This window comes from Musca domestica, unplaced genomic scaffold (assembly GCF_030504385.1).
Source record: "Musca domestica strain aabys unplaced genomic scaffold, Musca_domestica.polishedcontigs.V.1.1 92, whole genome shotgun sequence".
In the NCBI taxonomy this organism is placed as follows: Eukaryota; Metazoa; Arthropoda; class Insecta; order Diptera; family Muscidae; genus Musca; species Musca domestica.
Window position 1 is genome coordinate 1494011 of NW_026712441.1, and position 72089 is coordinate 1566099.

General features: G+C 34.6%; 1 protein-coding gene across 3 annotated transcripts; it reads left to right on the forward strand.

Moving 5' to 3' along the window:
* The first annotated feature begins 12479 nt into the window (after positions 1-12479).
* Positions 12480-54740, forward strand: LOC101889867 (glutamate receptor ionotropic, kainate 2). Of its 3 annotated transcripts, none has more exons than XM_059132011.1 (15): positions 12481-12813; positions 15141-15304; positions 15473-15695; positions 15774-15964; positions 16077-16269; positions 21125-21282; positions 21372-21593; positions 21666-21872; positions 32649-32733; positions 36514-36790; positions 40421-40622; positions 40723-40945; positions 46239-46354; positions 46570-46719; positions 54484-54740. In XM_059132011.1, the coding sequence occupies exons 1-15, from the start codon at positions 12708-12710 to the stop codon at positions 54676-54678; spliced, it is 2712 nt and encodes a 903-aa protein (XP_058987994.1). In that variant the 5' UTR covers positions 12481-12707; the 3' UTR covers positions 54679-54740. The 3 variants fall into 3 exon arrangements, with proteins under 3 accessions (XP_058987996.1, XP_058987994.1, XP_058987995.1); XM_059132012.1 differs by lacking the exon at positions 46570-46719 and adding an exon at positions 51801-51947 and having other exon boundaries at positions 12489-12813; XM_059132013.1 differs by lacking the exon at positions 46570-46719 and having other exon boundaries at positions 12480-12813.
* The last annotated feature ends 17349 nt before the right edge of the window (positions 54741-72089 follow it).

The window sequence follows — 72089 nt, forward strand, 5'->3', positions numbered from 1 at the left end:
TATAAAAAGCTGTCGGACGAGTGACTTAGAAATGACAGCAGTCTGAAGTTGGTTGCAATTTTTTAGCTCACCCTGTAATTATAAAATATCTTATTTTAAACAGACTGCGTATGTTTATGCGTATATCTCAACAAAATCAAAAAGAACAGCCATCAAACCTTAGCAGCCACCTATATATCTCCAAAAAGTTTAATGTGCGTATGGAACACTTTAGCACAACAACGACAGTATTTTATCCATAAAATTTGCCATAACAAAGTAATTCAATTTTTAAAATTGCAAAATCATTTTCGAATTTTCATACTTTGTATGAAAATGCGTTATTAAATCTAATTCGAGAAACATCCATTGAATATGTTGAGTGACCACTACAGTCTCGCACTAAAAACAGAACTGTGATTTACGAGAGATAAGATAAAGATAAACATCCTTTCTTTTGCTAAAATCATGACAAACTCTATTAAAGTTTAATGGAAAAGTCAACTGCTTTAACAACTGCAAGGGCAACAGACATTCGTTCTCCTCAATGCCATCGCTCAGCTAGCTATGTTTTAGGGAAGTAATGGCAATCAACTATCGTAAAACAAACATGAGAATAAAATAAGTGCAGCATCAGCAACAATTTGCTAGCGCACACACATACTCTCTCACACATACGCTTCCTTTATATTTTAATCCTCGCACATATACATTGACAACTATGCTTACGATATCATTTTGCTACACAAAAGGGAAATGCTGATTAGCAGATTAGATTTTGTGTGGCCACAAAATACCTTTTATTGTGTCTCTGTGTGCACTTGGTGTGAGTGTGTTGAGTTCTACTGCCTTTGTTGTTCTACTAAAACTGAAATTGTGTCCAATATTATTTTAACTATTGCAAAAAAAATCCGAATGTCGATAAGTACTGTTTAGCTTGTTAAAAAAGTATGGGCTTAAATTAAGAGAGATTTAAAAGTAGAATACTTTATGTTAAAATCTAAAATATTTAGAAATTCATATCAATAAGTGGACAATGAACAAAAAAATCGAGATAGAGTTGTGAAACTTGGTACACATTGCCATTTGATATCAAAACAGGTATACCAAGGCTATAATCGGGCGGGGCCGACCATTTAATACCCTACAGCACTACAATTGTCTTAAAGCTTCTACAGATTTGAAACCCCCATATCTACTATATAATGTTGAACCTAGTTGTTCCCCTTTTTGAATAATCAATATAGATCAGGAACCAATATTTTTCAAAAACAAACGATTTATTAAAATTCATCGGTAATTTACGAAGCAGATGTTACTACTACATATATCAAATACCTAATTCGCTACTTCACAAGGAAAATCTAAACAATATTAGGTTTTTAATTCCATTTTAAACACTAAACCTGCAAATAACTCCCAAAACAATATGCTTCTATTTTGTCCTACCCCATGCAAATATTGCTAAGGATCGGACGATAATTGTGACCTGAATTTAATTTAATTTAATTAGTTTAATTGATTATTTTGACTTTTGAGCATACTATATTTTAGTTTGTTTGTATGGATCCTAATAAATAGAATCTAGTTCATAGATCTGTACAACACTTCCTAAACGTATGAATAATTTCATATATCATACGCAGAGGTTTCATACAAACGGCTGGAGTCCAAAGAACTACATAAAGAATTATTTCATTCGACCGAACTAGATTGGCGTAACTCTGATCCCGATATCTTCACTAAAACAATTATAATGGAACCGATCGATTCTTTGTATTTTTATACCCTACAACACTATGTGTTGGGGGTATTACAAGTCAAACTTGTAAAAAAAAAAAAACTTATGTAACACCACGAAATATTGGTTTCCCACATAGGAAAGTATATATGGATCTTCCTATCTCGCCGAGCTGAGTCGATCTAGCTATGTTTGCCCCTTCGACCGTCTGTCCATGTTAATTTGTAATCACTCTACAGGTCGCAATTATGGCCGATCTACACTAAATTTAGAATGGAGGTGGGGCTAGGGTCAGAATAGAACCCTATTTCTTTTGGAGATGATCGCATAAAATGGACCACAACAACTGAAAAAATTAATGATTTTGCAGTTGCTCTACAGGTCGCAATTATAGACCAATCGACGCGGAAGTTAGCATGGGGCTTCGGGCTGGACAGAAGCCTTCCAAATTTGTTGGTCATCGGGTAATATTTAGTGGGTGAAATAGACCACAACATTTGTGTTAAATAAAAGTCAAATTTTCCATTAAACCGCGAATATTTTTAATCCGGGCGAAATCACAAATAGACCAACTGGTCAATTCTGACCGTTACGTAGATGCCAATAGTAAATATATCGGTTATATATAGCGAAATATATACAATGTATATATACAAAGAAAGGGGATGTTAGCTAGAATGCTTATATTTCAAGAATGGCTAGACCGATTTTGACAAATTTTGTCAATTCAGAATGCCCCCTTGGCATAACAGTATAAAATCTAAAAAAATCGCAGAAAGATATGCCAATAAAGATGTTAATATAGATTTTGTAGTATTTTGTAACATTTTTTTTATTTTTTCATATTTTTTATCGCTTGCGATTTCAATTTTATTTATAACATTTTGTAATATTTTTTCACCTTACAACACAGGTTGGGGATATTATATAAGGATTGCAAATATCGTCCGATCCTCATGAAAATTTTCACAAGGGTAGAGCTTGGCTCAGAAGGCTAGGCCTAATGTTTTCAAAGATGTCCGCAATATATTAGGGGTTGAAATGGACCAACAACTAAAAATTTTTCTGATTTTGCAGCCGTTAAAAAGGTTACAAATAAAATCCAGAGTTTAGGGCAGCGAGTAGAATGGACCACTAATTTTGTGTGAAAAAATAACAGCAATACTTACAGGCGATATCCGAAAAACACAAAAGGCGAAATTCTGGCTTTTTATGCTGATTTCGTTGAGGAATATAGCCAAATATCGTGACAAGAAAATCATATAGATGAGTCTAAATTTGGAGATACAGAGAGGCTTTTTGCTTTTGGAGATGATTTCAAAATATTTAGGGGTTCAAATTAACCAAAAGCAGAAATGTTTTTCCGATCACACAATTGAAGCCAATCGACACGCCTTAGAAGAGAGTTAAGGACAGGGAAGAATTCTAGCATTTTGAATGACCATTGGATTATATTTCGCTGTAAAATGGACCACAACAACTAAAAGCCCACAGGATTGCATAAATATTGGGCGAATGTCCCTAGTCAAAATCCTTATTTCAAAAGCGAAGTCTTCCAATATGGGTTTGGACATAAGGGGCTTCTAACATATTGTAGTGTTGTAGGGTATAACATAGTCGGCCCCGCACGACTATAGCCTTTGCTTACTTGTTTTTATCGAAATTTGCTATTTTGAGACATCAATGGGAATGTGCTATACCTTCGATATAATACTAGTTAAAAATCTTACGTTTAATGGAAGTATGGAGTCACATAGCACTAATTTAAAATTTATAATTTTAATGGATAAAGCACTCCAATCAAAGTAATATATTCACAATTGTTTATGTAACTAAATAATTTAATTGTTAGAACGGCAAGGTTAAATTGTTTCGAATTACATATGAAAAGGTGTAGAAAGTTCTACTATCGAATCGTACCGAAAGGTACCAGGTATATAAAAAGAGATCGTTATGCCAAATTTTAGATTTACATCTACATATCTTTCCCAAAAATTTAGTACCGTAGATTTTTGATACGAATTTCCAATACCGCCCCTAATTTTTAAAATTTCACACTAACATATCCATCATCAGTGATCCCAATGCCAGGATTTCAAATTTCCAGGCCCATCCATTCACCCACAACCAAATTTTTACACTAAGAGCACATTTCCGAAATGACCTCCTTATATAGACTCTACTTCTTAAACCTATTCTATACCAAATATCAAGTTTTTAGCTCAAGCCGTTCACCTTTGTGTACTTTTAATATACTTAAAATATGAATTTCCCAAAAATTGTGTACATCTATCAGCGACTTGCATTCCAATTCTTTTTTTTTTTCATTTTTATACCCTACAACACCATGTGTTGGGGGTATTATAAGTTTGATTGGGCCAAAAATTATGTAACACCTCGAAATATTGATTTCTCACATAGGAAAGTATATATGGATCTTCCTATCTCGCCGAGTTGAGTCGATCTAGCTATGCATGTCCGTCCGTCCGTCTGTCCATGTTAATTTGTAATCACGCTACAGGTCGCAATTATGGCCCGATCTTTAGAAATTTAGAATGGAGGTGGGACTAGGGTCAGAATAGAAGCATATTTCTTTTGGAGATGATCGCATAATATTTTGGGGTCGAAATGGACAAAAACTGAAAAAATTTCGTATTTTGCAGTAGCTATACAGGTCACAATTATAGACCAATCGACGCGGAACTTCGCAAGTAGCTAGAGTTTAGGGCGGGGAAGAAGCCTACCAATTTGGGTGGTCATCGGATAATATTTAGCGGGTAAAATAGACCATATATTTTGTGTTGAAAAAATTCAAAATTTTTCAGTAAACCGCGAATATTTTAAATCCCGGCGAAATCACAAAGCCATGACAAGGTTACTCCTGATCTTTACATTGATGTTAACATCCAACAAATCGGATATATAGCAAAATGTGTGCGATATATATGTCTATCAAAGAAGATATGCTTGAAAGATCTCTTATATATCGAGAACGGCTGAACTGATTTCGACAGTTCTCATTAATTCAGAATGGCCTCTTGACAGGAAAGAAACAACGTCTAAAAAATCGCATAAAAATATCTCTCTAAAGATAAAAATATTGATTTTGTAACATTTTCTCATATTTTTTCAATTTTGTCATATTTTTGGCATATTTTCATTTTGAATTAAACATTTGGTAATATTTCTACAGCTAACAAAACTAAGTAGTGAGGATATCAGGATATCATATACAGATCGCATTTATGGCCCGATTCTTACGAAATTTTGCATGGGAATAAGATAAGGGGCAGAATAGAAGCCTACTCTTTTTGGAGATGATCGCCATATATTTAGGGGTTGAAATGGACCAAAAAAACAGCAAAATTGTCAGCAGGTCGTAATTATTGTCCGATCCTCACGCACATTTGAATGGGGGTTACGGGCATTGCTAAAAGCCATGCAGTTTTGGATGGCCATCCATAAATATTCAATGTGTTAAATATTTTGCCAACTTTTGTAGACTAAATACGAAAATGTCCATTCCAGTGACTTTTTGGAGAATTCACAAATACAGGAAAGTCGCACTTCTGACTATTTCGTTAACGTTGATTTACTTGAAGAATATAGTCAAATGTCTGTATCTCATATAAATGTGTTTCAGTCAAAAACCAATAATAAATGTTAATCTTTTGCCACTTCGGAGGGATTATAGGTCTTTGGGAAATATTGGTAAGATCTTGGAAGACCAGTTACGCGCAACATCTTCCAATAAAAACTGGAAATGAGCAAATTAGTTAAAGTTGCTATTATTCGAAAATTAGAGAACGGAACCTGATGGTTTTCTTTTATTATTTGTCACAATATCTTGTGGAATTCTTTCGAGTATCTCGCCTATATAAACTGTATCGTTTATTATAGTGTTGTAGGGTATTCAACGGTCGGCCCCACTCGACTGTAGCCTTTGCTTACTTGTTTTTTTTTTACTTTTATTCAATGAGAGTTAGCAATACCAAATCAAAAGTAATTTTGAATTCGTAACTTTTAGCAGACCATGTTGTAAGGTAGTAAGGTTTTACCAGTGTAAAATCCTATGTCAATTATGTTATGTTGTAAATGCCATATATTTGGGAAAATCTTTGAACTTTTATACAATATTCCCAGAAAGTTTGAAAATATTCGTTTGGTTTAGATATAATAATACCACAAAACATTCGTTCTTTTGCATGTTTTTGTTACAATTTCTACCGATTTAACTGACATTAAAAGTTTTCAGTATTTTAAAATCAATATCGGCAACAACTGTTTACTATTGATTTCCCATTAGGCCTAGCCCCAATTTAAATGTTTATACATGGATATTAAAGAGTGGGCGTGGTAAGTTCCTCAGCCTCAAATAAATCCTTAGGGTTGGAGGGAAAGTCAACAGTATCTCGTGTAACAATTTTCAAACCGATATCTTGATTATTTTGGCAAATATAAGGATTTTAGATAATCTAAAATGTGATCGTGAAATTAGACGTGGTCAATCATTTTTTCTTAAAAAACCACACTCGGGGTATGACGAACGTTTGTACAAAAAATTATGCAAATCAGTCCAACCGTTCTCAACTGATTCCATTACCAACGAACAACAACTGATTTTTAAATATATAGATTTAGGGTTTCGAAGTTACCGATTTTTGTCGGTAAAATTTTTGTCATAAAAACACAAGCTGAACTTTCGAAAAGATTTTCCGAATTGGAAAAAATTTATCTCTACGGGACAGTAGTCATATTATCACTTTTCAAATTTCGAAATGGAAATATTGAATTTTTGTTCCTAGACTCCTTCGCTCCTTACTAATTTCGATGTACATTTCTGACCATGTCGGCGATGTGTTTGACAAGCTGTCTCTTATATTTATTTGTGATATTTTATTAGACATCGTTGAATCGTCCTTAATTTCCAAACATTGATTTTCAGCTACAAATAACCCACAATTAAGTAAGAATGCCTCTCTATCTCTGCATAGTAATATCATGGTGGACATGTAAAGGTTTGTGTGTTCTGTTGTTTTATTTGTACAATAGTCATGGCAAATATCATCGTATTTGGCAAAAGGTCCTTTATTCTGTCAACAGAGATGATACTGCGCTGACATTGTGGTCCTGCAAACCAAACAATCAATATTGTTTACACGTCAATTCAATCACTTTACCCTCAACTAGCATTGATTTATGCTTGTCTTGGCAGCTGTAACCGCACCAACATTGGCGATTTAGTGGTCATAATTCATGAAACCGTTTGTGAGACTCGAAACACATTTTCCGTGATTTTAGTCTCGTCACAATGAAGGTATCAGTAAATTAGGAAAAATTAGTAAAGAAAACTACGGAAAATAGCAGGTAAAATTGCATTCTATGATTTTTTCGATTGACCTCATAGAATTCCTTTACAACATATTGTATAAATAAACATGTAAAAAAGCTGTAAATTCGGCCGAGCCGAACTTTGAATACCCTCCACCATTTGGTACAAATTTGGCAATTTTCAAAAAAATAAAATTCGTTAAAAATTCTGTTAAAATCTAAAAAATATCGAATGTAGCCGTATATTACAGTCTATACGCCTACGTGGACCTGCATAGTCACAAGCAATTACAATATTCAAATGCGAAATTTGAAAAAAAATCTGTTTATAATGTAGCTAAAATCATCAAAATACCGAATATAGGGAGGTGCCATGGGGGTTATAAAACGTGGACCTGAATATCGGGGGTTCCGTTACATGGGGGCTATACAAAGACGTGGACCCGCTCAGACAATTTTCTGTCATAGGCTGTAGTATTCATTACGAAATTTAAATACCAAATTTGAAATAGTTCCGGTAAATAATGTCGCTAAAATCATCAAAATACCGAATATGGGGTGTACCGTCATATGGGGCAAAACAAAGACGAGGAACTGCATAGACAAATTTCTGTCATAGGCTGTAGTATCCATTACGAACTTCACATACAAAATTTGAAATAATTCCGGTAAATAATGTCGCTTGAATCATCAAAATACCGAATATCGGGCGTTCCGTTATATGGGGGCTATACGAAGACGTGGACCTACACAGAAAATTTTCTGTCATAGGTTGTAGTATTCATTACGAAATTCGAATACCAAATTTGAAATAGTTCCGGTAAAAAATGTCGCTAAAATCATCAAAATACCGAATATCGGGGGGTACCGTTATATGGGGGCTATACGAAGACGTGGACCTACATGGCCCATTTTCAATACCAAAAGTCCTGCAGACATAATACACATTTGAGTAAAATTTTATCAACCTTCTTCATTTCATTTGGAAGTTAGAGTGATTTCCACAGACGGACGGACATCGCTAAATCGACGTTGGATTTTATGCTGATCAAGAATTCATATTCTTTGTGGGGTCTAAAATGTATATTTCGAGGTGTTACAAACGGAATGACAAACTTAATATACCCTCCATACTATGGTGGAGGGTATAAAAAGTTTCATCTGCATAAGGATTCTTGAAGATGAGTTGAATGTTTGAAACTTGTGTTTTGGTTATTGAATCAGAAGATTAAAAGTACTATTTGTTCGGGCCCTTCAAAGCGGTTTCTTAACTCTTCGAGTGTTTCACTAGTTTTCGTTTAAATACCCAAGATTTAAATGTGTCAGTATGGTAGTATCTCTAAACTGAAACTCGCCGCCACTCATATGGAAAAGTATAAAATAATCTTTTTTTTATTTCCCCATGGCCTTTATATTCACGCTAAATTGAAACATTTGTAATTTAATTCCCATTAAAAAAATCACTTCCTTTATCTTTATTGCGCTGCTACTAATCGATCCATCAAATATTTTTGTTTTCGTAATTTATCAACAACCATAATTATCTCGACACAAATCAAATTACCCAAGTGTCAGCAGCAATAACAACAAACCAAAATTACAAATCGGAATGTTCGTTGAGGTCCCCATGGCAAACTTTGAATTTGATGCCATCGAAATTGGCCAATATTATATTTCGTCGAAATTGAAAGAGTGGGCGGGAAAAAACAAACACCCTTGGAGACTTGTAATTAAACATTATGGGAATATTATCATGTTAGTGTTTTTTTTTTCTATTACATTCCTGAATAAAACGTAATTTATGACAAAAAAAAGCAAAAAAAAAGCAAATAAATGTTAATAGCAATTAACTAAAATTTCTGTAACATTTTGTAATTGTACTGCTTATCTAATCAAATTGTTGTGTAATGTGAGGACGCAATTAAAACACCAGTTTCCAACAAGCAGAAGGGAATTTGTCAGACTACATTAATCGTAGTCTTCTGATATATGAGGTATCAGATAGAAAGGATATAATATAGTTAATTACCACCCATATTTGGTATTTTGTTAATCGATTTGGTGTCTAAATTTCATGCTGGACCCCAAATCCGTTCTGACCGGAAATTGTCAACATAGTTTTTGGATTTATATAGCCCTTATATATATTTCGGTGTTTAAAGAGGGTTTCGCTGTTCATCTGAATTGTTTAAAATTGGTGTTGGAAGTTTTTTGGAGGACATAAACCTCGAAATATTTTGATGGTTTTGAATATATATATTTTCATACAAATCGTCTGAAATTTTATATTTCAGGTTTTTAGATAGAATCAAACAGTTATATTCATTATTTTGACAATATGTTTGTCTAGATTATTTATGTCTATTTAGTTCTAATCAAGTTCTTCAGTTTCGCACCACCTATTAAAGAGATGATTCAACAGTAGAAAACTACGGAATATGTAATAAAAAAGTAAAAATAAGCAAAGGTTATAGTCGTGCGGGGACGACAACACTACAGTATGTTAGAAGCCCCTTTATGTCCAAATCCATTTGAAATCAGGGAGCACTGCCCAGCATTTTGAACAGGGACATTTGCCCAATATTTACGCACTCCGTCATGTTGTTAGTTGTTGTGGTCGATATTACAGCTATATAATATAATAATATAATATAATCCAATGGTCAACCAAAATGCTAGAACTCTTTCCTGGCCTTAACTCTCTTCTCAGGCGCGTCGATTGGCTTCAATTGGGTGATCAAGAATTCTTTTCTGTTTTTGGTCCATTTCAACCCCTAAATATATTGCTGACATCTTTGAAAACAATAGGCCTAGCCCTTCTGAGCCTAAACCTACCCTTGTGAAAATTTTCATGAGATTCGACAATAATTGCAATCTGTATATAATAACCCCAACCTTTTTTTTATGGTGAAAAAGTATACACTTCAATGTTGTAAAAATGGAAAAAATCTCATGCGATAAAAAATATGAAAAAAAAAAAAAAATGTCCCAAAATACTACAAAATCTATATTAACATCATTATTGGCATCTTCTTTGCAATTTTTGTAGATTTTATACTTTTATGCCAAGAGGGCATTCTGAATTGACAAAATTTGTCAAAATCGGCCCAGCCATTCTTGGGATATAAGCATTCTAGCTAACATCCCCTTCCTTTGTATATACACATTGAAGTATATATTTCGCTACATATATCCGATATATTTACTCTCGCCATCTACGACGTAACGGTCAGAATTGATCTGTTCGTCTATTTGCGATTTCGTCGGGATTAAAAAAGTGCCAGAACTTACACCGCAACAGAAAGAAAATATATTCAGAAGAGCTATAGAGTTTCTTCGCTTGGCCGAAAGTGGTGAACTGCCGAATTTAGATTTCTCCGATGAGAAAACATTCGTTGTCCAGCAGTTTGTAAACCAACAAAATGATCGTTTTTACTTGCCGAAAATGTGCACCTTCGAATGGCCACCGGAACTCCAGCGCCGGACATGGTTATGGTGTGGGCCGCCATAACAGCCGATGGTCGCTCTCAGCTCGTATTAATCGACCGTGGCATCGGAATAAATTCCGATTATTATTGCGAAAATATTCTGGAGGGTGTATTAAAGCCTTGGACACACAAAAATTTGGCCGCAGACCTTGGACATTCCAACAGGACTCAACACGGGCCACCCAAAAATGGTTACAAAAATTAGGTTCCTCGCTTCATTTCCAGCGCACAATGGCAACCAAAATCTCCAATCCGTTGGACTATTGTGTCTGGAGTATTTTGAGCGCTTCGCCGGGAATTGGCCAAAATACCGCAGAGCAACATTCGTGCAGCGTGTGACGGTTTCATTGGCCGTTTGAAGGCCATAATTCGTGCCAAAGGTGACCAATTCGAAGAAATCTAAAATTATTCTAAAATTTGATGCTATTTCCGACATTTTTTGCGTTTTGACTGTGTTTTTAATTTTTTCCGCCAAATTTTCGCATTTTCAGTTTAAATATCCATCAGAGGTGGTTATCTGTTTATTCCGGCTTCGTAGGTGGTCATCCTTTTTCGTCGTCATTGCGCCGACGAACAGTACATTCTTGACTTCTTTCGTGATCCGTTTCCAAGTTGCTAGGATATCTTGCTTTCTTTTCCTTGAGAACTGTCTTTTCATGTCTTCGGGACTTGATTTTCTTTTCGTCCTCAAGTACTTGAACTTTAGTAATGGGGTCTTCTATGCAAATTCTATCGTATTTGCTTGGATTTGTGACTTTTTTCATAGCCAACATATAGCGTTTACTCTCACTTGCTAAACAGCCAACAGATCTGATAGCAGATTTACTTTCTATTCCAAAGACTTTACCTTAAGATTTGGTTGAATTCTTACTACATATGCTCTCTTCTCATGAGCCAACAATTCGGACTTGAGTTCCTTAAATGTCAAGTCTCGTTGAACCCTGACGTTCGGTAACATCAACATTTCTTTAAGCTATCATTGACATCCACAGCAACCTTCAGCCTACGTTCAAGCTTTATGTTCGTTGTTTTAGACCCGCCATTTCCCTCTGTGCTTCCTCCAATAATAACTGGACACAGCTATGTCTTAACCTAAATTCACGTTTAAACTTTAAATATTCCTATTTCCATCTTCAACTATTATCCGTTCCATAATCCGAAATTATCAAAATGCAGGTCATTTAAGCTGATATTGGTCATTTGGTGCACAGTAAATTAAAATCGGATAAAGGTACTTATGAGAGCGATATCTTCATCTGATCCGATCTCGATAAAATTTGACAAAGGTATTTTTGAGTTATGTGAGGGACGTAAAACCCCAAATCAGATAAAAAATATATATCGGAGCTATAGCTATGCCTGAACCAATTTTCTCCAAATTTGATGTAGACTGAATTCGGTCGAATGTGCCAAAATGCAGGTCATTTGGACTGATATTGGCCATGTGATGTATATATGGGAGCTATATCTAACTTTGAACAAATTCTCACCAATTTCAATGGGGTTCGTCCTTAGACCAAAAACATATTGTTCAAAAAATGTTATATCAATTGGATAAAAAATACGACCTGCATTTCGTTCACAAAAATACATGGACAGACAGACGGACGGACTGATATGCATAAGTCGAAAATTGAAACATAATAATATACATATACTGAACTTTTTCACTAAGACCCACATTTGATTCTGATGGTAATACCATCTAGTCTTAATATATGATCTTTGATCACATTTCCACTTCTAATGCAACTGTGTCAATAAATCTAAATATTGTTGCCAACATAAATGATAATTTGCAGTGCACATGGCGTACTAAACATGCCTTCCCAGTGACAGCCATAAAATTCGCATTTCAGTGAATTTTTAGCAACCATTCGAAAAGGTGGAAACGAGTATACATTTAGCCCATGCTAGCCAACGTGAAATAGAAAGTGCATAAACAACAACCACAAAAAAAAAACACACACACACACATTTTACCCAAAATAAATTGCCATCTCATATTGTGATCTGGTAGTAGTGATGTTTGCATTAAAAATTCGCATTTCAACTAAAATATGTGGAAAAAATAAATAATTCATGGTGAAATTGATGTAAAAATTTCAAATTAAAAAAAAAAAAACAAGAGGAAAATATATTCCAAATGCAATTTGATTCAATCGAAAATGAAATTGAAAATTTATCATCTATCCAGCATTAGTTTGCTGTCGTTGTTATTGTTATTGTTGGCAAACGGATTTCAGCACATTTCTGCTCAACGTACAAATATTGGTAGGTTCCCCATGATGCCGTTTTTTTTGCTGTTTCCTATTTGTAATATTGGAAACGAAACAGATTTACAGATGTTCATGCAACTGTAACAAGAAAACATAAATCTATTCCAACATGGATATACACACATATTTCACTTCCAAATCATTTGTTACGTAAAAATCGGAATGGGTGAAGAGATGTTTCTATCGAATATATTTTGTGTGTGTTCTTTAGTTTGTTTTGATTTTTTTTGTGCCCCACTAGCATCCTAACATTGGCCGCTGAGAAGCACATTTGCGACCTAGATTTTCTTGTTTACATCCCAATGTGCATTAAACATTTGTTTGATTTTATATGTATGAATGAATATATATTAATGAAGGAAATTGTATTTCGAGCAGATGGAATTGTATCAAATATAATTTTTATATCGCATATGGCATTGTATCAAGTCTAAGATTAAGCATATATATGCGAGCTATAGCTATATCAAAACCGATTTCTACCTTTTTTAAGGTTAATGCGTCATCGACCTATTGATACAGGGTGAATTACCCCTTGACATGGGGTTAATGACTTTTTGACATGAGGTCAATGAACATTTGACATGGGGTCAATAACCTTTTCTCTGCCTCTCCTCCACCCCCTTTCTGTTTTTCTCTTTTTTTATTGGTATAGCCCCCATATAATGGTATTTTGGTGATTTAAGCGACATTATTCACAGGAAATGTTTCAAATTTCGTATTTGAAGTACGTAACGGACACTAAGACAGAAAATTGTCTGTGCAGGTGCACGACTTCCTATAGCCCCCATTTTCAAGGTTCGCATTTGAATATTGTAATGGCTTGAGACAAAAGTTGCCCATGCAGGTCAATGTCGTTGTATACAAGGTGGGATAAAAAACTGCAACAAAGTCAAAACCATAATTTTTACATTTTTTTTAAATTTTATTGTATGAAAGCAAAAAATGTCGGAAATAGCAACAAATTTTAGAATAAGTTTAGATTTGTTCGAATTGGTCATCTTTGGCACGAATTATGGCCAATGAAACTTTCACACGCTGCCCGAATGTTGCTCTGCGGTATTCTGGCCCATTCCCGGCGAAGCGCTTGCTTGAGGTAATCGGCACTTTGGTATTTTTTAGTGCCAACCTTGCTTTTCAAAATACTCCAGACACAATAGTCCAACGGATTGATATTCGGAGATTTTGGTGGCCATTGTGCATTGGAAATGAAGCGGGGAACCTCATTTTGTAACCATTCTTGGGTGGCTCGATTTGCCAAATTCATTCCAAATGGTGGTTAAAATTTAGTTTGACATCAAATATGTTTTTCTTTTTGGACAAATAATCTTAAAAAATATGATATAATAAATGAAAAAATTGTATTAACCCTCGAGGATGTACACTGACAAGTAACCCAAATATTGACATCGAAATTAGTAAAATGTTCATTAATTTTAACTATTCCGCTTGTAAATATTTCACGAAAACAATAGTAACAAGTTAAAAAGCAGTAAGTTCGGCCGGGCCAAACTTTGAATACCGGGCCGAACTTTGAATACCCTCCACCATTTGGAACGAATTTGGACATTTTCTAAAAATAAAATCCTTAAAAAATTCTGTTAAAATTTTAAAATTACCGAATATAGCCGTTATATTGAAACAATTTGGTGAATAATGTCGCTAAAATCATTAAAATACCGAATATCGGGAGGTACCTTTAAATAGGGGCTATACGAAGACGTGGACCTGCACCGACAATTTTCTGTCTTAGCCTGTAGTATCCATTTCGAACTTCAAATACCAAATTTGAAACAATTCCGCTGAATAATGTCGCTAAAATCATCAAAGCAACGAATATCGGGAGATACCGTTATATGGGGGCTATATGAAAACGTGGACCTACATGGTCCATTTACGAACTTAACCTGCCTAATGGAAAAATAAACACGTGTGCAAAATTGTAGCCCTCTATCTCAATTCGTTCGAAAGATAGCGTGATTACAACAGACAGACAGACGGACATGGCTAAATCGACTTAGAATTTTACGCTGATCAAGAATATATATACTTTGTTGGGTCTGACATGAGTATTTCGAGGAGTTACAAACGGAATGATAAAGTTAATATACCCTCCATAGTATGGTGGAGGGTATAAAAACATAAGGATTCATGAACCCAATTCATTCACATCCCGTTCAATAAATCTTTTTTCGAATTTATTGTTAATTTTCATTTTTGGTTCTTTAATTTACTACTGCAGATCTCTTCCTTCCTCAAATAGTTACATATTTCTTTGCTCCCCAATTAAATAATAAACTCTGCATTCTCTTGCCATTTTAGGTCTCATACATGAAGCCGATAATCCCGATATGGCAAAGATCTTTCAATTGGCCATTAGCAAAGCCAATGAGGAAAACGAAGATATCCGCCTGCATGCCGTGACCATTGAAATAGATGCGGGCGATGCTTTTGGTACATCCAAAAAACTTTGCAAAATCTTACGGGTGAGTAAACATTTTAAAGTTCACAACACGACAAGCATTTCCGTGCATTCACGGCCATGGAAATACTACTTTTAGAATGAAGAAGCCATGCTGGCCAAAAAATGGCAAAAGTTTTTTTTTTTTTTTTTTTTGTACAAAATTTGTGTGTTTAATTTATGTTTACTTTAGCAAAATCTCGTTGCGGTTTTCGGTCCAACGACGGACATGGCTGCCAAACATGCCATGAGTATTTGTGATGCCAAAGAGTTGCCATTTGTGGATACACGTTGGGATTTTGGTGCTCAATTGTCTACGATTAATTTGCATCCGCACCCCTCACAACTGGCCATGGCCATTAAAGATGTGGTTACAACATTTGGATGGGAAACCTTTACCATTATCTATGAATCAGGTTAGGAGCCAAGCAAATGAAGGTCAATACTTTTGAGAGTTCAGTCAATACTTTTTTTGTTTCTCCTTTATTTATTAGGAAAGTATCTAATGTTTGTAAAAGAGCTACTCGAATTATATGGCACCAGTGGTCCCACCATCGTTGTACGCCGCTATGAACTTGACCTCAATGGTAATTATCGTAATGTTTTGCGGCGCATTAAAAACTCTGGTGAAAGTTCATTTGTGGTTGTGGGCTCTTTGAATACATTACCTGAATTATTAAAACAGGTGAATGGAAAAAGTTTTGAACATTTTTTTTGCATTTCAATGGAGTGATGTTTTATAATTTATTTCAATTTTCGCTTTTGATGTGGCCTGCTGCCGTTTTAATTACCATCAGGCCCAACAAGTTGGCATAATGACTGGAGCGTACCGTTATATTATTGGCAATTTGGATTTTCAAACTATCGATTTGGAACCATATCAGCATGGTGACACAAATATAACAGCATTCCGTGTGGTGTCACCCGAATCGGACAATGTTGCCGAGGTGGCAAAAATGTTGTATGAATCCGAGGAACCTTTTCAAAATGGTATGTAAAATTATAAACAATACAAATTATATTTATACAATTCATTGACGTATATTAAGGGCATAAAATTCTAAAAATTGAAACAATGCATTGTGAAAACAAATTGAGGTGTTAACCATGGCAAATAATTTTCCAAAAACCTTAGTCATTTGGTTATGTGGAAAATTACTATTTGTTATGGCCAAAGCCTCAATTTATTCCATGATGCCTTGTCTTTAATTAAATTGCTAGATTCGCATATGAGATGCGTTCGATAACTCAATAGCACTGTACAACACAGAAAATAATTACGGAAAAAGTCCCATGGATTATTAAAGTTTACATCGAATAGTAGTCAAAATAGAGGGGAAAGTTTCCAACTCTTCAAAACTTTTGGACATTTTCAGATTAAGATTCCTCGGAATGCGTGCATTTTAGGTATATAGCGTCTTCGAAAATATTGTTGATAAAAATACTAGGAAAATGTAGGTGGAATATTTTAACTCTCAAGAGGGTCAAATAGTCCTTTTTATTGTCCTCTATAATATGTTTAAAAACTCCCTCTAAATAGTTTGTAACAAGTTAAAATATTCCACCAAATTTTTTCTCATAAAATTGAAATAACGACCCTAGCAAATGTCAAGTGTATAAATCTTGCCTAAACGCCAGAAACTCATATACAGGGTGAGATGCAAAAACGGCAACCAACTGTCATTTCTAAGCCTCTCGTACGAATTTTCCAGAAAAAAAGTTATTCGAGATGGAATTCAAGCGTGATAGTGTGATTTCTTCAAATTTTGACCGGAAAACAACAAATGGCTATCGTTAGAGCACTCCAGCGTTTAAATGCGAATAAATCTTTTGTGTCTCGTACCATCGATCGTTACCATGATACTGCTAGCGTAGCCCCACGTCAAGGAAGTGGACGGAAGAAAACAGCAACATCAGCAGAAATGGTTTGAAAAGTAAAGAAGCGACTTGATCGCAACCCGCGTTTCGTGAGTTAAACATTTCGCAATATTCCATTCGGCAAATATTGAAAAATGAGCTTAGGTTGAAGCCATTGAAATTCCAAAAAGTGCAAGAACTTACACAGCAACAGAAAGGAAATAGACTCAAAAGAGCTAAAGAGTGGCTTTGCTTGGCCGAAAGTGGTGAACTGTCGAATTTGCCTTCCTCCGATGTGAAAACATTCGTTGTACAACAGTTTGTAAACAAACAAAATGATCAGGTTTACTTGCCAAAGAGGTCAGCTGAAAATGTGCACCTTCGGTTGGCCACAAGAACTCAAGCGCCGGCCATGGTGATGGTGTGGGCCGCCATAACAGCCGATGGTGGCACTGCGCTCGTAATAATCGCCCGTGGCATCAGAATAAATAACAAATACTATGTCGAAAATATTCTGGAGGGTGTATTAAAGCCTTTTGTACCCAAACATTTTTGACCTTAGACATTTCAACAGGACTCAGCACCATCGCACTCAGCACGTGCCACCCAAGAATGGTTACAAAATGAGGTTCCTCACCAAAATCTCCGGATACCAATCCGTTGGACTATTGTGTCTGGAGTATTTTGGAAAGCAAGGAAGGCACTAAAAAAAATACCAAAATGTCGATCACCTCAAGCAAGCGCGTTGCCGGGAATGGGCCAAAATACCGCAGAGCAACATTCGGGCAGGGTATGACGGTTTCATTGGCCGTTTGAAGGCCATAATTCGTGCCAAAGGTGACCAATTCGAACATATCTAAACTTGTTCTAAAATTTGATGCTATTTTCGATATTTTTGGCTTTCATTCAATAAAGTTAAAAAAAAACAAGTATGCAAGGGCTACAGTCGAGCGGGGCCGACCGTTGAATACCCTACAACACTATAATAAACAATACTGTTTATATAGGCGAAATACTCGAAAGAATTCCACAAGATATTGTGACAAATTATAAAAGAAAACCATCAGGTTTCGTTCTCTAATTTTCGAATAATAGCAACTTAAACTAATTTGCTCATTTCCAATTTATTGGTAGATGTTGCACGTAAATGGTCTTCCTAGATCTGGAACCAATATTTCCCAAAGACCTATAATCTCTCAGAAGTGGTTTTTGACTGAAACGCATCTATATGAGATACAGACATTTGACATTTGATCAGCGTTAACGAAATAGTCAGAAGTGCGTCTTTCCTGTATTTGAGAATTCTCCAAAGAGTCACTGGAATGGACATTTTCGTATTTTGTCTACAAAAGTTGACAAATTCCTTCACACATTGAATATTTTTGGATGGCCATCCAAAACTGCTTGGCTTTTGCAATGTCCGGTAACCCCCATTCAAATGTGCGTGACGATCGTGCGATAATTACGACCTGCTGACAATTATGCAGTTTTTTGGTCCATTTCAACCCCTAAATATATTACGATCACCTCCAAAAAGAGTAGGCTTCTATTCTGACCCTCATCTTATCTCCATGCAAAATTTCGTAAGGATCGGGCCATAAATGCGATCTGTATATGATATCCTGATATCCTAACTACTTAGTTTTGTTAGCTGTAGAAATATTACCAAATGTTTAATTCAAAATGAAAATATGCCAAAAATATGACAAAATTGAAAAAAATATGCATGCAAAAAATATCCATGCAAAATTTCGTAAGGATCGGACCATAAATGCGATCTGTATATGATATCCTGATATCCTAACTACTTAGTTTTGTTAGCTGTAGAAATATTACCAAATGTTTAATTCAAAATGAAAATTTGCCAAAAATATGACAAAATTGAAAAAATATGAGAAAATTTTCAAAATCAATATTTTCATCTTTAGAGAGATATTTTTATGCGATTTTTTTAGACGTTTTTTATTTCCTGCCAAGAGGCCATTCTGAATTAATGAGAACTGTCGAAATCAGTTCAGCCGTTCTCGACATATAAGAGATTTTTCAAGCATATCTTCTTTGATAAACATATATGTCGCACATATTTTGCTATATATCCGTTTTGTTGAATGTTAACATCAATGTAAAGATCAGAAGTAACCTTGTCATGGCTTTGCGATTTCGCCGGGATTTAAAATATTCGCGGTTTAATGAAAAATTTTGAGTTTTTTCAACACAAAAGATAAGGTCTATTTTACCCGCTAAATATTATCCGATGACCACCCTAATTGGTAGGCTTCTTCCCCGCACTAAACTCTAGCTACATGCGAAATTCCGCGTCGATTGGTCTATAATTGCGAACTGTATAGCTACTGCAAAATCCGATATTTTTTCAGTATTTGGTCCATTTCAACCCCTAAAAATCATCATCTCCGATCATCTCCAAAAGAAATAGGCTTCTATTCTGACCCTAACCCCACCTCCATTTTAAATTTCGTGAAGATCGGACCATAGTTGCGACCTGTAGAGTGATTACAAATTAACATGGACAGACGGACAGACGGACGGACGGACATACATAGCTAGATCGACTCAGCTCGGCGAGCTAGGAAGATCCATATATACTTTCCTATATGGGAAACAAATATTTCGAGGTGTTACATAAATTCTGGCCCAATCAAACTTATAATACCCCCAACACATAGTGTTGTAGGGTATAAAAATTGTAAAAATTAAGTCGCTTGTATATGGGACCTATAGCTATATCTTAACCGATTTTCACCAAGTTGTTCTTCCAGGATGAGTTCGTTTCGAGTTCAATTCGGTTCTATATTAACCATTTGGTGCTCAATAAATTTGAAATCGAGAAAAGATATAGTGGAGCTATATCCAAATCCAAACCGATCTCGATAAAATTTGGCAAAGGTATTTCTGAGCTATATTTAATATATTTCCCGGAATATCGTTGCTACCAAGTGCATATTACGACTGTGGACGAAGATGTGCATAGGAGCTATATCTAAATTTTGACCGATTATATTCATTTCCAATAGGGAAAAATACATCGACAGACTGTCGGACGGACAAGCATACATCGTCTAAGAATGTGATTCTATGCATATAATCGAAAGGAACTATAGGTCTATCTCGTTTCGTTTTGTATGTTTCAAACGAATGCACAAAGACATAATGCCCTATAGTCAGCAAATCTAAAATTTTAGGATGGACATTTCGCTGACATTTAACATATGATCGTTATAGAAATTTATTTTAGCATTTATTGAAATTGTGAAACCAATTTGGTAATTGTTTTATATCAGAATTTCATAAAAAAATTCTTGCCGTTTTCTGATAATTGTAGCAAGAGGTAAATGAAGAACTTTTGTTAACCTTCTAAGTTATCACGAACCATTTATTTGATATTAAAGTAGTTGTGGTCAGCAAATAAACCAAATAAAATGAACTACAACATAATGATAGAGGTTTAATTTCGATTTTAAAGCCGGCTAAATGTTACAGGATTGACAGTTGAGAATACCACCTTGTCATGAATCTAACCTTTGCCCTCTAAATTCTGTTCTTCAAATTCTTGCAAAATTAATTAACGTTGCTGTCCGTGAAAAAAAAAACTAAAATACAAAAATAAAAGTCCATTATACTGTAAAACTTACAAATAAATAGTAAAATTTTCAATAAAAACGAGAAACAGCGAATCCATGTTGTCCTCGTCCTTGCAAGCTCACACATGCACACATACGTGCGTTTTGACACTACTCCATTCCCTCCCATTAAAGTCAAAGTCGTTAACTTTCATCGGGTCACACCCACAAAAACGAAACACATTAATGTTAATGCCGATTTTCGAAACACAATTTAAAAGTCAATATTGTCAGACATTTTCACTCAATTTTCTTCATTTTTTTTATTCCTTGTTGTTGTTTTCGTTTTACTCAATTTTATTGCTTCTACACTTGGAACACGCACCGAAATGGCACGCACACGAGAATAGTGTCATGTCCTTTGACTGTTAACATGGCTTTGGTTTACGACGGTGTCCAGTTGCTGGCCGAGACGTTCAAGCATGTCCAGTTTCGTCCAGAAGCTTTAAATTGTAACGATGACAGTTCATGGGATAAAGGATATACGTTAGTCAATTATATGAAATCGGTAAGTGGAGGCGGTACATGTGGTGGGGACAATGAAATGTCCTTGTTTTCGTCGATAAAACATTTTCCATTTTTCTTTTCTTTTTAAAGTTAAACATTGAAGGTCTCAGCGGAGAAATAAAATTCGATTATGAAGGTCTGAGAAGCGATTTCACTTTGGAATTAATAGAACTAAGTGTGTCGGGGGTACAAAAAATTGGCACATGGAAGCCGGAGGAAGGTGTTACCATAGATCGTCCACCACCCACTGTAAGCGGTGAACCTGACATGCGGTCATTGGTGAATAAAAGTTTTGTTGTTATAACGGCCATTGTGAGTATTGTTTGAGATATGTTAACAATTGTTTTTTGTAATGCTATGTACATGTGTGTGTTCGTATTGCAGAGTGAACCCTATGGCATGCTAAAGGATGTTCCCCACAAACTGGAAGGCAATGATCAATTCGAAGGTTTCGGCATTGAACTCATCGAAGAGCTAGGAAAGAAATTGGGATTCACCTACACTTTTCGCCTGCAAGAGGATAATAAGTATGGAAGTTTAGACGCGAAGACGGGCAAATGGAATGGCATGATTCTGGAAATAATGGAAGGGGTATGTAAATATTTCTTATTCTTGATATATATGTTTTCTTTGCCAATTGTATATAAACTAAGCGATTGCGCTCTTTCTTTGTAATGAAGGATTTATTTTATGTTCCATAAATATTGGTTTTCCATTTGAAATAAAAAGTAATTAGCATTTAACTTATGAGAAAACAAAAAACTAAATGACTGGGCATATTTCTTTGTGTTTTAAAATGAATTTTTGCATCCAAATAAATTAGATACGAACCCAGTACCATCTTTTACCACATTTAGTCACCGGAAATTAATGAAATTTTGATAACTCAAATTCTCAAAACTTTTGGAACTCTAATTATTGTATTTTGTTCTACACTGTTGTAAGAACTACTCTAGAGTTAGCGATAGAAAAGAAGTGTATTTACATAATTGTGGAGATGTGCGCAAAATATTTAGGAGATGAAATGGATCAAAACCATCACTTTTAGGTTAAAGTTTAGAAAAGATACCTACCATTTTGGATGCTATAAACATTAGATATTATAATACAAGCAATTGCCTGTAATTTAATCGGTGAAAATCCACCTTAACATTTTAGATTCGTTTCAACAGTTCGAATTGGGCCTTTGCATAATTTGTTCAGTTTAACAAAATGTTTTAATCAAAACTTTATACATTATACAAAATTTTGAGACATTCAAGGTTTTATAAAGGATTTTTCTGTCCAAACTATTTTAATGTGTCCATATGTAAACCTTAGAGACCAAAAGTGTTATCGATATAAAATTTCAGAATTTCAGCTCCACTCCTTTAACAAATACTAAATTTAGTAACATTCAGTACTCATAGAAAAAATGATCTACATCTTTCCATCATTGATACCAAAAGTGATGCAAAATGAGTACTTTTATTAGAACAACACCAAATACCAACAGAGACCTCAATATCAAATTTCACGAGATAGACCCATAGTTATTTTTGAGGATTTTCATAGAATCACTTTCTGAGTCAGTCATGTCAGTCCGTCCGTGCGTCCGTCCGTCCATGTATTCTTATGAACAAAATGCAGATCGCATTTATTATCCGATTGAAACGTAAGTTTGCAAACAATATTTATTTGGCCCAAGGACGAACCATATTGAAATTGGTGATAATCGGATCGGAGTTAGATATAGCTCCCATATATCTGCAACCGATTTCGGGTAAATGGCCAATATGAGTCCTAATAACCTGAATTTTGGTATATCCGACCGAATTCAGTCTAGAAAAAAGTACATCAAATTTGGAGAAAATAGGTTCAGATATAGCTATAGCTCTCATATATATATTTCTTGCGTAATATGCGTAATATGCACTCCACAAGAATGATATTTGGCGCTGGACATCAGATACTGCTCGAAATACCTGAGTCAAATTTCATTGAGATCGGTTCAGATTAGGAAATAGCTCTCATATATATCTTCAACCGATTTCAGGTTAATTGTGCACCAAATAGCCAATATCAGTCCAAATGACCTTAATTATGGAACTTCCGACCAAATTCAGTTTAGAAGCAAATACGTCAAATGTTCCGAAAATCGGTTCAGATATATATGTAGGTTCCATATATATGTTTCATCCGATTTGGTGTTTAAGCCCCTCACATTCGTAATATGAATTCGACAACCTTGATATTTTGTACCAGTTATCAGACACAGCCCAGAAATACTTCTATCAAATTCTATTAAGATCGGTTCAGATTTGGATATAGCTTCCATATATATATTTAACCGAGTTCGGGTTATTTGTGCACCAAATGGCCAATATCTGCCCAAAAGTCCCGATTTTTGGTACATCCGAACGAATTCAATCTAGAAGCAAGTACGTCGAATTCGGAGAAAATCGGTTCAGATATAGCTATAGCTCCCATATATATGTTTCATTCGAGTTGGTGTTTAAGTCCCTTACATTCGTAATATGCATTCGACTACAACGATATTTGGTACCAGATATCTTATAGAGCTCGGAAATACATCTGGCAATATTTATCAAGATTAGTTCAGATTTGGATGAATTTTAATTATAATTGACTTTAAATAAATTATTTTATTACGGGAGCTCTACTGAATGTGCATAGTGGTATCATAGTGGTATCATATAGTCGGCCCCGCCCGACATTTGACTTTTCCTTACTGGTTTTCGTATAATTTAGGATTTCATTTACAAAACCGTTCCACATCAATCACAATGTCACTATGCCATCATGCCATAGTAATTTTCGTACAATTTTAGTACACATTTCCAAAACCACCATATCATTAATATCAAATTTCAAATCCCTACACTATTTAGTAGCACTTAGTACATATGGAACAATTATAGTACTAATTTTTGTGGTTATTTTAATATCTTAACCACAGACACCAACAGATACATTTATATCAAATTTCAGGATTTTAGCTATATTCCCTTACCAAATACCAAATTTAGTAACATTTATTAATTTATATAATTATACTACATATTCAAAACCACCTCTATACTTCAATTCCAGATACCAATAAAGTTCTTAATATCAAATCTCAGGATTCCAGTCCTATCCCTTCACCCAATACCAAATTTAGTGCCATTTAGTATTTTTCATACAAATATAGGAAGCATTTCCAATCACTGCCAAATCTTAAACACATATGTCATCAGTAATCTAAATATCAAATTTCAGAATTTTATCCATTTCCCTTCAAGGAAGACCGATTTTAGTACCATTTAATACTTTTCTCAACCTGACGAAACCATCTCCATATTTCAATGCTACAAATGTTTTGCGACCATTATACCAAATTTCAACTTTCAAGCACCATCTGTTCACCAAACACCAAATTGTACGAAATATAGTACTATTTAGTATGTTTTGTACACTTAGTACACATTGTCATTCTCATAACAAATTTCATTTTCTTAGCCCCACCTGTTCACATAAAACCAAATAGTATCATTTTAGAAGTTTAAACCATTTTTGAACTTTTCATAACCTTAAAGTTCGAATTTCCAAAAATCCTTTGGTACATATATCTTGTACTTCATTAGTGACTCTCATTTCAAATTTCATAGTTGTAACTCATTTCTTCCGTTCAATACAAAGTATCAATTTTTAGTACATTTTAGTACTTTCTGGACTAACAATTTCCAGCCCTATCACATACTTACGCACCAAATCTAACCCTAGTGCAAAATTCTAGTTCAGTCTGTTATATCACTACTATTTCACATACATATATAGTTTGGGCATATTATATATAGTCTGATACCAAGAATCAAAAATTTGAATAACTATAACTATTATTCAAATTAAACAAGGTAAAACGTAATAATTGTATCAAATTTAGGTCAGTTGCCAAAATTGGTAATTGGCTGACACACAAGTTCGATGTTAGGAACAATTTCAACAAAATTCAAAATAATTCACCGATTTTTGTGCCAGACTGATCGGCCCATCCCTTCTGTCACCTTTTCTGCAATGGGTCAAAATTAAAGTATAGGTAAAATAACGTAATAACGATGTGAATAAAAAATATTTTTGTGGCAAATATTTTTTTTGTATTACAGGGAATTTTTTCATTTTGACTTACATTATTGAAGTATAACAGCGATACCTAAAATTCGACGTATCGTACACAAATATTAAAATTCTGCCAATCGCTATATTTTCCAATTACAAATGTTTATATTTTTTTAATTATTTGTATCTATTTTAACACACCGAAACTGAAATTTTTCAATTGTCAATGTTGAAGTTTTTCAACCTTGAAATTTGGTACGTCCGATGTATTCCTTGTGTGGTGAAAATCCAAGCGAGATGAAATGTTATTGGAGATTAAACAAGGAAAAAAACAGTAACTTTGGACGGTCCAAACTTTTAATACCCCCCAACAGTATCTGAATTCAAACGCATTCCGCTTTAAACTACAGATACCAGTAATGATAATGCTGTTATACTTTTCAAAACCCAATAAAGTGAGTGAGGCCGTTATATGGGGGCTATACCAAATATGGAACCTATATACTTTAAGTTTTGCCATCTACCAAATCTTCTTAAATATGAAATTTGAAACAATTTCATGGGTAAATGTGACTAGAAACAAGTTAAAAAGCAGTAAGTTCGGCCGGGCCGAACTTTGAATACCCTCCACCATTTGGAACGAATTCGGAAATTTTCAAAAAATAAAGTCATTAAAAAATTCTGTTAAAATTTTAAAAATACCGAATATAGTCGCTATATTGGGCTCTGTACGACGTGGACCCCAACATACATAAGCATTCAAATTCGAAACTTAAAATAAACGGTGAATAATGTAGCTAAAATCATCAAAATATCGTATATAGGGAGGTACCGTTATATCGGAGCTGTGCGAAGACCTGGACCAGCATAGACAATTTTCTGTCGCAGACTGTAGTTTCCATTACGAACTCTAAATACGTAATTTGAAGCAATTCCGTTAAATTATGACGCTAAAATGGTTAAAATACCGAATTTTGGGAAGTACCGTTACATGGGGGCAATACGAAGACGTGGACCTGCACAGACAATTTTTTGGCATAAGCTGTACATAGTATTCATTTCGAATCTCAAGTACCAAATTTGAAACAATTCCGGTGAATAATGTCGCTAAAATCATCAAAATACCGAATGTCGGGAGGTACCGAAGACGTGGACCTGCACAGACAATTTTCTGTCTTAGGCTGCAGTATCCATTTCGAGCTTCAAATAACAAATTTGAAACAATTCTGAGGAATAATGTCGCTAAAATCATCAAAATACCGAATATCGGAAGGTACCGTTATATGGGGGCTATACGAAGACGTGGACCTGCACACATAATTTTCTGTCATAGGCTGTAGTATTCGAACTTCAAACACCAAGTTTAAAAGAATTCCGGTGAATAATGTCGCTAAAATCATCAAAATACCTTGTATAGGGAGGTACTTATATATGGGAGCTATATGAAAACGTGGACCTACATGGCCTAACTTCAAACACCAAGTTTAAAAGAATTCCGGTGAATAATGTCGCTAAAATCATCAAAATACCTTGTATAGGGAGGTACTTATATATGGGAGCTATATGAAAACGTGGACCTACATGGCCTATTTACGAACTAACCTGCCTACTGGAAAAATAAACACGTTTGAAAAATTTTAGCCTTCTATCTCAATTCGTTCGAAAGATAGCGTGATTATAACAGACATACAGACGGACAGACAGACAGTCAGACAGACATGGCTAAATCGACTTAGAATTTTGCGCTGATCAAGAATATATATACTTTGATGGGTCTGACATGAGTATTTCGAGGAGTTACAAACGGAATGACAAAGTTAATATACCCTCCATAGTATGGTGGAGGGTATAAAAATACCGAATATCGGTGGAATCGTTATAAATATTAAATGTTTTGTCACCGGAGCTAAAACCCACTATGAAGTACAAATACCAACTTTTGACAAATCCGTGGAAAAATGTGGCAAAAATCATCAAAATAATAAATATCGGGAGGTATGGGGATGTACGAAAACGTGGACCTGTGCATATTATGTTCCGCTACAGAAGCTAAAACCCATAACCAATTAAAATACCAATATCTGGACAAATACCTTGAAAATGTGGCAAAAACTCTGTATTTCTGCATATTTTTTAAATTTTTAACTCTGCATTATTTATAGATGAAAAGGGTGTGCTTCGGCATTGTCTTTCTTTCTGTGCATTTAACGGCGCTGTAAAAAGGCAAACCCTTTCTCGCTGATTTGTGTTGCTTAAAAACGCAAGTTTCTGCAATGAATTCACTCTTTCCGTGACGGCGCTGTTCTGGATAAATAAATTTGCCCATTTTCGCGAGATATTTCTTTATATTTCCAAGAGTGAATTCTGCGCTGTAGGTAGCGCTACCATGTCTAATGTAGGAAATCTTCGTTTACAACAGTGAGGAATTTTCCTTGGGCTTTTTGCAGGATTGTAGACACAAAAAAAATTGATCTGCAAAATTTTGAAGTTCTGCGTCAAATAATGTGGTTTGTGTCGTGATTTCAACAGATAGACGAACAGACAAACGGGCACCATTAAATCGACTTAGCATTTTATCCTTATCATGAATATATATACTTTATGGGGTCTACGACGAATATTCTTTTCAAAGGGTATAAAGATGTCATGAACAAATTTGGAGACATTCTCCAATATTTTCACTAACTTAGCTCTGCAGAAGTTATTGCCTTTTTTATTGTAAATTAAAACAAGTAAAAAAGCAGTAAGTTCGGCCGGGCCGAACTTTGAATACCCTCCACCATTTGGAACGAATTAGAAAATTTTCAAAAAAATAAAATCCAATAAAAATTCTTTTAAAATCTTTAAAATATCTAATATAGGAAGGTGCCGATATATGGGGGGATATGCGATATTGTGGACCTATAAAGACAAATCTATATCTGCGTGTAAAGTACTCACAAGGAACTCCGTGTGTGGATTTTCAGACAATACGATTGGAAAATGTGGCTAAAATCATCAAAATACCGAATATCGCGGGGTACCGTTATATGGGAGCTATACGTTATCGTTAACCTATATAGAGAATTCTCTGTCGGTGGGTAAAGTGCTCACAAAGAACCCCTTGTGTACAAAGAACCCCTTGTGACCATTCCGTTGAAAAATATGGCTAAAAACATCAAAATACCGAACATCGGGGGTACCGTTATATGAGGGCTATACAATATCGTGGATCTATATAAATAATTCTCTGCCGGGGTATAAAGTACCCACAAGGAACTCCTTGTGTGGATTTTCAGACAATTCCGATGAAAAATGTGGGTCAAATCATAAAATACCGAATATCGGGAGGTACCGTTATATGGGGGATATACGATATCGTGGACCTGTATAGACAATTCTCTCTCAGGGGTTGAAGTACTCACAAGGAACTACTTATGTTGATTTTAAGACAATTCCATTGAAAAGCGTGGCTAACATCGTCAAAATACCGAATATCGGAGGTTACAGTTATATGGGGGATATACGATATCGTGGACCTATATATACACTTCATTTTGAGGAGGTAAAATGCCCACAAGGGACTCCTTTTGTGGATTTTCAGACAATTCAGTTGAAAAATGTGGGTAAAATCATCAAAAAACAACTATCGGGGGGTACCGTTATATGGGGGCTATACGATATTGTGGACCTATATAGATAATTCTCTGCCGAGGTATAAAGTACCCACAAGGAACTCCTTGAGTGTATTTTCAGACAATTCCGTTCAAAAATGTGGGTAAAATCTTCAAAATACCGAATATCGGGGGGTACCGTTATATGGGGGCTATACGATATTGTGGACCTATATAAATAATTCTCTGCCGAGGTATAAAGTGCCCACAAGGAACTCCTTGTGTGGATTTTCAGACAATTCCGTTTAAAAATGTGTGTAAAATCAGCAAAATACCGAATATCGGGGGGTACCGTTATATGGGGGCTATACGATATTGTGGACCTATATAGATAATTCTCTGCCGAGGTATAAAGTACCCACAAGGAACTCCTTGTGTGGATTTTTAGACAATTCCGTTGAAAAATGTGGGTAAAATATTCAAAATACCGAATATCGGGGGGTACCGTTACATGGGGGCTATACGATACCCACAAGGAACTCCTTGTGTGGATTTTCAGACAATTCCGTTGAAAAATGTGGGTAAAATCATCAAAATACCGAATATCGGGGGGTACCGTTGTATGGGGGCTATACGATATTGTGGACCTATATAGATAATTCTCTGCCGAGGTATAAAGTACCCACAAAGAACTCCTTGTGTGGATTTTCAGACAATTCCGTTGAAAAATGTGGGTAAAATCATCAAAATACCGAATATCGGGGGGTACCGTTACATGGGGGCTATACGATATCGTGGACTTATATGGACAATTCTCTGCCGAGGTATAAAGTACCCACAAAGAACTCCTTGTGTGGATTTTCAGACAATTCCGTTGAAAAATGTGGGTAAAATCATAAAAATACCGAATATCGGGGGGTACCGTTATATGGGGGCTATACGATATCGTGGACCGATATAGCCCATCTTCGAACTTGACCTGCCTGCAGACAAAAGAGAGATCTGTGCAAAATTTTGATTACAACAGACGGACAGGGCTAAATCGTCTTAGAATTTTACGCTGATCAAGAATATATATACTTTGTTGGGTCTAAAATGATTATTTCGATGAGTTACAAACGGAATGACAAAGTTAATATACCCTCCATACCTTTTTTGGTGGAGGGTATAAAAAATAATAAAAATGGCGATATCGGGGCTATTACAAAACCTGCACCTTGATTGAGCAAATAACAGTGTCTTCGTGTGGAGGTTGTGACCTTCTAAATACCGAATACCAGGAGGATATAACAATGAAAGGTTTATGTTGAATATTTTTAACAGGGGAAGTTCGTATCCTCAGGGAACCTAAAATATTAAATAACAACTAATTTGGTTGAAATGTTCAAAGTACTTTAAATATTCCTTTGTATAGAGCTATATCAAATAGTTAGCGTATAATTTCCACTTTTGTGAAGAAAGAATTCACATAATAAGAGCTATCGAAATACAGTTCATATGGTTTCAAAATGTGGCTGGAATCGTCAAAGTGACGAAGGTAAATATGCAACACTATATGGGAGCTCTACCTAAACGTGGGCCGATATAGTCCATTTTTCAATACCAGAGATCTTATGCGTACCATAAATGCCTCTGCTAAATAATTTACCTTTAATAATGTTCCCTCTATCAGAAACTTAACTGACGGATCTAATGAGGTCAAGACTGTTGAAGTTGGTGTCAGTTAGCTCAGATTTGGATATTACTATATACAATTTCCCCCTATTGTATGGTTATTGGGCAACAAATGTATAATATTTTTCCGAACAAGATGAATTTTAGCTCACACAGTTGAATAAATACTGGAAAGATTTTTTTTTTTAATTTTTTTAAAGTGGTTCGGCTATAGAAGTAGCTTCATTATATACAGGGTGAGATAAAAAAACTGCAACAAAGTCAAATGCCATAATTTTTAAATTATATTGGATTTTGCTTTAAATATGTCGGAAATAGCATCCAATTTTAGAATAAGTTTAGATTGGTTCGAATTGATCACCTTTGGCACGAATTATTGTCTTTTAACGGCCAATGAAACCGTCACACGTTGCCCGAATGTTGTTCTGCGGTATTTTGGTCCATTCCTGGCGAAACGCTTGCTTGAGAAGATCGACACTTTGGTATTTTTTAGTGCCAATCTTGCTTTCCAAATGGAATGGAAATGATGATAGGAACCTCATTTTGTAACCATTCTTGAGTGGCGCGTGCTGAGTGTTATGTTGCTGAGTCCTGTTGGAATTTCCAAGGTCTGCGGACAAAATGTTTGCGTACCCAAGGCACACACCCTTCAGAATATTCGGCATTTATTGTGATGGCGGCCCACACCATCAACCGAAGGTGCACATTTCACCTTACTTCTTTGGAAAGTAAACACGATCATTTTGTTTGTTTACAAACTGCTGGACAACGAATGTTTTCTCATCGGAGAAAACCAAATTCAGCGTAAAATTCTAAGTCGATTTAGCGATGTCCGTCTGTCTGTCTGTTGTAATCAAGCTATCTTTCGAATGAATTGAGATAGATGGCTAATATTTTGCACACATGTTTATTTTTCCAGTAGGCATGTTAAGTTCGTAAATGGGCCATGTAGGTCCACGTTCTCATATGGCCCCCATATAACGGTACCTCCCTATATTCGGTATTTTGATGAATTTAGCGACATTATTCGCCGGCATTGTTTCAAATTTGGCATTTGAAGTTCCAAATGGATACTACACCCTAAGATAGAAAATCGTCTGTGCAAGTCCATGTCTTCGTATAGCCCCCATATATTCGGTATTTTGATGATTTTAGCGACATTATTTTCCGGAATTGTTTCAAAATTGGTATTTAAAGTTCGTTATGGGAACTGCAGTCTGTGACAGAAAATTGTCTGTGCGGGTCCAGGTCTTCGTATAGGCCCCATATATCAGTACCTCCAAAATAACGGCTATATTCGGTATTTTTAAAATTTTAACAGAATTTTTTAAGGATTTTATTTTTGAAAATTTCCAAATTCGTTGCAAATGGTGAAGGGTATTAAAAGTTCGGCACGGCCGAACTTACTGCTTTACTACCGAATGGAATATTGCGATATGTTCAGATTACGAACCATTTTTCGGCCACTGCGACGCGGGGTTCGATTAAGTACGTCCACTTCTTTGACGCTGTGTAGTCCGTCCACTTCACGGTAACGAGCGATGGAAGATTTATTCACATTTAAATACTGGAGTGCTCTAACGATAGCCACTTGTGGTTTTCCAGCCAAATGTAAAGAAATCACACTATCACCCTTGAATTCCATCACGAATAACTTTTTTTCTGGAAAATTCTCACCAAAATGTATTCTCTTCTCTTTAAAAATTTTAACAGCTGTCGGACGAGTGCCTTGGAAATGACAGCAGTCTGAAGTTGGTTGCAGTTTTTTATCTCAACATGTATATATGTAGCTTCAATTTATAGTTAAGCCTTTCTAAGTTTGGTACAAGATAACAGCTCTGTCAAATGTTGTTAAAATAGAGTAAGATTCCGATACATGTATTGTGTTGTAGAATATAATATGATCCACACTGACTTTGGTTCTCGTTTAATTTTTCACATTATGGTTTAAAGTTTTATAGAAATTTTCGATTATTCAAAACCACATCGCTCTCTTTTACAGCGTGCCGATTTGGGTATCACCGATTTAACCATGACTTCTGATCGTGAAAGTGCAGTTGACTTTACAATTCCTTTTATGAATTTGGGTAAGTATGAAAAGCTTTTTCGCATTTGACATTATTTTTTGCTTTTGGTTCTTGTTCCGTTGCACGCTGCAAATGCTTCCAATTAGAATGATAATAACCGTGAAATAGCAACAAAGAAAGTGAAATGCTGGCTATGAAAAAAAAGAGACAATAATGGCAAGAGTAGCAAGTGTGAAAATTGTAATGTCAGCATTTGAAGCAAAAGATGGAAACTCATTACTGACTTTGGCTAAAATGCTTGCTGTCCTTGTATTTGTAGTTGTTATCATTGTTGCTGGTGTAGTTGTTGCTGCTGTTGGTTCAAGCCCAAGTACAACATCATTATGGAAGAAAAACGAATATGCATTGCATGAGCAGTGCTATTTCCTAAAAGCTGTTTAGGTATATAACAGTATATACCAGTAGAGTTGTCATATAAAGTAGACAATTTATTTGTACATGTGTCAAAATTCTAAGCTTTTCGGAATATTTTGGTTTTTGAATAAAATACTGATGTATATGTAGAAACGTATACAATATGACCTATTATCCATAATATAATAAATTATATATAAAGTTTCCCTTTTGAAGAAACATAATCCTTAGTATGTAGTGGTACTTTCACTTTATGTTTTAGTATTTGTGCTGGACATCCCTAATATCACTATTGTATGTCTATTTATATACATAAATCATTGCATGTATTCTTTCATTACTAAAGCAATCTCTGTGACAACAGTTCTAATTAACACTGAACGAACTAGATACACTGTAAGAAGTATCTCTTTTAATTTCTGTAAAGATTATATGGACTGCTCATGGACCAAATACAGCAAATGTTCAATTTTTTTAATCACTGTTGAGTATTTCTGCCATAGGTTTGCCCATATAAAAATCCATCAGGTCCTTGAGAAATTAAAATATTTTGAATAATTTTTTTTAAAACATAAATGTCTACAACTTCTATCCATTCAACTTAATATTCTGAAGAATAATAAATCCAAATACTTACTAAAGAGGCCGAGAACATTATTGGAAATCCGCAAATTTGGAAATTTATTTCTACCGAATTGGAAACATCCATAACTGCATTTGCGTTAATCCACAGGGTGAGATGGAAAAACTGCAACCAACTTCAGACTGTATCATTTCTAAACCACTCGTCCGACAGCTGTTAAAATTATTCAAGTGACAGCTCATTATAGGCACAAAAGCATTTTGATGAGCATTTTCCATAAAAAAAGTTATCCGTGATGGAATTGAAGCGTGATAGTGTGATTTCTTTATATTTGGCTGGAAAACAACAAGTGGCTATCATTAGAGCACTCCAGTATTTAAATGTTAATAAATATCTTGTGTCTCGTACCATTCCTCGTTACCGTAATACTGGTAGCGTAGCCCGACGTCGAGGAGGTGAACGGAAGAAAACAGCAACATCAGCAGGAATGGTTCGAAAAGTAAAGAAGTAACTTGATCGAAGCCCGCGTCGCAGTGGCCGGAAAATGTGCACTTTCGGTTGGCCACCAGAACTTAAGCGCCGGCCATGGTGATGGTGTGGGCCGCCATTACAGTCGATGATCGCTTTCCGATCGTATTAATCGACCGTGACATGGGAATAAATGCTGAATATTATCGCAAAAATATTCTGGAAGGTGTATTAAAGCCTTGGGCACGCAAACATTTTGACGGCAGACCTTGGACATTCTCACAGGACTCAGCACCAAAGTGTCGATCACCTCAAGAAAGCGCATCGCCGGGAATGGGCCAAATTACCGCAGAGCAACATTCGGGCAGCGTGCGAAGGTTTCATTTGCCGTTTGGAGGCCATAATTCGTGCCAAAGGTGACCAATTCGAACAAATCTAAACTTATTCTAAAATTTGATAATATTTCCGACATTTCTTGCTTTCGTTCAGTGAAATTTAAAACAAATGTAAAAATTATGGCGCGTGACTTTGTTGCAGTTTTTTTATCTCAACCTGTATATATTAACTAGTAATGAAATAACTGATTTCCTGACTGACCAAGAATCAACGCTCCGACGAAACGACAGAAGCTAGAAGGCCAGTCTTGGTAGGCGTGTGAAAAGGCCGTATTTTTGGGAATTCGTACTAAAAAAGTGCGAAAAGTACCAACATTTACGAAAAAATTAATATTTTGTATTAGACGGTACAGAACAATATGTTTTTGGAAATTCGAATTAAGAGTTACGAAAAGTTCTAAAATGGTACCATTTGATGGTATTATGTGAACGGATTGAGCTAAAAACTTGATATTGGACATGAGAATCAAGATTGGTATATGATATATGAATGTGGCTTTGTAAAGGTTTACTAAATATGAAAACTGTACGGTTTAGGGCGAAAAGATGCAACTAGATTTTTTAATTTTGCGAAAGAAACCAATAGGTTTTGTGATAAAAAGTTGATTTTGGAAATGTATACTACAAGTGCTCGAATAGTACTAAATAGTAGTATATATACTTGCAATTTGAAATTTTGTTATATATTGTACCACTTTTAGTTATATTTAGCATCTTTTAGGAAAAATACATGGAACATTTTTCTATGCGAGTATGTTATGAAAAACAAAGAAACTGTTTTTTATTTAAACTTTAGAACTTTAAATTCATCTTTTTAAAAAAAAAAATAGTATAATTTTGACATTTTGCAAAGTTTCAAATTTCCGATCATTTGGTTTGAAATTAGTGCCATTTGGTATCATTTAGTAGCTTTCGTACAAATATAGGATGCATTTTTAAAACCACCTCCATATCTTAACCATAGACACGAATAACAAATTTCGGAATTCTATCCTTATTCCTTCATGCAATACCAAATTTAGTACCATTTGGTATTTTTCGAACAAATATATGACGCACTTCCAAAACCACTTCCATATCATAACCATAGACACCAACTGAGACCTAAAGAACAAATTTCTGGATTCCAGCCAGGGCCTAGGCAAAACGTGACTATAATTTATTCATTTCGTTTTTCAAAAGCACTTTTATACTTGATCGAACTATTTCCCAGCTACATTTTCAAAATTTTTCAATATCAATATAGGTTTATGATCATCCCATAACAATGTACTAATTTCAATGCAATCGCAACATTTAAACTGTGTAGAATGTTTAGCACTTGAATAAACATATCATTTCTGTACGACAGCTAACAGAAATAATTCAGATTTTCTGCTCCGAATGATATATGAACGTTTATTGTCCCTATACAAATATTTATCTAGATTTCACACGTTTTCATTTCATTGTCCCAGAATGCAAATAAAAAACACGAATCTGTCAGTGTACATATCATTAATAACTGTAAAATGTTTCAAGCTTCCAACTAGGAATTCTATCATGGCAATTCGTCCGCCAGCCCCTCCCACTCCCAAAAATACGAAATGAATGAAATGAAGTCCACACAACATACAATATATTTCCTCTAATGATGATGGTGGCAATAACAACAACAACAACAGCAGCAACAACACCAAGAGCAAACCAAGCATTGCAAAATGAGAAAGCATAACGAGAGCCGGCATTATTGCTAGCTATAGAATATGCAAGGACAACTTAGCAGCCTCGTCGGTAGCAATGAAATTTATTTAAGTGTAGCAACATTGACATTAGAAGACTATACCTCGAGTCCTGCCATAAATGTCCTTGAATGCATTTTTCTTTTTGTTTGGAAAAAGTAACCAATTTATTTCCACTTTAAAATATGTGTCTTCTATTTTTTATTTTTCGTTTTATACTTTTTCTTGATCTTCTCTTCTGTTTCTTTTCTCCCCACAGGCATTGCAATCTTGTTTCGCAAACCGATGAAAGAACCCCCAAAACTATTCTCATTCATGTCACCATTTTCGGGCGATGTCTGGCTATGGCTGGGCATTGCATACGTGATGGTGGCATTGAGCATGTTTGTGTTGGGTCGCATCTCACCACCTGAGTGGGATAATCCGTATCCTTGTGTTGAAGAGCCTACCGAACTGGAGAACCAATTTACTTTCATTAATTGCTTTTGGTATGCCATGGGAACCCTCTTGCAACAAGGCTCAGAATTAGCGGCAAAGTAAGTTGAATGCAATGCATATGGATGACGATAATGGGGTGGAGTGTGTAAATTGAAATAGAATCAATGTCTAATCGACGACCAAAAGGACGTATCATAGAATTTGGCATGTAAAAAGCTGGTGGGTGATTAGGCGGGGTAATTTATAAGCGGAAACGGTACTTAATAGTACAAACATTTGAATTTTGGATTAGAGGTTGAATTTTCGCATGTATGTACATCGTAATTGGGATTAACTAAATAAGTTTTTGAAAATTCGTACTAAACATACATTAAAAAGTACTTAAACTGCGTTTTGGAACTAAACTCTATACATGTCTAGAATTTTGAAATTGCTCATGAATGTCCTCATAGATTGCTGAAAATTTGTAAAATGAAAGGAATTCTGAAATTTAATATTTAGACTTGTGCGACAAAAGATACATATCTACGAAATTATTATTTTTTTATTGAAAGGTAATATAATTGTAAATACTAAAAACAAGGGAGTAAATCCTTTATATTAGAATGTGGGTAGTAGGACCATCCACAAATACCAATATATGTGACATTGGATCGGATACTACACCACATAGTAGTAAGGGTATTATGTATTTATGCATTTGTTCGAAACGTGGCGAAGGAAGCGAGATAGACCCATAGTTTCTCTCGATGATCTGCATAGAATCACGTTCTGAGTCGATTCATGCATGTCCGTCGTTCTGTCCATTAATTTTTGTAAACAAAGTACTGGTCGCATTTTTTGCCCGATTAAGATGATATTTTGCACAAATAACCCAAGGACCCAAGGAAGAACCCTATTGAAATCGGTCAAAATTTAGATATGGCTCCCATATATGTCTTCAACCGATTTCGGGTTAATTGTGCACCAAATGGCCAATTTCAGTCCAAATGGCCTGAATTTTAGCACATCCGACCGAATTCAGTCTAGAAAGAAGTACATCAAGTTTTGTAAAAATCCGCTCAGATTTAGCTGTAGCTCCCATAGATATGTTTCATCCAATGTGTGCTTTTAGGTTGCTCACATGTGTAAAATGCACTCCACAACAAGGATATTCGGTACAAGATATCAGAACCAAGGAAGAACCCTATTGAAATTAGAGACAATCGGTCAACATTTAGATATGGCTCCCATACATGTCTTCCACCGATTTCGGGTTAATTGTGCACCAAGTGGCCAATATCAGTCCAAATGACCTGAATTTTTGGACATCCGACTGAATTCAGTCTAGAAAAAAGTAGATCAAATTTTGTAAATTCCGCTCGGAATTAGCTGTACCTCCAATATATATGTTACATCCGATTTATGATTTAAGGTCGCTCATATGAACAATAGTCTTCGCTCCAGATATCAGATACAGCTCAGAAGTTAGTGCTTAAAATTTTGTCAAGATCGATTCAGATTTGGATAAAGCCCCCATATATATCCTCATCCAATTTCAGGTTTATTATTTATTACACCAAATGGCTAACATAAGCTCCGACCGAATTCCGCCTAGTAACAAGTACAACAAATTCTGCGTGAAAAAAGTGCAACAATGTCAAACGCCATAATGTTTACATTTTTTTAAATTTTATTGAAATAAAGCAAAATTTTCGGAAATAGCATCAAATGTTGGAATAAGTTTAGATTTGGTCACCTTTGTACGAATTATGGCCTTCAAACGGCCAATGAAACCATCACACACTGCCCGAATGTTGTTCTGCGGTATTTTGGACAATTCTCGACGTAGCGCTTGCTGAGGTGATCGACACTTTGGTATTTCTTGCTTTCTTGCTTTCCAAAATACTCCAGACACAATAGTCCAACGGATTGGTATCTGGAGATTTTGGTGGCCATTGTGCGCTGGAAATGAAGCGAGGAACCTAATTTTGTAACCATTCTTGGGTGGCGCGTGCTGAGTGCAATGGTGCTGAGTCCTGTTGGAATGTCCAAGGTATGCGGGGAAATGTTTGCGTGCCCAAGGCTTTAATACGCCCTCCAGAATATTTTCGCCATAATATTCGGCATTTGTTCTGATGCCACGGTCGATTAATACGAGTGGAGAGCGACCATCAGTTGTTATGGCGGCCCACACCATCACCATGGCTGGCGCTTGAGTTCTGGTGGACAATCAAAATGCATTTCTACGCTTGTAAACAATATAATGAGCTGTCACTGAAATAATTTTAACATATGTCGGACGTGTGGCTTAGAAATGACATCAGTCTGAAGTTGGTTGCAATTTTTTCATCTCACCCTGTACATATTCAACCATTTCGGGTTAATTGTGCATCAAATGGTCAATATCAGTCCAGTATAGCTCCCATATATGTGTTCCATCCGATTTGGGATCTTAGGTCCCTCACACGTGTAATATGCACACCACAACAATGATCTTCGGTACTAGATGTCAGATACAGCTCAGAATTAAAAATTTTGTCAACATCGGTTAAGATTTGGATATAGCTCCCATATATACAGGGTTGCCCATATTCGACGGACCCATGACTCTTTGGGCCCATTCCAATCGACGAGGCTTGTCCGCAGGCAACATTCTTTGCGTCAATTGAATTTTGTACGGGAACAAATGCAAATCAATGCGAATAATCCGTTGTAAAGTGGACCGAGCCATGTCCAACTGCTGAGAACGGCGTTTTTGGGATGTTCTTGGGGACCTCTCAACACTGACTCGTACGGCAGCGATATTCTCGGCTGATCGCCTTCGTCGACTTTTATATGGCCTCTTCGGATTAAAGAGAGCCTTACCAGTCGAAAATTTTTCGTATAAACGATTAATGGTGTTCTTAGAAGGCGCACCTCTCACATTTTTTAATGTTTTAAAAGCACGTTGAGTTTTCACAATTGACTTCTTCTGTTGAATGTAAATTTCAACTATTTCAGTGCGCTGAGTATTGGTTTATGGTAAAAATTTGCTTGGACTGACGCTTCAAACGCGGTATGTCATTAAGCGATGTGACATCTATGTCAAAAGTTATGGCGTTGCCAGATGGGTCCGTCGAATATGGACAACCCTGTATCTTTATCCGATTTCAGGTTTATTGTTTTGACCAAATTCAGCCTAGAAGCAAGTACATCAAATGTTGGGTGAAATCGGTTTAGATATATCTATAGTTCCCATACATTTTTTTCAACTGATTTGGTGTTAAAGTTACTTACATGCGTAATATGCACTCCACAACAATGATACTTGATACCTCCTCGAAAATACCTCTGCCAAATATTGTCGAGATTGGTTCAGATTTTTATATATCTTCGATATTCATCTTCATCTGCTTTTACTGATATTATTTACCATATGCGTAATATCAGCCTAAATTGAATAGAGTTTATCATATTCAACAGAATTTTTCCATTTGGTGAAACTCGGTTCGGTACATCTATTGATCCACTAATTTTTTCTAAATATAATTCCTTTCGAAGTCATATCATGCACTCAATGTTATTTGATCCATAGTTGGTAGGTTATCATAAAGTCGGCCCCGCCAGACATTTGAACTTTCCTTGCTGGTTTACTTATCAGGCATTTCTTATGTGGTATTCACAAAATGTGTCCCACTTGAAATTTCAAAGATATAAGCATTATCCTCTAACATTACCAAAATAATCTGAAAACCCATTTCTTTCAGAGGATTTTCGACGCGAGCGGTTGCTTCATTTTGGTCTTTCTTCACCCTTATATTGGTGTCATCCTATACCGCCAATTTAGCCGCCTTCTTAACGATTGAATCGCTCAGCACCCCCATTGAAAATGTTGAAGATTTAGCGGCGAACAAAGGTGGTGTTAATTACGGAGCAAAACTGGGTGGCAGCACTTCGACTTTTTTTAAGGTTTGTAACAAACCGCCACAAATAGTGCCACCCGCAGCATGGGTTTAATTGAAATTCATTATTTTCTCTCTTGTTTTTACTTTTATTCATAACTCTCAAGGACGCCAAGTATCCTACGTACCAGAAAATGAATGAATTTATGACAAGCCATCCGGAATATATGACATCTACAAATGCCGAAGGTGTTGAACGTGTTGAGAAAGAGAATTACGCCTTTCTGATGGAATCAACGACCATTGAATATATAACCGAACGGCGTTGCAGTTTAACCCAGGTCGGTTCGTTGTTGGATGAAAAAGGATATGGCATTGCAATGCGTAAAAGTAAGTACAACAGCTTAGGGGTAACAATTTTTGTTGTAGTTTATTATTCGTGTGTGTTGGGATTTTAATCCTTTGGGTGCGTTTTAGTTTTGTGCAATGAAATGCAATAGTATTTTTATATAATATCTTATAATTCTGGGTACATTCATTTAATATACACTCAGCCTTAAGACTACAGGTATTTTTAACTTGATTACGGCGAAGTAATTTTTTCTTGGGGGGCAATACCTGGTTTTTCGAACCTGATACAAAATCCGGGTCTTATCAGGTTCTACAAAATGGATATCATTTGTTTTCTTTCTGAGAATTAAGCTCAAACATTTTTGGGCAATAATCCCCACATCAAACCGTCATACTCCCCATGGGGATTATGCCTGTTGTGGAAAAAATGATTAAAAAATGAAAATAAAAAAACTCAGACATAACCCCCATAATTGCAATGGGGGTTACGTCCGGGCACCTAGTCCAAACTTGGTACGTGGTAATATTTATATCAAACTAAGGGCAGGAGCGATCAAGGAATTTATTGGCCCACTTCATTTTGCACCTCCTGCCAAATATAAACATTTTGAATAACGCTATCAAAATGCAAATTCATTTTCCGATTTTCACTTCTTCTTATATATTATGCAAAAATTGTTGAGGGCAGAATGAAAATGTGAATTACCAATAAAAAGAAAACAAAACTTCTAAACATTTACTTAAAATGATATTCAAATTGTAAAGAAATATTGTACAAAGCGACAAAGTGTAAAAACAGGTTTAAAATATTGGCTCTGCAAAGTATTAGAAAACAAGTAAGCAAAGGCTATAGTCGTGCGGGCCTACCATGTGATACCCTATAACACAAAATATGTTCGAAGTCTCCTTATGCCCAAATCCATTTTGGAAGGTTTCGGTTTTGCAATAGCGTCAAAGAGCCCTGCACAGATGTTACCCTTAGGTTTTTGGCCCGGGGAGTTTGGTATTCAAAACCATTTCACACGAAAATTGTGGTCCAATTTACAGCTAAATTGAACCGAATGGTCCAACATACTAAACTACTTCCCTGTCCTAAGTCTCCTCTGATGCGATATTCCGTGTCGATTGGTTTTCAAATCGACTACAAAATCAAAAAAAAAAAAAATAAATTTTTTAGTCCATTTGAGCCCCTTTAATGTACAGATAAAGAACATTATTATTTTTTTTTCTGACCCTAACCCTACCCCCATGCAAAATTTCGTGAGGATCGCACGATTATTGCGACATGCATATAAACCCTTAAAACGTAGTATTGCGGGGTGTAAAAATTTAGAAAAATTGCAGTTCAAAATTGTAAGTCAAATTGAAAAATTTGATAAAAATAGAAAAAAAATGGTACAAAAGATTTGCTTAGATTTTATCCTTATCTTGCAAGAGACCATTCCGAATTGATAGAAATTGTGTAAATCGGTCCACCGATTCTTAAATTATAAGCAGAATTAATAGAATATATATGTATTGTACCTATTTTGCTATATATCCGATTTCTTGGCTATTAGCATAAATTTTATGGACAGAAATTACCTTTTAATGTAATTGTGATATGGCCTGGATTAAAAAAATGCGGTTTAGTAGACATTTTCGTATTTTTTACATAAAAGTTAGGGTCTATTTTACCCGCTAAATGGCCTCCCGAAGTGGTAAGCTTCTGGATAATCCTTAATTCTAACTCCATGTAAATTTCCGATTGGTTCATAATTGTGGCCTATAGAGCAACTGCAAAATCAGGATTTTTATAATCTTTAATCTTTTATAATCTTTAATCTTTTAGTTTTAGCTTATACCGTTTGTCCAATATATACAGGGTTGCCCATATTCGACGGACCCATGGGCCCATTCCAATCGACGAGGCTTCTCCGCAGGCAACATTCTTTGCGTCAATTGAATTTTGTACGGGAACAAATGCAAATCAATGCGAATAATCCGTTGTAAAGTGGACCGAGCCATGCCAAATGCTAAGAACGGCGTTTTTGGCATGTTCTTGGGGACCTCTCAACACTGGCTCGTACGGCAGCGATATTCTCGGCCGATCGCCTTGGTCGACTTTTATATGGCCTCTTCGGATTAGAAAGAGCATTACCAGTCGAAAATTTTTCGTATAAACGCTTAATGGTGTTCTTAGAAGGCGCACTTCTCACATTTTTTAATGTTTTTAATGTGTTTTCACAATTGACTTCTTCTGTTGAATGTAAATTTCAGCTATTTCAGAGCACTCGCGTGGCGTGTATTGGTTCATGGTAAAAATCTGCTTGGACTGACGCTTCAAACGCGGTATGTCATTAAGCGATGTGACATCTCTGTCAAAAGTTATGGCATTGCCAGATGGGTCCGTCGAATATGGGCAACCCTGTAGTATTCTATTTCCAAAAACTCCACCTTGTAACACGCCTACGAACCAAGATTGGCATCAGCTTTTTAGTCTGGGCCCTGAATATAGATCTGTAAGTTACATATAGATAATAATCATAACTGTCACCAAAAAAGGGTAAATATCAATAAGTGGTCAATCGCAAAAAGTGCACTGGATGAAACTTTCAAAACAATTAATTTTTTTATTTACAATTTGCCAGAAAGGGTTAATCCTATCGTTGTGCTAAAACGCCGCACAAAGTTTAAAATTACGGTTATGTGCCTCGTTAGGTGAATTTTAATTACAGCATATAAGGCTTCATTCAATCGAGGGTTCTTCGATGTCAAGGGTTGCAATTATTGTCAAAGATTCACATGTGGTGTGGTCTTAGAATAGCGACCGGAATATAATTTTTTTTTTGTTTTCAAATCAATCGGTTAAGGGGAAATATGAAATCGACAGTCATATTGACGTCATTGCTAGGAACTTTGAACTAATACAATGGAGGATTATTTATTAAAAAATATTCAAAGAATAACATTTGGCTTAAGAACCCAGATTTTTGTTGCCTTTTTGAGATTTCTTTTCTTTGGTGACTAATAGTAAGATTTCATGAATAATATTTTTTGCCTTTGACGTCAATTATAGCTTTAACCCTAACATTTGTTTTTAATATTTATGAATTCCTGGCGTTTAGGTAAGGTATATACTGTTGATGTCTCCTTAGTAAAATTTTATGAAAAATAATTTTGTTGAGTACTTTGACTTCCTGTGATCCCATTTTAAGGAAGTTTTAAATCATATTAAACAAGTAAATAAAGTCTTAAAATCGGGCGGGGCTGACTTTATGATACCCTACACCACACGCATATTTAGTAGAGCTTCACATAACAAATAAAAGTTTTTAAGGGGAATGTATAAGAATAAAATCATACCAACTATGAGAGTCCAAATAAACTAATATATGGGGGGAATATCCTCCTCTGAATCGATTTCTACTAAATTTACCGAGACATTTGTGCCTTTTCAATTCGGGCTTATATTAATTATTTGGCGCACAATTAACATGAAATCGTATAAATATATCGATCTCGATACAGTTTGGCAAAGTTATTTCTGAGCTGAATTTGATATATTTCCCCGAATATTTTTGTTACGAAGTGCACATTACAGCTGTGGATAACAAATCGGATGAACAATACATATGGGAGCTATAGCTTTATCTGAACCGATCTCCAACAAATTTGCCAAACATGTTTCTAGGCTCAATTTAGTCGTAAGTGCCAAATTTCATCCGATTTGGGCTAATATTACACGATTGGTGCACAATAAAAGACAAATCCGACGAATATAGGAGTTATATCCAAATCTAAACCTATATCGATAAAATCTGGCAAAGGTATTTCTGAGCTCTACTTGATATATTTTCCCAAAAACCGTTGTTACAGAGTGCATATTACGGCTGCGCAGGACAAAAATAAGAAATCGGATCAACAATATATATGCGAGCTATAGCTTTATCTGAACCGATTTCGATCGAATTTGGCATTTTTATTTTCAGGCCTTATTTGGACAGCGAACGAAATCGAACGAAACGAATAACGTACTGCTCACACGAAGTGACAAACTTTAAAATTACTTTAAACAAACATTTCACTGTCAGAAGTACACAAACAATACGATTGCTGAACGAATCGCCGGGAAACGTTTCCAAACGTTTGATGTGCGAAATAATGACTGATACATTTAGAGTCGTCATTCTAAATATTATTTTTTTTTTAGACTGTTTCCATTGTATAATGGAAGTAATAAATAAATAAAAAATAATACATTTAAATTAATATTAGTTTTTACTTTATTTTTAATGAGTTAATATTCAGGGAAAAGTTTGCAAACGTTTGCAACGAGTTTTGCACTGTTTGGTTTCCTATGTTGCGTCATCCAGCAGCGTACATTTCAGTTTTGTTTTTGTTTCCACTCATCTACGCAAACAGTACAAAATACAAAACAAGTCCCTTCATGTTAATATCGGTTTTGTTTCATTTCGTACTTTAAGAAAGTACGAAACAAAACGATTGCAAACGTTTGGTAAAGTTTATTTTATCTGGCAATAAATAAGACCTGTACTTAGTTTACAAATCAGAATGCAGATCATCAAAAGGAAGTATGGGTCTATCTCGGTTCCTTTTGCCTGTTACAAACAAATGCACAAAGACATAATACACTGACCACCTTGTAGTGTAGGGTATAAAAAGGACAAAAACGACCCCATTGTTGACTCGCTTGAGGATTACAATTTCAGACCAAAATTTTCCTCGTATTGTTATCTGCACTATTGCCGACTATACACCTAAAATGCACGAGTAATCTTAATCATAAAATTTCTAAAAATGTAGACAGAGGACTGGTCCTCTGTGTGTTTAACTTTCGATGTACACTTTCAAACGCCGATACATATCTCTGCTGTTTTAACTCTATTTTCATAATCTGCTGGATTTCCCAGTAATCATAGAAAAAAAAAATAATTTTATAGCACAGTGTAATAGTTAGTCACCAACGAAGTCAGGGTGATTTCAGGTCTGAACAGTTGATTCGAAAAATCTAATTTTTATCTCGTCTCGGCAGTCATTTCTGGCTATTCATATGATGCGCACGAATCCATACTCATCACAATAAAAAAAAATGAATTAATTTAATTTCTAGGTTAAATGTCTTTGTTGAGCAAAACGTGATTCATACAATCTGAGTTCGTACCACACTGTAATCAAATCACCAATCCGTTATAAAAGTTATTGGCAAATTCTAATTCCTATGTTCCAAAAAAACTTTTATTCACTTTTTCATTGAAATGAAATGTAATCCTTTAAACCTTTTTAGATACAACAGCTATAACGAGCTATACCTTTTTTTTGTATTCACTAGATTGGCCCTATCGTAACATTCTTAGCCAAGCAGTACTGGAGTTGCAGGAACAAGGCGTATTGGCTAAAATGAAAACGAAATGGTGGAAAGAGAAACGTGGCGGCGGTGCTTGTGCGGTAAGTTTTGGATTGCTTTTCACTGTCTGTCTGTCTTTGTGTGTGTGTTTTTTCTTCTTCTTCTTTTTCTCTTCCGAAACATTAAGCAAGGATAATGATAGAAACAGACAAGTTCCTATGTAATTTGTTCATCGGAAATATTTAAATCCATGTCGACGGACTCTATTTTATTTCATTCAATAAAAAAAAACAATAACCAAATTTTTAAATCTAAGGCTGGAACATCGGAAAGTGGAGCTGTGGCCTTGGAATTTAGCAATTTGGGTGGTGTTTTCTTGGTAACAATTGTGGGCTGTGTGTTCGGCATATTCGTGTCCATTTTGGAAATGTTAATTGGTGTTAAGCAGCGTTGTGATGAAAATAAGGTACTGTCATTAAAACGCAAAGTTATTTGTCCCCAAAAATGATTTTCATTGGGGATGGCAATTAAAAAATTTGGCCAGTTGTTGTTGTTGTTGTTTACCATTGAATTTTATTACCGCTACACCTGGTGTTAAAAAGGAATGTCTCCATTTGCCTGTCAGGTTATCCTGATGTTTAATATTTTTCATATATATTTTTTTCTTACAAAATAAATCCCTTTACATCCACCTCATCTGTAAATATAATATTCCTAAATGTGTAAAAATTACACGCAAAAAAATGAAATATTGACCTGGGTATTTAAAGAAAATGCTTATAAAAACTCTTTCTAATATTAGATCTACAGGTCTGTTGAAATTTAATGAAAGCAATTTAGAATGTATTATGCATAGTTGTACATATGGGCTAATGTTTTCTTGTAACACCTCAATAATGGAATTGCCTACAACATTGAATTTAAAGTTCGCTGTAAGAAAATAGTCTGTATCCCTCTGAAAGAAAATACTCTGTATACGTCTGCATTTTTGTATATAGCAGTTTCTCCTCTTGGAATTTGAATCATTTTAAATCAGATATTTATGCTATTTTATACCCTCCACCATACATAATATGGAGGGTATATTAAGTTAATCATTCCGTTTGTGACTCATCGAAATAATAATTTTGGACCTAACAAAGTATGTATATTCTTCATCAGCATAAACTTCTAAGTTGTTGCAAAATAGTCAGGCTAAGATAATTTAGCTCAGTCTGTCAGTTATAATCACGTTAGAATCAAAACGAATTAAGATAGGAAGCTGAAATTTTGCACATATCAGTTTTTTGTCACCAGGCAGGTCATGTTCGATGATGGGCTATATCGGTCTACGATATCGTATAGCCCCCAAATAACGGGGGCAGATTTTAGCCAAATTTTCCAATGAAATTGTCTTAAATTCTCCACAAGGAGTTATTTGTGAGTACTTTACCCCCTGGAAGAGGAATTCTCTATATAGGTCTACGATATCGTATAACCCCCATATAACGTTACCTTCCGATATTTGGTATTTTTATGATTGTAGTCACATTTTTCAATGGAATTGGCTGAAATTCCACACAAGGTGTTCCCTCTGAGTACTTTACCCTCAATTCAAAAACGTGAAACGTCATAATATTTAAATTTTTCTAAAATTTTATTCACTGAAAGCAAAAAATGTCGGAAATAGCATCAAATTTTATAATAAGTTTAGATTTGTTCGAATTGGTCAACTTTGGCACGAACTATGGCTTTCTAACGGCCAATGAAATCGTCACACTCTGCCCGAATTGCTTTGCGGTATTTTGGTCCATTCCCAGCGAAGCACTTGCTTGAGGTGATCGACACTTGGGTATGTTTTAGTGCCAACCTTACTTTCCAAAATACTCCAGGCAGAATAGTGCAACGGATTGGTATCCGGTGATTTTGGTGGCCATTGTGCGCTGGAAATAAGGCGAGGAACCTCATATTGTAACCATTCCTGGGTGGCGCGTGCTGAGTCCTTTTGAAATGTTCAAGGTCTGCGGCCGGAATATTTGCGTGCCCAATGCTTTAATACACTCTCCAGAATATTTCGGCTTTAATATTCGGCATTTATTCTGATGCCACGGTCGATTAATACGGCCGCCATAACAGCCGATGGTCGCTTTAGAACGCTTGTAAACAATATAAGCTGTGACAGGAATATTTTGCTGTATATGTGATATAGTGAATATCAGCATCTGTTTAACTGTCAGAAGGGATCTTTTCGTGAATTTTTGATTTCGCTGGAATTAAACATTATCGCTGTTTAAATGAAATTTATGTATCTTTTTCCAAAAAAAAAAAAAAAAAAAAAAAAATAAAAGAAATATATATGGTTAAAATATTATAAAATAACCATCATTCTATTCTGACCCTTAAACCACATACATGGAAATTTTCGTTAGGATCGGGCCATAATTGCGACCTGTAGCGCGATTACAGTTTAACATGGACAGACGAACGACGCACATAGCTATATCGACTGCGCTTGGCGTGATAGGAAGATATCTATATAACATCATATATCCAGGATCAATTTATCCAAGTGTTACAAAGTTTTTGACCCAATCAAACTTATAATAGTAGTTGGAAAACTTCTCAATTCCTCAAATTTTTTGATTATTTTTTTATCCTTTATTTTTGGTATATAATGTTCTGATAACAGAACAAATTTTCTCCCTTCAGAGAGTCACCGAACATAACTTTGTTGGTTCTTTTTCCAAGTAATTATTGGAAACTCCTTTTAAATGGGACCGTGGCATAATATTCCACAAAATTATTTGCCATGAAATTCTAATGTAAGGTTATTTTTTTAGCGCTTTATGGAAGATTTAAAAAAAAAAAAATAATAATAATAGTAATAGTAATAATAATAATAATAGTAATAGTAATAGTAATAGTAATAGTAATAGTAATAGTAATAGTAATAGTAATAGTAATAGTAATAGTAATAGTAATAGTAATAGTAATAGTAATAGTAATAGTAATAGTAATAGTAATAGTAATAGTAATAGTAATAGTAATAGTAATAGTAATAGTAATAGTAATAGTAATAGTAATAGTAATAGTAATAGTAATAGTAATAGTAATAGTAATAGTAATAGTAATAGTAATAGTAATAGTAATAGTAATAGTAATAGTAATAGTAATAGTAATAATGCGGTCAATAAGTACGGTTGTAATTTAGTGTTTGAAGATTATTTTATGCCAATAGTGACTACTATTGCACCTTAAATTATCCATCCGTTTAGTATAAATTTGGATTATTCTTTCCAAAATTTCAGGTTCTTAATAATCTTCACTTCAAAAAAGACAATTCTGCTTATTTACGAGCCTATTGAGCCAAACATGAGCTTCGTTCATAAACTCGAAGATACCCACAATGAACTTCCAATTATTTACAAGCGTAGCTCGTTTTTGTGCCATATAGACCTAACTAAAAGTGTTTGACAGTGAAACAAAACTGAAAACGTCCGAGAGCTATTTAAGCATTTTTTGCCAAAAAGATAATAGGGAAAAATCACACTTTACATGTTTCGGAATACATCAAAACTCGTATTGTTATTAGTAGTATTGCCGAACACACTATAGACATAGAATGTTAGGATTTCAAAAAATCTTAATTTCAATATTACAAAAAAGTGGGAACTTGTTCCCTCTACTTAGATTACTTTGCTAAGCACACTTTCAGGCCTTTACGCCTGTCTTGAAATTGAATTTAGATAGGAAGCTAAGATTTTGCACAGATTTGGCTTTTGTTTGCGGGCAGGCCAAGTTCGAAGATGGACTATATCGGTCCCCGATATCGAATGGTGCCCATATAACGGTATTTTGATGATTTTAATCAAATTTTTCAATGGAATTGTGTTAAATTCTACATAAGGAGTTCTTTGCGGGTACTTTACTCCCTGAAAGAGAATTGTCTATATAGGTCTACGATGTCGTATAGCCCCCATTTAACGGTACCCCCCAATATTCGATATTTAGATGATTTTAGCAACATTTTTCAACGGAATTGCCTGAAATTCTACACAAGGAGTTCTTTGTGAGCACTTACCCCCCTGACAGATAATTCTCTTTATAGGTTAACGATATCGTATATCCCCCATATAACGGTACCCCGATATTATTGGGTATTTTGATGATTTTAGCCATATTTTCCAATGGTATTGTCTGAAAAACCACACAAGGAGTTCTTTGTGAGCACTTTACCCCTGGAACAGAATTGCCTATATAGGTCTACGTTTTAGTATAGCGCCCATATAACGCTATCCCGAGTCGGTATTTCCAGGATTTTCGCAACATTATTCACCGGAATTGCGTCAAATTTCGTTACAGCCTATGACAGAAAATTGTCTGTACAGGTTCACGTCTTCGTATAGCCCACATATCAAGGTTTTTATTTTGTTCTGTTTGTTCGGCAGATTTTTTTTTAAAAATTTTTCAAGTTCCTTCCGAACGGTGCAGGGTATAAACATTTTGACCCGGCTTAGCTTCTTTTTTACTTTTTACCTCTTCTTTCATAATCTACTGAGGTTTTCTTGTAATTGTTTATTGTGTTGAACAATGTATTATTCGAATACCAAGTCCCGAAAAAACGTTTTTTTCCTTATAGTTCGGCCAAGCAAAACTAATTTTTACTTGTTTATAGATCACCTAGGTCATAATTTTATTGTAAAATATATATATTTTTTTAATTTTCTCAATATATTTAGTTTTTTTCTTATCGTAGATATTAAATAAAATTTTTCAACTCCTCTTATATATTTTAGTTTTATTTTTTATTTTATAAAAATCTCTTTAAGTGCAAAAGTTCTTAGTCCTTGCTTTTCAACGTTCATTTAAAGTCGTGGGATGTTGTATTTAAGGTTTTTTATCGACCACCACCCACCTACCACAAATACATACACAACATTTTTATGGTTTTGTACATTTTGCGCTGCGTTATTTTAAAATTTTATTTATATTTTGTTTCAAATGCTTGCCTGCTAAAATGAACATTCTGCCATAGGATGTCACATACACACCAATACCCATATCTATATATATTTTTTTATATAAAGAACGCTCCTAAAAACACACACAAGCACCTTTTACAGCTGAACGCACCTTGCCTGTGGATCCAACTGACCATGGTCGTAATATAATACCTTTACATATCGAAACTGGCCTTTAATATCACAGCGTCAAAAAGTCTAAATCACTTCCAAACAAACACAAACAAAAAATCGGCAACGTCACTGCAAACATTACACCAATGTCGTCGATACCAAAACATACACACGCACACCATAACCACCTCAAGCAGTTTAATTTTTGGTGAATATTTCATCACCCCTGGAGTTAAGAAACGGAGCAAACAAAATGTGTCCTTTTTTGGGAGAAAAACAAAATCCTGTTTACAAATTTGCTGAAAAGTACACAGCACATACATACGCAAAAACGCACACACTCATACCCCCTACACAACGATATTAATGCCCATGTTATCCCTTATCCCCGTGACCCGCACAAACCTTTTTTTTCTCTGATTTCCTTTTTCAGGACAAAGAAGCTGACGGAGCCGAAGAGCTGGGTATGCCCAATGTGGGTGGCATATATGTTGTCCTATTTATTGGCTGTGTTGCCGCCACTTGCTTTGGGATTTTGGAATGGATTTGCCACATTTATTCAACCTCACGCCAATACAAGGTACCAAACGATATGGACGCTCTGTTTTTTTGCACTTTTGCGTATCACAGCTCTTGTATCTTGGTTTTTTTTGTATCTTTTCTGTCGTCGTCTCCGTTAACTTCTTCTTTGTGTGTAACATTATGACAGCGATATTAACTTCCAGCTAAAAGTGAAACTGAAATATTTACAATAATGTCCTAAAAAACTAACTCGTAAGGCTGGGAGAATGTGTGTATTTTTTGTAAATAAACTTTAAAAATAGAATATTTTTCGAAGAATTAAAAGAAAACACATTCTTAACTAGATATTGATAAGATACCTAATCACGTGTAAGTCCTACTAAAAATACGCTTTAAATGTCATAACACAAAATTAAAGGATATGGGTCATTGCATACATAATTTATAAAAAAACATAGCACTGACGGTATATAAAAATTGCAATGAAGGAAGTTTCAATAACATTTAGCGTCCACGAGTTTTTTTTTTTTTTTTTTTTGTTTGATAAGCCGACGATTTTAGATTTGCTATAATTAAAAGGTGACAGTTCATCAATCATATTGCTCAGAAACTCAACATGACAGGAGTAATGGTCCTTAAAAATTATATATTTTAATATATTTTTCAGTTATCAAGAAACCAAAAAAAAAAAAGATCGAAGTCGGGAAGTTCCGACTACATCATATCTGTTTTTTTTTTTTAAATTTGAGCATATTGCAGATACTTTTTATCGAAGCCTTTTATCAATTATAGTGTGCGACAAATTTTTGCAGCAAAATACTCAGTAGATTATGAAAGTAGAGCTTACAAGAAAAAAAGCTTTAGGTTCAGCCGGGCCGAACTTTTAATACCCTCCACCATATGGAACGAATTTGGCAATTTTCAAAAAAATAAAATCCGTTAAAAATTCTGTTAAAATCTTAAAAATACCAAATGTAGCCGTCATATTAGGGTCTAAACGACGATGTGGACCTGTATAGGCAAATTTAGCCATAAGCCATTACAATATTCTAATGCGAAACTTGAAAAAAAAAATCGGCGAATAATGTAGCTAAAATCATCAATATAGGTAGGTACTATTATATGGGGTCTATACCAAAACTGTTGAGACAATTTTCTGCCTAAGACTGCAGTATCCATTACGAACTTCAAATATTAAAATTTGAAACAATTCCGGTGAATAATGTCGATAAAATCATCAAAATAGCGAAAATCGGGAGGTACCATTACAAGGGGGATATACGAAGACCTAGACCTGCAGAAAACTTTTTTTGTCTTAGGCTGTGCACCTACATGTCCCATTTTCAATACCAAAAGTCCTGCAGGTATACTATACATTTGAGTAAAATGTTATCAATCTACTTCATTTCGTTCGGAAGCTAGAGTCATTTCCACAGACGGACAGACGCACGGACATCGCTAAATCGACATAGAATTTTATGCTGATCAAGAATATATATACTTAGTGAGGTCTAAAATGTATATTTCGAGATGTTACAAACGGAATGCCAAACTTAATATACCCTCCATACTATGGTGGAGGGTATAAAAATTGCTCATACAGACCCACGTCTCCGTATAGCCCTCATATAACTATAGCTGCGATTGTTTATTGAAAAATAATTTTTAAACATCTACAGTTCATCAAGTAATGTTGCTTATGGTTGTTATAGACAGTTAAAAATATTGTTTAAAATTCGCGATTATACCTGTGAACATCCATCTAAACATTTTTTTAACGATAGACGATTATTTATGCGATAGTATATCAACATTTCATTAAATGATTACTTCCATAAAAAATATTATAAATATTTTATTATTATAACCCTCAAAAAATTGTTTTAACCAACATTAATAGCTATGATTATTCCTCTACAATTATGTGATATGTCCGCAAAATTATTTAAATAATACATATAATTTTTATGATAGGCCCTCAAAAACTATTTCTATCACGGTTATACCTCGAGTATAATCTCTGATTTTTTTTTTTTTTAAATCCACAATTATGGGTGTGATATTCACTAAAAAATATATAGCCTCGAATATGGCTGTGGTACTTCATCCAAGAATGTTGTTAAAACTTTCACGAGTGTAACCGAGACAGTCCAACTCGATTATTATAGAAAATGTACAATTACAACCTTGTTTGTCCATCACAATATTGCTAAAAGAATCAACGGTTGTGACTAGTAGTAATAATTAAAAGTTTGTGATGAAATTGTCAATATACAGATCTCAGCTTTAATTGATTTGTACGCAATATCCCATGTTCAGAAACCCTCCTTCAAACTATCTGCCTTCAATCACGTACATATATTCTTGGCATATTCTATCTGCCTTCAATCACGTACATATATTCTTGGCATATTTTACATTAATCCTTTTACAAAGACAATTTCTTGCTTAGCTATACTGCTTCGGAATGTCTTCTAGCCTGTTTTGCTTCAGTTTTGTAGTTTTATTTCTTACTAACATAATATGTATGTATATTTCTATATATAAATATATATTTTCTTTTTTAAACTTTGTGTATTCGTTCTTTTGCATAGGTACCCTTCAAGGCTGAATTAATGGACGAAATACGTTTTGTTATGAAATGCTCCGGCAATACGAAACCGGCAAAGTATCCAAAATCATCAAGCTCCAAATCATCGGCTGTTTCTAAACGTTCATCATCCTCATTGTCGGCCAACTCATTGGCAACCGATGATCAGCAACTACATAAACGTAAATCAATTAAATGAAGTGTATAGATACAGAGTTCAAATATTTTGGAAACGAATTGAATATTAATTAATAAAAAGTTTGTAAAATGTATATATCTAAAAACGAAAAATGTGTGTACTCTTGATTGTTTGTTTGTAATTTATAGACTCAAAAACCGAAGAACAGATTTTCCTGAACATTTTTATACCCTGCACCACAAGGTGGTCAGGGTATTATGTCTTTGTGCATTTGTTTGTAACAGGCAAAAGGAAACGAGATAGACCCATAGTTCCTTTTGATGATCTGCATAGAATCACATTCTGAGTCGATTTATGCATGTCCGTCCTTCCGTCTGTCCATGTATTTTTGTAAACAAAGTACAGTTCGCATTTATTGCCGTATCCAGATGAAATTTTGCACAAATTATTTGTTTGGCCCAAGGACGAACCCTATTGAAATTGGAGATAATCGGTAAAAATTTAGATATAGCTCCCATATATATCTTCGTTCGATTTGTTTTTTATTGTGCACCAAACGTGTAATATCAGTCAGAATTGTATGAAATTTTGCACCTACGATCAGAGTGAACCTGAAAATAAGTATGGCAAATTTGATCGAAATCGGTTCAGATATAGCTATAGCTCCCATATATATTGTTCATCCGATTTGCTATTTTTGTCCTCCGCAGCCGTAATATGCACTCTGTAAAAACAATATTTGGGGAAATATATCAAATACAGCTCGGAAATACATTTGCTAAATTTTATCGAGATCCGTTTAGATTTGGAGATAGCTCCCATATATAATTTCGTCCGATTTACCTTTGATTGTGCACCAAACGTCTAATATTTGCCCAAAGGGATGAAATTTGTCACTTACGACCAATTTGAGTCTAGAAGGTAGTATGTCAAATTTGGTGAAGATCGGTTCAGATATATACTGTTCATCCGATTTGTCATATTTGTTACCCACAGCCGTAATATGCACTCCAACGAGTGCATACCCACGATATTCAGGGAAATATATCAAGTACAGCTCAGAGATATCTTTGCCAAATTTTATCGAGATCGGTTCCGTTTTGGATATAGCTCCCATATATATTTTTATCCGATTTCAAATTAGTTGTGCACCAAATGGGCAATACAAGTCCGAATTTCAAAGATACAAATGCTTCGGCAATTTAGTCCTTAAACTTTAAATTATAATTATAATTATAGCGTGTATGATTGAATTCTTCCATAAAAACTTTACTAAATTAGCAAAGTGGTGTAGGGTATCATAATGTCGGCCCCGCCCGACTTTAAGACTTTCTTTGCTGGTTAGAAAGTAACATAGGCTATATACATTTTTGAAATTCCATTTAGAACAGGAGATATAGCTTCAGAATCAGAGGAACCTCCAAACATTTTAGACTTTGTATGTATATATCTATTAATGTGGCGTTTCCAGCTTCGCAGTGGTCGAAAAATGGCTCGTGAGCTGAAGATATCGCAATATTCCATTTGGCAAATATTGAAAAATGAGATCGGGGTAAAGCGGGAAAGAAACAGAAAGAAAATAGACTCAAAAGAGCTAAAGAGTTGCTTCGCTTGGCCGAAAGTGATGAGCTGCCGATTTTTTTCTCCGATGAGAAAATATTAGTTATCTAGCAGTTTGTAAACAAACAAAATGATCGTGTTTACTCGCCAAAGAAGTCAGCTGAAAATATGCCCCTTTGGTTGGCCACCAGAACTAAAGCGCCGGCCATGGTGATGGTGTGGACCGCCATAATAGCTGATGGCCGATCGTCGCTCGTATTAATCGTCCGTGCCTTCAGAATAAATGTCGAATATTATAGCGAAAATATTCTGGAGGGCCAGCGCAAAATGGCCACCAAAATCTCCGGATACCAATCCGTTGGACTATTGTGTCTGGAGTATTTTGGAAAGCAAAGTTGGCACTAAAAAATACCAAAGTGTCGATCACCTCAAGCAAGCGCTTCGCCGGGAATAGGCCAAAAAAAACCGCAGAACAACATTCGGGCAGTGTGAGCAGGCAGGTTTCATTGGCCATAATTTGTTCAGGGCCACAATTCGTGCCAAATGTGACCAATTCGAAAAAAATCTAAACTTATTCTAAAACTTGATACTATTTCCGACATTTTTTGCTTTCATTCAATAGAATTTAAAGAAAAAACTGTAAAAATTATGGAGTTTGACTTTGTTGCAGTTTTTTTATCTCGTATGTTTTCATATATTTAAGTAACGGAATTTAGTAGAAATATAATTTATCTTGAATTGGTACGATTTCATGTATTTGTTACACCAAACACGCTATAAATCTCTAATTTCAATGAAATCTGGAATGTGCGACGGAATTTGTCAATTTATATTGCTACCGGTTCAGATTTGGATTTAGTTCCTATATACATTTTCGGCCAAAAATTATCAAAATATCGAATATCGGAAGGTACACTTATATGGGGCAATATGAAAAACTCGACATATATAAACGATATTCCGCCACCGAAGCTAGAACCCATTACGACCTGTAAATTTAAATTTTTCGACAAATCCGTAACAAAAACTAACTAAAACCATCAAAGTACCGAATATAGGGGAGCACCGTTATGTGGGGCTAAACAAAAATGTGGACCTATATATGCAATGTTCTACCATCGGAGGTAGAACCCATAATCGGTTCAGATATAGCTATAGCTCCCATATATATTGTTCATCCGATTTGCTATTTTTGTCCTCCGCAGCCGTAATATGCACTCTGTAAAAACAATATTTGGGGAAATATATCAAATACAGCTCGGAAATACATTTGCTAAATTTTATCGAGATCCGTTTAGATTTGGAGATAGCTCCCATATATAATTTCGTCCGATTTACCTTTGATTGTGCACCAAACGTCTAATATTTGCCCAAAGGGATGAAATTTGTCACTTACGACCAATTTGAGTCTAGAAGGTAGTATGTCAAATTTGGTGAAGATCGGTTCAGATATATACTGTTCATCCGATTTGTCATATTTGTTACCCACAGCCGTAATATGCACTCCAACGAGTGCATACCCACGATATTCAGGGAAATATATCAAGTACAGCTCAGAGATATCTTTGCCAAATTTTATCGAGATCGGTTCCGTTTTGGATATAGCTCCCATATATATTTTTATCCGATTTCAAATTAGTTGTGCACCAAATGGGCAATACAAGTCCGAATTTCAAAGATACAAATGCTTCGGCAATTTAGTCCTTAAACTTTAAATTATAATTATAATTATAGCGTGTATGATTGAATTCTTCCATAAAAACTTTACTAAATTAGCAAAGTGGTGTAGGGTATCATAATGTCGGCCCCGCCCGACTTTAAGACTTTCTTTGCTGGTTAGAAAGTAACATAGGCTATATACATTTTTGAAATTCCATTTAGAACAGGAGATATAGCTTCAGAATCAGAGGAACCTCCAAACATTTTAGACTTTGTATGTATATATCTATTAATGTGGCGTTTCCAGCTTCGCAGTGGTCGAAAAATGGCTCGTGAGCTGAAGATATCGCAATATTCCATTTGGCAAATATTGAAAAATGAGATCGGGGTAAAGCGGGAAAGAAACAGAAAGAAAATAGACTCAAAAGAGCTAAAGAGTTGCTTCGCTTGGCCGAAAGTGATGAGCTGCCGATTTTTTTCTCCGATGAGAAAATATTAGTTATCTAGCAGTTTGTAAACAAACAAAATGATCGTGTTTACTCGCCAAAGAAGTCAGCTGAAAATATGCCCCTTTGGTTGGCCACCAGAACTAAAGCGCCGGCCATGGTGATGGTGTGGACCGCCATAATAGCTGATGGCCGATCGTCGCTCGTATTAATCGTCCGTGCCTTCAGAATAAATGTCGAATATTATAGCGAAAATATTCTGGAGGGCCAGCGCAAAATGGCCACCAAAATCTCCGGATACCAATCCGTTGGACTATTGTGTCTGGAGTATTTTGGAAAGCAAAGTTGGCACTAAAAAATACCAAAGTGTCGATCACCTCAAGCAAGCGCTTCGCCGGGAATAGGCCAAAAAAAAACCGCAGAACAACATTCGGGCAGTGTGAGCAGGCAGGTTTCATTGGCCATAATTTGTTCAGGGCCACAATTCGTGCCAAATGTGACCAATTCGAAAAAAATCTAAACTTATTCTAAAACTTGATACTATTTCCGACATTTTTTGCTTTCATTCAATAGAATTTAAAGAAAAAACTGTAAAAATTATGGAGTTTGACTTTGTTGCAGTTTTTTTATCTCGTATGTTTTCATATATTTAAGTAACGGAATTTAGTAGAAATATAATTTATCTTGAATTGGTACGATTTCATGTATTTGTTACACCAAACACGCTATAAATCTCTAATTTCAATGAAATCTGGAATGTGCGACGGAATTTGTCAATTTATATTGCTACCGGTTCAGATTTGGATTTAGTTCCTATATACATTTTCGGCCAAAAATTATCAAAATATCGAATATCGGAAGGTACACTTATATGGGGCAATATGAAAAACTCGACATATATAAACGATATTCCGCCACCGAAGCTAGAACCCATTACGACCTGTAAATTTAAATTTTTCGACAAATCCGTAACAAAAACTAACTAAAACCATCAAAGTACCGAATATAGGGGAGCACCGTTATGTGGGGCTAAACAAAAATGTGGACCTATATATGCAATGTTCTACCATCGGAGGTAGAACCCATAACGAACCACAAATACTATTTTTTAGACAAGTCCATGAAAAAATGTGGATAAAATCATCAAAATATCGAATATCGGAAGTTACCGTTATATGGGTGTATACGAACACGGGTACCTTGTTCAATGTTCTGCTACCGGAGCTAAAACCCATTGCAAACTACAAATGCCAATTTTGGACCGCGGACCGCTATTTATCATTTTCAATACCAACCATCCTAGACACGGTACATACTACTGTTCCAAAATTTAAAGCTCTATGTCAAAAATGTGGGCTGTATAGTGATTTCAACAGACAAACGGACATCGTTAAATCGACTTAGAATTTTATGCTGATAATGAATATATCTACTTTATGGGGTCTATGACGAATATTAAGAGATGTTACAAACGGAATGAAAAATTTAATATACCCTCCTTTCCCAGGTGTAGGGTATAACAAGTAAAAAAGAAGTAAGTTCGGACGGGCCGAACTTTGAATACCCTCCACCATTTACAACGAATTTAAAAATAAATTTAAAAACAAAGATAACATTCGCCAAAAATTCTGTTAACATTTTAAAATGACCGAATATTGCAGTTATTTTAGGGCCTGTACGACGTGCACTTACATAGGCATTGTTGGTCACAAGCCATTACCATATTCAAATTCGAAACTTGAAATAAACGGTGAAAAATGTAGCCAAAATCATTAAAATACCGTACATAGGGAGGTACCGTTATATAGGAGCTATACAAAGACCTGGACCTGCATAGGCAATTTTCTGTCATAGACTGTAGTTCCCATTACGAACTCTAAATACGTAATTTGAAACAATTCCGGTGAATAATGACGCTAAAATCATCAAAACACCGAATATTGGGAGGTACCGTTATATGAAAACGTGGACCTACATGACCTACTTACGAACTTAACCAATTCGTTCGAATGATAGCGTGATTACAACAAACAGACAGACACGCAGACAGACATGGCTAGATCGTCTTAGAATTTTACTCTGATCAAGAATATATATACTTTGTTGGGTCTAAGATCATTATTTCGATGAGTTACAAACGGAATGGCAAAATGAATATACCCTCCATAGTATGGTGGAAGGTATAAAAATTGCGTTCTAGTTGGGACTCCCTTACATAATTAATGATAAATTTAAGATTGAATACTACTTACTGCAAGCGCCATCTATATCCGGAAATTGAAAACACTGGCCAAATTATGTGCATGCACTGGCTTTCGTTAAGCAAAGATATAAACCATATTCTACGGTAAGGCTTTAAAACTAGAACAACGTGAAAGTATAGACACACACCACACTAGTTTGAAAAGCGTTGGTGACTATAATACTTAAGGTAAGGTCACATTGGGCAAATATTTGACGAAAAATGTTTAAATATTTCTTTGTCACAATCCATGGCAGAAAAATACAGGTAGATGCATCAACGCTTGGGAGCATTGGTATGTCAAAAAAAATTAAATGTTTTTTCAAATATAAGTAGATTTTTATATACTTTCTTATACTACGTCATTCGGAGGCTATTATAATTCACGTTTTTCAACAATTTTTACAAATTTAAATAATTTTTCATTCAACATTTTCAATTCCGAAATTGGTTTGACAGTTCATTGTCCAAGCAGCTGTGTCGACGCGTCTACCTATATTCTTCTACCATGGTCACAATCTGACCACCAAATATTATTTGACGGTAAATACAAAAACAGCTGATTTTGGGAAAACAAAATTATTTGCCAGAAAACAAAAATTTGACCAATGTGTCCATAATGTGAACATATATGATCAATTATTTTCCTATTTTTTGGCCAAACATTTATTTGACGATGCAAATGTTTTGTAAGGTCAAACAAGGAAAAATATCAGTTTAAAACATTGGACAGTATTTTGCTTTAAGAACAGGAGCATTTGTAGCATGATTTTTAATGAATAGAAAAACAAACGAATGCAATAAGTGGCTTTGTTTATTTGATATTTTTGGATTAACTGAATTTGAATGTTTAGTAAAAATGTTTATATTTGGTCTGTTCCAGAACTGCGAGAATGTAAGTGTTTTTACTACGATAACCGATTTTCCCTTTATTATATCGAAGAAAATTGCGAAACTAGTAGATTCTTGCAGGTTCTGGAACAGGATATGGGTAGATGCATCAACGCTTGAAACAATGATATGTCAAAAATTTTGAAATGTTTTGACAAAAATAAGTAGATTTTTTTATGATATATATTTTTCAACAATTTTTACAAATTTCAATAATATTTCATTCATTATTTTCAATTCCAAAATTGTTTTGACAGTTCATTGTCCCAGCAGCTATGTCGATGAGACTACCTGTATTCTTCTACCATGATACAAAAAAAAAATGCAAAAAAAAATTCTTCTGGCAAGGAATTTATTCTACAACAGCTGTTCTTTTGCTTCCCTTCTCCAAATAAATTATACCCGAAACTACATTTTCTTCATGTCTCTCTTTCACTCTCTCTGTCTATTTCTCTCGGCCAAATAAACTTATGTTTCCTCACAGTTTGATCAAACAATTTAATGGCAAAATATATTTTACGAATGTGAACATGTGTCAAACATATTTTCCCATAGCACTGTTTGACGCTGTTTGGTGACTGCTTGAACAAACAAAATCTGTCAAATATTTGACTGTAATGTGAACATCGAATCAACTCTGTATGAATTTCACATTTGTTCAGTCAAATATGGGAAAACAAATTTCGATCAAATATTTGCCCAGTGTGACCGTACCTTTAATATGGTGAGAAACTTAGCTAAACATGTTCAATATTAAATAAGCCACGTTACGGCAATGGAAAATTACATTACATACAAAATGTATCCTATATCAATATTGAAATGCCAATGATACATAATTGTGTTTCTCAAATAAAGAATATCAAATAATTAATTGAAAATTGAAGCTTAAATCATAATTTGTGTGATTTCGTTATATGGTGCTATACGAAAACTAGAACATGCATAGAAAAAATACACTGTGCAACACAAACAAATAGTACATGGAAAATCCAGCAGTTTATGAACGTGGAGCTAAAAATAGAAGACAGGTGTATCATCGTTTTAGTTTACTTTGCAATAAATGAAATGTAGAAAGCAAATGTAGAAAACAAGTCCCCCCTTTCCCACACTATTCGACATTTTCGAATTACGATTCGTTGGAATTCGCTGATATTAGGTATATAGTGTATTTGGCAGTATTGCAGATGAAAACACGAGAATTACTTCTGTCTAAAATTTGAAGTGTCATCAAAGGGGTATTTTTTTCTCCTTTTACGAAAATATGTTTAAAAACTCCCATTAAACGTATCGGTATCGTAGCAAGTTAAAATATTCTACAAAATTATCTGTCACAGAATTCAACTAAAGGTCCTAAAATGTTTTATGTATTAAAAACACATTTTACGTTTAAAACCGTACTTTATGTGAGTTTGCGCAAAATTTTTTCCATAAAAATTTTCTTACAATTTCTTTGTCCAATAGTTAGTCGAGGTTGTGGAAAATCTAAGGGTATGAAGTCCACACGTTAGTGGATCAAACATCCAAGGACTTTCGGGTTCTTAGGACAAACGTTGTTAAGGCCTTTCAATAGTTTTGACCATACAAAAAGGAACCCCCATAGTTTGGGATATATTTCGCAATATTTAGGATAGAAATCTTTACGGATTTTCTGTATTAATGATTCTTATGTAAATCATTAATACAGAAAATCCGTAAGGTCCGCCCATTTTTTCGAATAGGCCCCATGGAAGAATAACTGCGATTTCAAGTATTTTTTATGGTTTTGCCATGTTCATCAATTTGGCATTTTGAGTTGTTGTTGTGTTGAAGCAATAACGCTTTTGGTACTGTCAATTTTAAACTTTAATTTGAAGTTTGTAATGGATACCCAGCCTATGAAAGAAGATCGGTTGTGCAGGTCTATATCTTCTTATAGCCCCTTATTCGGTATTTTAATGATTTTAGCGACATTATTCTCTGGAATTATTTCAAATTTCGTATTTGAAGTTCCTAATGGATGCTACAGCTTAAGACAAGAAATTGTTTATTCAGGTCCACGTCCAATAGGACAAAGGGAGTTTTTAAACATAGGGAGTTTTTAAACATCGTATTTTTCTCTGCAATACTACACTATATAGCTAAAAGGCACGGATTACGAAGAATCCTAATCCGAATTCCGAAACATCGATTGACGAGTCTTATTTTTTATACCCTACACCACAAGGTGGTCAGGGTATTATGCCTTTGTGCTGTGTGTTTGTAACAGGCAAAAGGAAATGAGATAGACCCATTTCCTTTTGATGATCTGCATAGAATCACATTCTGAGTCGATTTATGCAAGTCCGTCCGTCCGTCTGTCCATGTATTTTTGTAAACAAAGTACAGGTCGCATTTATTGCCCGATCCAGATGAAATTTCGCACAAATAATTTGTTTGGCCCACGGACGAAATCTATTGAAATTGGAAATAATCTGCATAAAATCACATTCTGGGTCGATTTATGCATGTCCGTCCGTTTGTCCATGTATTTTTGTAAACAAAGTACAGGTCGCATTTACTGCCCGATCCAGATGAAATGTTGCACAAATAATTTGTTTGGCCCACGGACGAAATCTATTGAAATTGGAGATAATCGGTTAAAATTTAGATATAGCACCCAAATATATCTTCGTCCGATTTGCCTTTTATTGTGCACCAAACGTATAATATCAAATAGTATGGAATTTTGCACAAAAGACCAGATTAGGCCTGAAAATAAAAATGCCAAATTTTATCGAAATCGGTTCAAATATAGCTATAGCTCCCATATATATTGTTCATCCGATTTGTTGAATTAGTCCTGTACAGCCGCAATATGCACTCCTTAGTAACGATATTCGGAGAAATATATCAAATACAGTTCAGAAATACCTTTGCCAATTTTTATCGAGATCGGTTCAGATATGGATACAGCTTCCATATATATTTTTATCCGATTTCAAGTTAATTATGCACTAAATGGGTAACACAAGCCCGAATTGAAAAGGCATAAATGCCTCGGCAAATTTGGAAGAAATCGATTCAGAGGAAGGTATTTCTTTCATATATTAATTCCTTTGGACTTTAAGTTGGTATGATTTAATTCTCACAAATTCCCCATTAAAACTTTTATTTGTTATGTGAAGATCTAATAAATATGTAAAGAGGTGTAGGGTATCATAAAGTCGACCCCGCCCGAGACTTTCTTTACTGGCTTAAATCTATTTTCATAATCTGCTGGAATTTCCCAATTGAATGGTGAAGGGTATAAAAATATAACATTTCGATATACGGAATCTTCCGATGACAGTGTGGTTTAAAAAAATAGCAAATTCTTCTGAAATAGCATTGCATCTATATGCAGCGTAAACTAAACCTAAACTGATCTGTGTTTTGGAAAGTAATATTCTAATACGAATGTTTAAGTGTTGTCGTTGGTTGCTTGTGATGCACAAATCAAACTTACCTTACAGTTAAATAATCATTTAATTACGAACAGACATTGATTTTATTTCTCCAAAGTATTTTTTTATGGGATTTTTATTTAATTTCATATTTTCTTTTCTTATTTGTGTGGGTTATGTTTCTTTCAATTTCAATTACAACTCATTACACCATAGAACAGAAGTACAACAGTCCAATACAGTACTGTAACAAAGTATACAGCTCATATATATGTATTTATGTACATAAATATTGTTTTGTTTTATTTCATTTCATTTAATTTGTTTTCCTTTGGGTTCAGTTTCAATGCAATAAATACACATCTATCTGTTTAGACATTTAGAGAAAGTGGAAAAAATTAAAATGTCTATTATTTAGGTTGTTCTTTTTGTTGTTGTTGTATATAGTACGATTATGTTTGGCTGTTCTCTTTTTGTATAAGTATTTTGTGTATATAGATATAGCTAAGTATATATCATAAATACTATCATTTGACAGTACATTTTTTTTTTTAATTTTAGTTTATTTTATTTATTTTTTTATTTATTTTTTATATATTATTTGTTTATTATTATTTTGTTTATACATATATATGTGGATTTCACCGTTTTATTATTATTTATAATTTATGGAGGAATATTGTTCATTTTACAACTGAATAATTTTAAATTGTATCAATTTTGAAAAAATAAACAAACTTCGCAGAAAAAGATCCTAGTTTTACAAGAAAACTGGCTCGTCACTTTGGACTTATTGATTTTGGTGGTTTTTATTTTGTTTCCTAGTACTCTGTGCTCTACGAGGTATCCAGGGTAAGTGCAAGCAACTGAATACCAACCATAAAATCTAATTTTTTTCTCAAAATATATAATTGGCATGTTGACATTGCACTATTGTTTCAAATGCGAATTATTTTATTATTTTATAGCACACTTCAACTTTTTAATTCTTTATTTCCCGGTATTGGTATATACATAGATACGGAGCCGCTGACAATTCATCCAGATGGTCAATTACAAAAATATACATAAGGTCTCAATAACCAACTATATGGAATTACAATACTGCATACAATATTGGCAATTGTCATTATACCATCAACACTTTGTGTTGGAGATATTATAAGTTTGATTTGCCAAAAAGTATGTAAAACCTCGAAATATTGGTTTCCCACATAGGAAAGTATATATGGATCTTCCTAACTCGCCGAGTTGAGTCGATGTAGCTATGTATGTCCGTCCGTTCGTCTGTCCATGTTAATTTGTAATCACGCTATAAGTTGCAATTATGGACCGATCGTCACGTAATTTAGAATGGAGGTGGGGTTATGGTCAGAACAGAAGCCTATTGTTTTTTGGAGATGATCTGAAAAACTGAAAAATTCCCTGATTTTGCAGTTGCCCTACATGTCGCAATTATATACGAAATGTCACGGGATGGGACTAGAGCTTAGGGCTGGGCAGAAGCCTTCCGATTTTTATGACTTAGACCATGGGTGAAATAGACCATAACATTTGTGTTAAATAAAAGTCAAATTTTCCATTAAACCGCGAATATTATTAGCCCCCCGACAAATCACAAATAGACGAAAAGGTGAATTCCGGTCAATTCGGATATATATAGCGAAATATATACAAGGGAAAGGGATGTTAGGTAGAATGTTTATATCTCAAAAATGGCTGGACCGATTTGGACAAATTTTGTCAATTCAGATTGCCTAATTGTCATAAAAGTATTAAATCTAAAAAATCGCATAAAAAGATGCCAATAATAATGTTAATACAGATGTTGTAGTATTTTGTGACATTTTTTATTGTATGCGATTTTTTTAAATTTTTCCTATTTGACTTTTAATATTAAAGTGAACACTTAATATTTTTTCGCCTTACAAAGCAGGTAGGGGTTACTATATATACAGATTGCAATTATCGTCATGATCCCTAAGAAAATTTTCATAGAGGCAGGGTATGGCTCAGAAGGGCTAGGCCTCTTTTTAAAGATGTCCCCAATATATTTAGGGGTTGCAATGGACCAACAACTAAAAATGATCCTAATTTTGCAGCCGTTATAAAGGTCACAAATATAAACCAAAGGGCACGAAATTTCGCTTGAAGTTGGAGTTTAGTACAGCGAGTAGAATGGACCACTTCTTTTGTGTGAAAAAATACCAACATTTCCATTCTACCGAAACTCTGGAAATAATTTACAGGCGAAATCCAAAATATACAAAAGGCAAACTTCTGACTTTTTATACCCTCCACCATACTATAGAGGGTATATTAACTTTGTCATTCCGTTTGTAACTCCTCGAAATACTCATGTCAGACCCAACAATGTATACATATTCTTGATCAGCGTGAAATTCTAAGTCGATTTAGCCATGTCCGTCTGTCTGCCCGTCTGTCTGCCTGTTGTAATCATGCTATCTTTCGAACGAATTGAGATAGAAGGCTAAAATTTTGCACAAGTGTTTATTTTTCCAGTAGACAGGTTAAGTTCGTAAATGGGCCATGTAGGTCCACGTTTTCATACAGCCCCCATAAAAAGGTACCTCCCAATATTCGGTATTTTGATGATTTTAGCGTCATTGTTCACCGGAATTGTTTCAAATTACGTATTTAGAGTTCGTAATGGGAACTACAGTCTGTGACAGAAAATTGCCTATACAGGTCCAGGTCTTCGTATAGGTCCCATATATCAGTGCCTCCCTATATTCGGTATTTTGACGAGTTTAGGTACAATACCCACCGAAAATGTTTGAGATATCGTACTTGGGGTTAGTAATGGATGCTATAGCCTGTGACAGAAAATTGTCTATGCTGGTCCAGGTCTTCGCACAGCTCCAATTTAACGGTACGATATTTTGATGATTTTAGCTACATTATTCACCGTTTATTTCAAGTTTCGAATTTGAATATGGTAATGGATTATGACCAACAATGCCTATGTATGTCCACGTCGTATAGACCCCAATATAACGGCTATATTCGGTATTTTTAAAATTTTAACAGAATTTTTTAAGGTTTTTATTTTTTGAAAAATTCCAAATTCGTTCCAAATGGTGGAGGGTATTCAAAGTTCGGCCCGGCCGAACTTACTGCTTTTAAACTTGTTTATGCTGATTTCGTTGACGAATATAGCCAAATATCGTAGACCAGCAAATCATATAGATGAGTCTTAATTTGGAGATACTGAGGGGTCTCTTGCTTTTAGAGATGATCGCAAATATTTAGGGGTTCAAATGAACCAAAAATAGAAAAAAAATCCTGATCACACAATTGAAACCAATCGACACGGAATTTTGCATGAGAAGAGAGTTAAGGACAGCGAAGAAGTCTAGCATTTTGGATGACCATTGTATTATATTTAGCTGTAACTAACAGCACGACGGAGTGCAAACGTACCTGGTCAAGAAGCAAGGGTAATATTTGGGCAGGGTAATATGTGCTGCATTGGTTAAACGTGTGAAATTTATATTATTTTTTGCTATTTATAACTTAAAAGAACCGTTCCTAGAAAGATCAGAAAGTTGTTTATTAAGATCTTAGAAAGTTTTCGTATCAGGTTATTTGTTATTTTTTTTAAATGTCTGGTATCTATTGATCAGAACCCTAGAGAAAATTATAAAACAATTACCTTTGACCTGGAAATTTTAGTTTTGATAATTTTGTATGTTTGCAATTTTAATTCTGTATTACAATAGCCAAAATTTTTCTCAAATGGAGGGGCAAGATTCTTATCGGTTTGCAAAATATGATCTTCACAAAATGATTCCTTTGGACATCATGTTCAAATCAAAGTTCATGGATAGGAAAAAATAAAGAAACACATTTGTCATCTTTTGGTTTATTATCATAAATTCGGTTAACAATTTTCATGATGCATTGTGTAGTTTACACTCACCTAGAATGTGAAATCAGTGTCACATTTTCTTTAAACGAATCCCATACAAAACTTCTGTAGCAGGATATGAAGGAATATATTTTTTATATCCTTTAACACTGTGTATTGATTGGGCCAACAATTATGTTACACCTCGAAATATTGGTCACGGGCATAGGAAAGTATATATTGATCTTTCTATCTCTCCGAGATGACTCGATCTAGCTACGTATATCCGCCCGTACGTCCATCTGTCCATGTTAGTTTGTAATCACGGTAGAGGTCGCAATTATGGCCTGATCCTCACGAAATTGAAAATAGAGGTGGGATTAGGATTAGAATTGAAGTCTATTGTTTATTGAAGATGATCGCAAAATATTTAGGGGTTGAAATGGAACAAAAACAGAAAAATTTCATGCTTTTGCTCTACAGGCTACAATTATAAACAAACAATTATAGCATTTAGGGCTGGGCAGAAGCCTACAAATTTGGCTTTAGCGAGTAAAATAGACTACAACTTTTATGTAAAAATTTACGAAAATTTCCACTAAACCGCAAATATTTTTTATTTCGTCGAAATTACTTTTGACCATTACAATGATGCTGATAGCCAAGATATCGGATATATAGCAAAATGTGTGCAATATATTTGTAAAAAATAGATCCTAGTTATTCCGCTTAGTGATCAAGAATCGCTGGACTGTTTTTCATAATTCTCATCAATATGTATCTTGCCTAAAAAGTATAAAATCTATGAAAATCGCATAAAAATAAGCCAATAAAAAAGTAAATATTTTTTCCATTTTTGACATTTTTTCGCATGCGATTTTTTCAATTTGACTTACAATTTTGAATTTCACATTTTCGAAAGTTATATATAGGTCGCAATTAACGTCGTTTCATTGGCCGAAGGTGACCAATTCGAACAAATCTAAACTTATTCTAAAATTTGATGCTATTTCCAAAATTTTCAAAAAAGTAAAAAAAAAAATGTAAAAATTATGGTGTTTGACTTTGTTGCAGTTTTTTATCTCGTCCTGTATATCCTCCATAGTATAATGGAGGGTACAAAAAGGATGTGAGTAGTGATTAAATGCGAGTTATACTCTAAACAAAATTCCTACACAACTAAATAAAATTATGAAACTGTTTGCATTTCTATATATTATGATCTTTATTTATTCATTATTTTTTGTTTCTTTTAAGAATTACATATGTATGTGTATTGTATATATAGCAGGCCCAGTAATTATATTCATATAAATATACATCTAAGATAGATAGTCGATATAGATTTCATTTTTTTTTTCTTATTTAAATTTACTTTGGTTTCTCTTTTGGATTATAGGTTTTTTATTTTATTTTGTTCTTTTTGTTGTGTTTTGGTTTTTGTTTTCATCTAATTCCTGAAATATGTCAATAGTTTTGTTCAGTTTGTTGTTGTTGTAGTTGTAAATGTATAGCAAAGTTTATATTCCTTGTTACGTTTTGCCGTATTTACTAAAATAAAAAAAAAACTTGAACTCATAGATCGGTGAGAGAGTAGTCAAGGTCGTCTATTAGATGTTACTACCCTACATCTGGCATTGCGGCATAGGGTCTAAGGTGTAGAGTGTGTTATTTGTTTGTTGAGTAGTAATAGCAGTAGTGTTAAAATATTTGTCGGTGGGTGTTTTGTTGTTGTTTTTTTTATTTAAAGTTTTTGTTTTTGTTTTTTTTTTTTTTTAATTTTAATTTTTTTTTTTTTTTTTAATTTTAACTTTGGGTCTTTTTTTAGATAATAGCATTTTATTTTTTGTCTTTCTTTAGAAAATTAATTAATTTAATATTTAATAATATATGAATGCAACGTAACTACTTTTAAGTATGTTAACATATTTTTTGGAATTTTCATTTGATGCAGTGAACACTGTTCTACAGTTAATGAAATTGAATTTTTGATGGATATACGAAGGAATAGAATCAACAAATTCGATAGATTAAATAGGATATGTAGGAGGGATATAATTCAATTTGCTTCACACTTTTGAACATTCCAATATTTTTTCTAACTGAGATCAACTTTAAAGAAAATCTTCTTTCTTAAACCAGTAAGGAAAGCTTAAAAGTCGGGCGGGCCCGACTATATGATACCCTACATCACAATGTATATTTAGTAGAGCTTTCGCAAAAGAAAGGTTTATATAGGGCATTTCTGAGCTCTATAAGATATCTGGTACACAATATGATTATATTCCGAAAGTTGGAGATTTAAAAACCAAATCGGATAAAAACATATATATGGCGCTAGAAATATATCTGAACCGATTTTCAACAAATTTTAAATGTTAACTTCTAACACTTTGGACTGAAATTTGGTTCACAAGATACATAAAATCGGACAAAGATATATAGGGGAGCTATATCCAAATCTGAACCGATCTTGATAAAATTTGAATCATATATTGCTGGAATGAATCTAATATCTGGTACTAAATATCATTTTTGTGGGGTGTATATTAAGAATGTGAGGGACATAAACACCAAATCAGATGAAACACATATATATGGGAGCTAGAGCTATATCTGAACCGATTTCCACCAAATTTGAAGTACTTATTTCTATACTAAATTCGGTCGGAAGTGTCAAAATCCACACCATTTGGACTGATATTTCCAGTAAGGAAAAGTCAAAAGAAACCTAAAATCGGATGAAGATATATATGACCTAAAATCGGATGAAGATATATATGACAGCTATATCTAAATTTGGGCCGATTTTCACCAATTCGTCCTTAAGCCAAGCAAATGTTATTTAGAAAATTTCATCTTAATCGAATAATAAATGTGACCTGCATTTTGTTTACAAAAATACATGGACAGACGGGCAGACATGCGTACATCGATTCAAAATGTGATTCTATGTTGATCATCAAATAAGTTGGAAGCAAATCTCTAGAACAGTGTTCAAAAATCACCCGAAATTTCCTTTTTGTATATAACCTAAATAAAATCAAGCAACAATTTATGAATATATTTTATTTTCAATTATTTTTCGATTTTATCATGGAAAGCTGTTTAATATTTGTTTTGTTATTTTTTTTTTTTTAAGGTAGGCTTACAAATAATTTTTGTTTTATTTAATATGTCATTTATGTAGTTTTTGATTAATTTATTTTTAGTTTATTTATTAAACACACGTTTACTTGTTTTATTTTTGTTTAAAGATAATAATATTATTCTCTTTCAATTTGTATTGTTATTTGTTATAGTTTTATTTCTTTTTCGCTTTTATAGAAAAAACATCAATATCAAAATTTTATTTTCTTGTTGTTGTTGTTTTTCAAGTTTATAATATGTAATTTTAA

Bases quoted from the DNA above. Each gene is read 5' to 3' on its own strand.
- LOC101889867 (XM_059132011.1), top strand. From the start codon at position 12,708: ATGAAATTGAAAATTTATCATCTATCCAGCATTAGTTTGCTGTCGTTG. The intron at 36,791-40,420 runs GTAAGTTGAATG...CATTTCTTTCAG, and splicing joins GGCTCAGAATTAGCGGCAAA to AGGATTTTCGACGCGAGCGG. The intron at 40,623-40,722 runs GTTTGTAACAAA...ATAACTCTCAAG, and splicing joins GCACTTCGACTTTTTTTAAG to GACGCCAAGTATCCTACGTA.